General features: G+C 37.1%; 1 protein-coding gene across 16 annotated transcripts; it reads right to left on the reverse strand.

Moving 5' to 3' along the window:
* Positions 1-1,127: 1,127 nt before the first annotated feature.
* Positions 1,128-56,252, reverse strand: PEX2 (peroxisomal biogenesis factor 2). Of its 16 annotated transcripts, XR_007902072.1 has the most exons (6): positions 55,988-56,125; positions 21,294-21,350; positions 12,146-12,201; positions 10,744-10,840; positions 7,156-7,260; positions 1,128-5,975 (listed from the first exon to the last, which is right to left on the reverse strand). XR_007902072.1 is itself a non-coding variant. In XM_051775791.1 (5 exons), the coding sequence occupies exons 2-5, from the start codon at positions 45,878-45,880 to the stop codon at positions 12,190-12,192; spliced, it is 279 nt and encodes a 92-aa protein (XP_051631751.1). In that variant the 5' UTR covers positions 45,881-46,016; positions 55,654-55,981; the 3' UTR covers positions 11,725-12,189. The 16 variants fall into 16 exon arrangements, 7 of the variants coding, with proteins under 7 accessions (XP_051631751.1, XP_051631744.1, XP_051631721.1 ...); XR_007902027.1 differs by lacking the exons at positions 7,156-7,260; positions 10,744-10,840 and adding an exon at positions 11,041-11,141; XR_007902032.1 differs by lacking the exons at positions 7,156-7,260; positions 10,744-10,840; positions 55,988-56,125 and adding exons at positions 11,041-11,136; positions 55,654-55,981.
* Positions 56,253-72,089: the final 15,837 nt, after the last annotated feature.

Genomic DNA, 72,089 nt, shown 5'->3' on the forward strand with positions numbered 1-72,089 from the left:
TGCAGGATCACTGCTCTCTTTCAGCTGTTGCTGTTATTAATAATGTTTTGTGGTAATAGAACACTAAAGGGACCCTTACCTAATTAGGATCACGTTTGGCTTTGGAAGAAAAATAAATATATTGTGTAATAAAGAGTTCGCTTTAACATGAAGACGCAGGTAAAGTGTATTTTGAAGGAAGGAAACAAAGGACAGGGAAAGAAGAAATATAGGAAAAAAACAAAGCTCTTTTTAAGCAAAGTGCTCTTAGGAATGCACAGTGAAGTACTGGTCAGTTCTACACCTTCATTTGGATCCCAGTTATAAATAGTCTTATAACTGAGCTGAAAAAAATAAAAATCAGTGAGTGTCTCACAATAAACAGAGAAGGCAAGTCCACGTGCCTGCTTAAAACAGCAAGCTGAATAGTTTGTTGGTCCTAACTCATAGTCTTTGAGGGAAAAAAAATAATTTATCTTTCATTTAAACAACTAAAATAAGCAGCCCTGGGATAGTTTCATTTAGTTCTGTTCCAGGCCATACCTATTCTATATGAACTACCCCTAAGCATTATTCACCAATGACAGAATTCATTTTAAAATGATAAGGAAGCTGTCCCATTAGGTTCTCTAATTACATAGGAACTTCTTTTATCTCCACAAACAAAAATTAATAGGAAAATCACAGAACTGGATCCTCGCCACAGGAATCTGTTCCCCTGCCTCTTCTCTCTAGTGTGAGTCAGTTTTGTACTTGAATTTTTACCAAGTGTGGAAATGTATGTTAGCAATGAGATTCTGTAAAACTTCTGATTCAATGGAACTTTAGAGGTCTGGACTCCAAGTATTTAACTTAGGTTTATTGTCTCACTGCTTTTTATGGAACCTTATGTGTATTAAGCTCTGCCTAGTACGCCATGTATGTTAAGTTTCCAGCAATATTTTTTCCCTAGTTTATCACTTTTTTTACTGAAGATCACAGAAAGACCAAAGTAAAACTAGTAAACCAGGAAGAGTTTACCTTTTTCAAATCTTTCCAGCAGCTTATAACAGTATCTGTGCTTCATCTTGTTATTTATTTGAATTGTGTTTCAGAGTGGACTCCAAGTTTTAGGTAATAACTTACATGTCTCAGACCTTAGAATGACAAAAAAAGGGCATTCACAAAGAGCATCTATGCAAATTCTCACGTGTGTGCACACATGCATATATATCAACTAAGGAGTGAAAAAGATTTGTTATACACTCTCAAAAATGTAAAGTGTACCAGAATGAGAAACTGGTGCATATTTAGCTGGTGTATATTTAAAACAACTAGCATGCAATTCAAACCTTGGCTGGAATCAAAGTGAGCTTTGGATGCCAAGACCTTAAAAGCAGATCCCTCCAAAGTGTGAAAAAGTTTGTTGAAAACTGATCCAAGTGTATAAAGGGTTAGAAATGTAAAGGCAGGCTTAGATTTTCTCTGACCTGACAGTGCTGGCTTTTGAACCACCTTCCTAGAGTTTTCAGTATTCTTCACTGTTGTGATAGCTTGTGCAGTTTCCAGAAGGTCATGATTAATGACATAGGCTGGATTTACGGACAAATACGCAGAGTCCAGAATTACAACTCTAGAGTTGATAAGAGTCTAATTAACATTTTAGAGGCTGTGGAACAGTAAAAATTAGAGTCTCTCCTGGTAATGGAAGAAGGCCTGAATCTTTTCTGAAGGAACTTGTCATATACTTCTGGAACAGGAAGAGCCATCAGAACAGACCTAATGCTTAAGAAACAGCATGGGAAAAGTTCAAAGTCTCATTTGGACCTATGCATCTCATGAGAAAGATCTGAGACTGTAAAGATGAATGTAATAACTGGCAAGAGAAATAATATAAGTAAAAATTTTCCATGGCAGAGAGTTAAGAATTAATTGTTTCTATAATGTAGGGTTGAGCATATGTGATTGTTCATATACAAGTAAATAACGCCCATAAATATACTAGTCATCTTGACTAAGCTAAAAGGTAAGTAAAAATTTATTTAAAACAACTTTGGTACAGGAATTATATTTATGATAGAGTTGTCTGGATTTCTGTTCATGCACCTCTTTATTTTTGTTTTTCTCCTGATACTCCAGTGTAGAATGGTCCAAAATTCAGAGCGTTTTCATTCTTATTGTTTTATGCTTTTGAGGATTACTATTGCAGAAAGAGAAAAGAATGTGTGATCATTAGTGATGGGTAGGAAGACAAGTGTTAATATTCAGTCCTAACTAATCTGACCATGAAGGAAGCAGAAATGTACATTTTTCTAGAGGACGCAGTTCATATTTTGTTGACAGATAGAAATAAGAGAAAACTTGGGAGGGGGGGAAAGAAGGAGGAATAAATGGCTATAAGAACCAAAATCTTCCAATTCCTTTTCCAAGTCTGACCCAGCTCATGTATACATTTGCCTGGCTAGACTAAGTTCAAAAATAGCTCTGAACTTTTAGCAAGTGTGTAACTGTATTGTACAAGATAGGAACTACATTCTTCAAGTTAAATAAACATAATGAACAGGCACAAGTTATATCCTAAAAGTCTAGGCTTTCTTCATATTTTTTAAATGTTAGGAGGATAAAGTGGATTTGTGAGCTTTTAATCACCTTTGTTGTAAGCTTGTCTCTTCAAGGGGCTTCCAGAGCAAAGCAAGTCACAGCCTGATTGATCATTTTTAAAAGGGATTCCATTGGCCACACATGCACTCAAAGCAGAGTCTTTTATATTTTCTGTGACAAAAGTAATCTTCATTAGGTTCACAAGGCGAATATAGAAAAAAAAAATAAGAGAATGAGAACTAGAAGAAACTTGCATTTCCCATTCTCAGGCTTACAATACAGTGTTTCCCACTTTCAGCCATATGGGAATTCCTCTCCCACAAAAATAACTGAGTAACCAAACCTTTTTGCTCTTCTTTTCTCAAGAGATATGAAGCAACTAGAAGCAGTCAGAAGTGCTGGATAGTCCTAAGAAAACTCCATGGGAAACAAAAACAAGCCCCCAAAATTTTACATAAATCTGCGTCATCCTCATTGACTTTGTTGTTTACTGCTGAATTCTGTTTTTAAAACAGCAATAACAAGGAAGAAATTTACAGTTATTTAAACACTGTGGACAGGCTTTGCTAAGCTGCAGTGCCTTAGCTACTGATAAAACAAATTAGCATCAGAGTAAGAATAGGACAAGATAGTGCTATGACAGAAATAATATAAGAAATAATAAGAACCCAGGTGTACATAATTAAGATTGTAATTCAAGCAAAGGGTTCTGGTGACATCATTTATCAATGTCACTACAAACTCTCAATGGAATTACAGCTTTGTATGTAGAATTCAGATATATGTGATTTGTTAGAATACATGAGGAATGTTTCTATTAAAAGTAGACAGACAATATGTTAACCTCAAGTAGTGGTGGTGACAGGATGAGATACAAAGAAAAAAGGTTTTTTTCCTATTCTATCAAAGGAAGAAGGATGAAAAATAGTATTTTTAAGATATTTGGAAATTAAATTTGTTTAAAATACTGGCTAGGGATTTTTTTTCCCCTGAAAATCAGAAAAAGTTTTGGTTCTACTGTGATTCAACACTTCAATAAAAAAACAGAGTTCTGCTGAAAAAGTGAACAAAGGGAAAGCCAAAACTAGTGATTTTTCCATCTCATTGTATAGCATAAAATCACTTTAAAATAAGTTCAAGAAAAAAATTTCCATTAAAAGGATGGTATAAAATATTTACAATTAAACACACAGTAAAGTTAGTAGTAAATTATTAATTGCAAATTAACTCATTTTTTGGAGGAAAAAAGAGTGAACATTGATGCTTTTAAATACACATACTGAAAGGAGATTATAATCTTCACTCTTTCTGATTCTGGTTTTGTTTATTTTTATAGCCAGAATACTTTTATAAAGATAATTATGAAACAGAGGCCCCACTGTCTGTGTGAATTTTAAGGGCCTTAAATGAACTTAAAAGGCTAATTAATATAAAATAACATTCTTAAATTAGGCCCCTAAATATAATTTATTGCCGAACTAGATACCTTGTGGATTTCTCAGCCTTGCTCAAGTGTCCACAGACCTTGCACATTAAAAGTGAATAGCATCACTTAGTAAACAGTGACGCCTCCCAGAAATACAGTGCAGAATTATGTGAGACTTGACTACTGACTGATTACAGAGGAAGATCCTAACCAATGCAGCGAGGAAAAGATTTCCTTTGACTTGATAAATTTAGCACTAAATCTCACCTGCATGAAGTGCCTACAGCCATGGGTATAAAAATTCATGAAATTGTTCAAGGCACTGTGTGGATTTTTCAGTTTTGGTCACTTTCTGAAGTACTCTAATTGAAACCCATAAATAGGATTCATTTTTAAGTGTACAGCAAAACTTGTGATGCTCTTGAATACAATCTGAAATGTGTTTATGGATTCTATATGATCACTGATAATATCAGCAATTTTCAAATTTTGCCATTTGTAGGCTGCAAAACTACCTCAGAAGATAATGTATTCTCTAAAGCTTTCGGAAAATACTGACTGATGTAATAAAGTCATGGGGGTTTTAGTTCTCATTATAGAATTGTGGGGTTTTAGTTCTCTGTTGCTCAAGTGCATAACTTTTGTGAAAACTGAAATGCACAAAGACTTGGGAACTTATGGAATAATAGCACTTCTACTCCAAGTTCACAAGTCTTGAAAGTTTAGCTTTGTACTTGATGCTTGAAGAGAATGGCTTGAACAGTAGTAGTTTTGACCTTGAGTAACTTAATTTGGAAAGGAAATTTGGCCAAACTAGCTCAATGCAGGACTTCTCATCAAGGATTAATGCAGAGGATCAATATGAACTTTTTATAGCAGACTATTTTTGAAAGAGGACAACAAAAGGTTAGAATACTTTAAAACTTGAAAAAGCGAATTAGTATACTTAAAGTGGGCAGAATGGAAATGTAAAAAGCAAGGATCTTGATTTCATGCCAGTATTTAGTAATACAATACAACTAAAATATAAAGAAAACTGACTTTAAAATGATAGTTTTGTATCTTTGTGCAACCATAACTGAGCTTATAAGCATTTGTCTATCCTGTCTTCTCATCTCTTCGTGGTACTGAATGGCAAACACTCATGATTGCAATTGACTGATGTTACTGTCATAATTTTTCTATTTTCTACAGGGTCAAAATTGCATATGAACATATGTTTATTTGAAAGTTTAAAGACTTAATTACCTCCTAAACAAAAGAGTAATGGAAAACACATAAACATAGCTCTTCTTTAAGTTCCTGTACACACAAATCCCACTCCTGGAAGCATAAGAGCTCCTGTAATAGGGAATCAAGCCCTTTAATAGCTCTGTCACTAGAAGAAGATATTTATGCACAACCTTATGTTACCTTAACAAAGGACCTAAAGGACAGATTGATCCCACTTACTGTCCCCATCACTGTCTCCTCTCCCCTTGTCTCTCCCTTAAGCACAAATCAAACTATAATATGGCTTCTTAGCACAACTCAAACCTGACATTTTTCTCTCCTGTCATATGGCAGACTCGCAAGACCTTACTATGCACATTTATATTCAGAGAAGTTTGTGACCTAGAGGAAGCTCCATGAGCACTGGGGCTGTTTATGAGGTTTAGCAGGTATCTTCAGCTACCCAAATGGAATTCCAGCTAACCGAATGGAATGGCTACTCCAGCCACCCATCTGTGACAGATTCCAGTACATTTCAATCCATTTCAGAATACCATTAAAAGACTGGTTAAATCTTTGCAGATTACACTAAATGTGTTTTAAGAAACATTGTACAAGCTTTACACAGAAGTAAAAATTTTCTAGTATGATGATTTAAATCAGGGTCTCAAAATTTTCTGTTTCTGACTCTTGTTAAGCCAACTATTCAAGTAGTTTCTTCTTCATAGACTTCTCCAGTCTTCACCTGTGGTCTTTGGAAGCAGAGCAAGCTAAGTTCCTGAAAAATAGCAAACAGTTTTGCCAGATAAGGTACCTTCTTGAGATCTTCCTCTCCTCTTTCCCTTACTTTGACTTTTTTCCTGAGGATGAGGCAATGGCATCAACTTCTTAATTCTCTTTTCAGTTCAGAGAAAAATTTAAAAAAAAAGTCATTTGTAAGACATGGTTTTCTCGGCCCTGAAATTTCAGTTTTTCTTTGTTCTTCTTTTCTCATTCATTTCTGTCTTTTGTAATTTCTGTATTTCTGCTCTCTGGACCATAGTTCGTGTCTTCCCTCTCCTTGAAGCTGGCTGTATCTTTAAAGAGAGGTGAGGGTGCTTTAGGCGATGGAGAAAGACCATGATTGTTTTTCTCCAAACCCCTACATTCTGGTTTGGAAATTAATTGGGAGTTAGTGATATTTTCAGTAATGGCTGGTTGATACACTGTTTTCAAACGTGAGCTCTGCTTTCAACAGCAGAACGATAAAGATGTGATGCTTAATAATGAAGAACAGCATTTTTTATTTTACAAAACAAGCCTCTCAGCTTCAGTGGTGTTATTCATGAATAACACCTTGTGCATATGCATTATGAGACAGTGCTTAATTGAATGATTGCATAATATGTTGTTCCACAGAATAAAATATGAAATATTCATTAGGCCAGAGAGGGAGTTAGAATGCCTGGTGGTTAAATCACTCACCAGGGAAATCCAGCTCCTACTCCTTTCTCCAAGTGAATGTGTAAGTAGTTTATACAAAAAGGTTTTAAAAGCAACTAGGATTTTTTTCCCAAAATCTACTGTACTCTCATGGCTAGTGTACTATCCCAACAGGCAGGATTATGGTCTGACTGGGGCATGGAAAGACAGTTAAACATAGATCACCTACATCCTTTCATGCAGTTAAAGTGGTCAGATATGCTTTAACCACTAGGCAGCTGGGTTTAATGGAACCAAAATCTCCCCATAGATTTTATTTTTCAGGAAATTATTGTCTTGGTATAGGTGCCTCATTCAGGAAAGGGTTTCCAGATGTGACTCCGGAGTGGAAGGAAGCACTTTATTGCAGTTTAAATCCACACTCAGTTAACGTGAGGGACATGGTGTATGCAACCAGTGTATATCCTTAGCTTAAAGCGGAGGGCTCTCCACTCACTTTTGGATGCTTTGAGTCAACTGCTAAGAACACAACTCACCTCATGCCTTACACTGGGAAACAGGATGGTGGTAGGATACTGAAAATGTCACAATAGCCTGTAGTTCAACACCTGAATCCCATTGCAGATTTAGCCTTTGCCAATCTGTGAGGTGGAAAGATCTTCAGGAGACAGGTTTAGGCAAAGTAATACCTAAAACAGTGCCCTCAAAAAAATTAAACTGATCTCATAATAGTTGCATCTATTGGAATCATGAGAAAGCTTATTGCAACAATACTGGACAAGAAGCTTGAAATAGATAAAATTAGGAGGAAAATAATGATACTGAAATAAAATTATTTAAAAAATAATTTACATCTCAGAGAACAGTTGGCTCTGTCAAAAGATATGTATGTGTTTTATGAGTTACTAGTAAATAGCAATAAAAAATGCTTTTGATTTTGTGTAGGGTATCACAGAGAGGCATTCTCCTGGCATATTTATTTTTGCATTTATTCAGGAAAAAAAGAGAAAGTGAGACTGGGGAAATAACACACTCAGGGGAGACAGAATAAGTCAGAATAAATAAATATGCCCAAAACAATAACAGAAGCAAATGTGGCACCAAATATCACTGATAGACAAAGAATACATTAATTCAGCATTGCAAATTACTTTTGCTTAAGGCAGACGTACTTGGTATACCCTCTTAATTATTGCTCTTCTCCTCAGTTTGCAACTCAAAGCACATTGATATGATTATACAAAGCTCTATGAACAAGAGAAAGCTTCTGAATCAAAACAATAGAGGTTTGGTTTTTTTTAAAGCTTGCATTGTAGCAGATGTCTTGTGCACTGTCCATCTAGAGAACCCATTCCACATCTTTCAGAGGCTCTAAAAGCAGTCCGGGCCAACAGAAACTTCAATTTTTATATATCATTTCTTTTCAACTCGCTTTCTCTTTGGACCCTCAGCTTCTCCTCAAGCATGCAGAAGACAGGAGAAGGTGACTGGTGAAACAGAGGGTTTGGTTTCTTGGCTCCTGTTCATACACAGAGTGGCTTTGCTCGAGGACATTCTACTTGTATATATATACATATGCAGCTATAACTCTAGAGATCTCTCTCTCAGTACCTGACTAGTCCTAGAAGCTGCTGTAAGAAGGCAGGGAACATATGACACTTGTGGTGTGTTTATCTGCTATCGTGTGTCCAAAGGATTAGAGGTCTGCTAACATCTGTCAGTCATACCAGTAGCACTAAGTTTGAGAGACTGTGATGTCTCCCATCATTACTCAGGGGCTAGGAGTCTAACTCACTGCTCTTTTATTCTGCACCGTGCTCCATGCACTGATGAGCTAGAACGTTATTAAGTAGATTTCTGTCTAAATCCACCTTTTATTGAAAAGTCCAGGTTGTTTCAGCAGATCAAACCGAGAGATATGCAGGTTATAAAAGTGCATGAATATGGATCAATATATGTGGACTGGCTAAAGTTCAAGGTTTTATGACAGCAATCACCATAGTGAACTTCCCTTCAACTTAAGAGTTCATAAGAGGACAAGAGTTTGCTACCTTCATATTCTTTTCACTAGTGAGTTTGGGATACTGTCAACAAATGAGAAATAGTGAATTGCCCTCTCTATTCACTGCTGTATTTAGTTAGTTCAGCTGGAGACTAGGTTAATTTCTCACTAAAACAGTATTGTTAAGATCATAAAGATAACTACAGTATTAAAAATATAAACTAGAGATACAGTGCCTTTAAAATTTTGGGAAGTCACTTTGAAATTGATACTTTCTCATCAGCTGTGTTTTAAGTAATGAGCAGACCCCTTTTCTTCTTAAGGATGAAACAAGAAACAGGGTACTTAGCTTTGGAGAGGTCCTGATTTATCTTTTTTTCCCCCATACTTAAAGTGGGAGAGTAGGTCTACAGCCAGCCATAACAGCCATTTAACATAGCTTGATATATTATGAAGCAAGTAAAGTTTCAAATTTACATAAGTGGTAGTAATTTGATTTTTACAATTAGTGAAAAACAAGATAAATATTTTTCAAATCAATCAAAGAGGGAAAGAGATAGAGATTGGGAGAATTTGCCAGCAAGGAGCCTATTTATGTACAGTTGGCTTCTCAAAGCTTGATTTCTGCTAGAAATTTTGTCAACATGCAAAACATCTAGAAGTGTGTAAGCATGAATGATTTCATTCTTCTTTCCTAAGTGGAGAAATCTGTCCTAAAATTTTACAAATTTCCATTTTTTGTCTTTATTTGTTAGGAATACAAGGCAATCTGTCATTGTTTTCTTTTGCATTAGTATTGATCATCATTATTTTAGGAATGTATCAGCTTAAGAGAAACTTTATGAGAGATTTAAGTAAGTCTGAGGGTGGCACAGTTGCACAGTTTCTGAAGAATTGGCCAAATGCAATTCAGGTAGATCCTTGACTTATCTGGAATTCAGGCATTTGAAAAAAATGAAGAAAAGCTGCCCTTGCATCTTACAATTCCTATGTTTCTTAGAATATTGTCTTAAAAAATAAAGGTGAGGAAATAAATTTCTGTATTATAATAACATAAGAGTTCTTCAATGAAACTATTCAGATGTGACAAGGATAGAGGTCAACTGATACCATGCTACTGTTGCTTCTCATGGAAGGCAGTTAAATCATAAAAAATATTTAATTTCATGTCTGTCAGAGAACATGTTCTACAGCCATTGCCTTAATAAACTGGGTTCTTCTTCATTTCACATGGATATTAAAGCATCTGAAGCAGACATGGCAGTAGGAACATGGAAGACTGTGGCTGTGACAGATAATATCTGAGTTGACACATGAGTATGGAGGGGACATTTTCAGTAATATCCATGTTCAGCCTATTTTTCAGAATATGTCAGACTTCTCTGGCTAACTGTGTGCATTTGGCTTGCATCAGGAATGTAGTTTTTCTGGAAGTTCATCAGTTACCTTTCAGGTAAGCATTAGCCCAACCAGAGAGGCATAACTCTGATTCATTCAGAATGAGGGAGAGGCCATATGAATGGATCAAGATAAATAACGATAAAACAAACAGAGGGAAAAATAATGGCAGAATTTAGATTAGGAAAAGAGGTCATAAGTACAGCCTGATCATATTACAGTAAAATGACTGATTTCAGGACACCACACCAGAAAGTTTAGGTGATCACAGGAGGAATTTGGCTGATTTATAAATTAACTGAAGAGAAAAATCAGGTAACTATTCATTTGAAGTGTGCTTTCAATATTTTCAAGTGTTCTATTCAAATTTCTTACTTGAAAAGGAATATGATGTTATCCGCTCTAATGGAAGCAATTATTGACAATGTGAGAATTTGGCCAGGGTAGAAAAGTTGTTGCCTCACTGCAGCAAATTTCCAGTGAAGGCAATTATTGACTAAGGATTTGACTTCATGATAAAATGTAAACAGCAGTGAGAAGGGAACAGAGGACTAGAAAGAAAGTTGGGGCTACATTCGAGTTGGGATACAGCCCCTTTATTTTCAGTCCTTTTAAGGGGAAGGGGGCCCATGGGTCTCAGGAGTGATGCTAAGGCCATATTAGCAGGGGGGAGAGCTGATGGCAGTTTGCCACCACGTGGTATGGATTACAAAGGAAGTATGACCTGCACTGGACGAGTCATTGCCAGATGGTTCCCAGATGTGTTATTTATGAAGTCACGGCCTACTTAAACCACATTCCTGGTGTCTTGTCTTCTTTTCCTGAGATGTCCAAGACATTAATGAAAGAATGTATGAGAACTAAATAGCAGACCAGTTGTCAAAAAACAAATGGCAACAGAAATCCTGTCCTGTCTCTGGATATATGTAAATACATATTAGATTAACAAAACCAGCTTTAAACAGCTGATCCCTGAAGAGTCATAGAACTGGTAGTAGTGCATTTTAAGGACAGTACTTACCTTGGCCTCATCATTCCCTTGTGAATATCTACCATAAAACATCACATTGATGATTCTGTTCTTGTATCTTTTGCCTTCCAAAGAGTCTTCTCTTCCCTAACCTCCGCAATGCAGAGAAAAAAAATCTTATATATAAAATCTAGGTTATTCCTTAAAATATGTACACCAAGCTAATCTGGATGAATGCTGTACTGTTTCAGATGATCTGATGATGTCAAATATAATTTGTGGGTTGATTGGTTGGTTGCTTTGTTTGCTTAGATTAGTCAGGTTTGGCAACATGCTGATGTGACCGAGTGATCATGCAAGTTTTTTACCAGAAAGTAATTTATTTAGTTTGTGTAATGCATCTGAGGCAATGCAGTAACGGTGCTTTAGAGCAGAATTTTCTATTGCTTTTGTTAGTGTGTTTTTGTCTTTTGTTAGAAATGAACGGAATAGAATTTGGTTTTTTTTCCTTGTTGGTATAGTTATGAGAAACAATTCCTGAGTCATAGCTAAGAAGGTAGAAAAGAACACTGCAAACAAGTTAGTGCTTTGTAACATCCTGTAGCAATATGACTTGACATACCGAATAACATCAGTTGGCATAAGTTTTATTGATTACAACCTATCATGTGATGGCCCCTCAGGTTTTAATAAATAAGCTGGAATTCTACTTGTACAAGAAATAATGGAACAATGTTTAAAACAATTCAGAAATATTTATTCTGAATGCAGAAAACTCATGACAGATTATTTTGTGTACAACATTTTTATGCAGCTATTCAAAACAGACAGCAACCTGTTTGCTTTTTATTCCTAGAAAGTATGGGATATATTTAACATTGATTTTCATTACAGTGATCTGTGTTTCATTCTCAATTTATTCCCTTCATGAGCAGCTTGCCTAGGTGGAGGCCAGTGTAAATGAAATCTGAATATGTCCATAATATGAAATAGTGTTGCAAATATATTCAGGGTCAATGTGATTTTTCTATTTATGTAGTATACTACTTTAATGTAGATACCAAGAAAAATGAAACTGCTATAATCCATTTCAGACAAATACAAAACAGCAAAAAAGGATGTGTGTAGCACACTTTGTATGGGTACAAGAACTCACAGATAAGGAGACTGGTCATCTTCATTCAGAGAAAACATTTTGAATCATTCATCTGACTGTTAGAAGGAGAGAAAAAAAGAGTATGGTTATTATTAAGGAAAATCCCTGGAACCTGTTAGAAATTTGTTGGAAAGATTAAGCTTTGCAAGTTAATATTATATGAAGTAGGGATGGGAATTTTGATGTACAGATATCTGTGTTTAGGATGAAGACAAGGCATATTATGACTATGTTAGAGGACATAGAGCTCACACATCAAAAGCTAATAGTTTGACAAAGAAGTCAGGGAGTAATTCATTGAAGAAAACCCCAAACTAACCACTTGGCTTTTACCATTGTTCAAAATACAACCTTCTTGCACAGATAAGTAAGCCAGGTTAAAATCATTTAAGAACAATAAAGACTGTCAGGAAATAGCACGTCAGCTGTATCAATATTCCCACAAGTGGAAGCTAATTGAACAATACATTAATGGAGTTCACTTATTCCAGATATTTTTAGACATTCAATTCTTACAAAATTTACATTTCAAAATAGTGGACCAAATTAGTTTATACCTGCATGATCTTATCTTTCCTGAATCCAGTTAAAACTTGATTCCAGACAAACAATACAAATTAATCTCTGTACAGTAACTGCGACAGATTTGATAAGTCTTGGATTCATCCCAATATATTTTTATGAGGAGAGTACACAATTTCATAATTTGTTTTCATATTAAATCTATGTTCCACTCGAACTGGTTCAGAGACAATGTTATAACTTTGCTTCCATCTGAGTGGTGTACAAAATTCATTAATACAAGCAAACACAGTTCTAACCCAAACTTTTAATTCTTAAGGTCCCAATACCTGATGATGAAATGTTTCTACTGTTTTCTACACCTTATGTAGAGATATCAACAAGGATAGTGCAGTTTGGAGTATTATGTGTGAATACACAGAGCCGACAGCAATTAATGAACTGGCTGCTGACTTAGTCTTTCCATTACACCTTTCTCTGCCACTGCAGTATGACATTTGAGATTGAATTTCTTCCTCACTTAAGATTTTCCATTGCTCCTTACACAGTTTAGGTTCACTTTGATTTCTGAGTATACCAGCCAGCACGGCTGAATTGTATGGAGCTCAGAACAATAATTCCTGTTGTTGGGAGCACCAAAGAGCTAGTAAAAGATGGAGAGAAAGACAGAAAAATGCTTGGAGACAATGAAAAAAGATAGAACATTTTAAATAACATGAAATGATTTGAATGATGGGGTAAGTTTGCTGATGACACAAAACAGTGAGGAGTGGTTTATACATCAGAGGGTTTGTGCAGCCATCTGGAGGGACCTCAGCAGACTAGAGAAATGGGCTGACAGGAATCTCGTGAAGTTTCAGAAGGGGAAACACAAAGGCCTGGGGAACAACAATGCCATGACCTGGTATCTGCTGGGTGGCAACCGTGTGGAAAGCAGCTTTGCAGAAGAGGACCTGAGGTTCCTGTATGAGCTGTAATGTGCTGTGGTGGCAAAGAAGGCTAGTGGTATCCTGGGCTGCATTAGGAAGAGTGTTTTCAGCAGATCAAGGGATGTGATCTTTCCCTTCTCAACACTGGTGAGGCCACACCTGGAGAACTGTGCCCAGTTCTGTGTTCCCTAGTATAGGCGAGACATGGACATATAGGTGAAAGTTCAATGAAAGGCCAGAAATATGGTAAGAGACTGAAGTATCTCTCCTATGAGGAAAGGCTGAGAGAGCTGGGACTGTTCAGCCTGGTAGAAGCCTCAGGATGGTCTTATGAATGCCTATAAATACCTGAAGGGAAGGTACAAAAGGGACAGCCATGGTTTTTTCAGTGGCCCAGTGACAGAGGCAAGGGAACAGACTGAAATGCAGAAAGCTCTGTCTGAACATCAGAAAACATTTTTTTCACTGTGAGTGTGACTGACCATGGGCACAGGTTGTCCTGGGAGTTGTGGAATCTCCCTCCTTGGAGATATTCAAAAGTGGTCTGGACGTGGTCCTGGGAAACCAGCTTTAGGAGGCCCTGCTTGAGCAGGGGCGTTGGACCAGATGACTTGCAGAGGTCCCTTCCATCCTCAGCCACTTTGTGATTCTTTGACTTTGAGTAAAAGGATTCACTTTAGTGAAAGTACATTACTTAGGCTACACATGATGCTATGTGGGATCAAAGAGAATTAAACTAGACCAAAATTTGACAATTTTTTTCAAGGTTCTTCAAAACCTGCCTTTATAAATAAAAATTCTTACTTCATATGGAAAACAAAATACTTCACCATTATATATTTTAAGAAAGTTTTTTTCTCTCCATAAGATTCAAAAACATGGCCAGGAAAAACCTAGTATCAACCTCTCACTCCTTTCATTAACTTTTGAAACTTTCCTTTGTTTTCATTAGTATTTTTCAAACCTAGCAAAAATTATAAAATTACAAAACAGTAAACATTTACCTTGGCAAAAGATTTTTAAAAATATCAAATTTAAATAGAATTCTAATTTTATATGCTATTATCAGCCTTGATATTATATAATTGTCAATATATAATATCGACAAGATTATTTGCAGAGCATTAATCATGCCATTTAGCTTAAGTCTTATTTCTTATTTCCTTTGGAAGTTTTTAAAACAGAGATGATTACCCAAAGAACAAGTTAGATCCTTTATCACAGCAAATAGTAATAGATGAAATGTATAGATATTAGGAAAACATTATTTTAAAGTTATACATACAAGAGTGTTGCTTTACATGGTGGTTTTCAAGGGCTTTATATAGTTTCTGTTAATAATGCATGTTGTTAAATATTGCGTGGTTTGACTGAGGAATGGAAAGAAAGGTTGAAATCTGAGACAATATTAAAATACTTCAGAAACTTTAAAGCATTATAATAGTTATTTCAATAAAACTACTTCAAATATTTCTTCAAGAAGGAAACAATTTGGAGTTCAAGTTCAGCAGCATAATAACTGAAAACGTATAGCAGTACTCTTATTCCCATCACTAAACTATAGATTAGGGTCTTTTTCAGTTGTTGCCATTATAAATCCCTGTTCCCAGGGGTGCTAAACTATCATAAAAATTTGCTTTGGGCAATGCTTTGAGATAAGTTCTTCAAACAATGCATAGGGGATTGGCTTGCAACTCCCACTTGTGTTAATAGAAGCTATCAAGGCAAATCTCTCATGGATTCATGGGGGAAGAAGCTCCAGAGTATAAAAAAGTTTTGGCCTGAGGATTATTTGTTTTTGATATATATCCTGATAAAAACATGCTGTAAAATAAAACACTTCAAGCTAGTGATCTCAGTTATTTCCTGAGACTGTTAACACTCAGTAGATTTTGTTAAACTGAAATTCTGTTGATGAAATCTGCACCATAAATTGTTTCCTAAAAAATTGTGTAAGAAAGAATGACAGTTTGGTTGAAGAAATAAAAATTTTCAAGGCAATAATATACTATTTAATCCAATTAATTGCACAGAAAAAAAATCTATAATACACTTTATTAATTCAAAATGCTGGTAGAGTTTCACTTGGATATAAGTTCTTTAGAAGGTGGGAATATAAGTTGGTGTGGTTGATCTGAGTGTATATGGTCCTTAACTTCTACATGCAGCTTCACATTTTTCACTTTGGTGTAGGTTACAATGGGAGATCAGCTCATCTTCCCTCTTCTTCTGAGAGAAATTCCATTCTTCCCTCTTCTTCTGGGAGAAATTCCATTCCCTTGGTTCCAACAGCTCACATTTCATACAGTCCATCCATGAATCAGTTCATGGGTTTACTATACATGAGTGTGCTGATAAAACAACTTGACACAGTTCATCTTCTAAAAAAAAGCTGTCTGTTTCTATGTCTCTAGTGCCTGAATTCCCCAAGTAGCTAGACAGTAAAATAGACCAGAAACTTCCATCAAGAACCATAATTTTCAGTGTTCCAAAGTTCTCCTAGTCATTTACGTTAAACATACATGTGTGTCTGAATACTGCAAACTAAAAAAACACTACACAGAAATATCAACTTTATCAAGTTCAGCCAGTTTGGAGCAGTAGCTTAATTTTATGCATTCTTAATCATTCCTTGAAGGAACTTTTTTCACAGACTTGCAAGATTGCAGGGAAAGGAAAGATTAGACTTCCAGTCTAAAGACCACCTTTGCAAGGAACACTTTTTTTGCCTACACATTCTACATTCTTTTTCCTAGGCAAGCTTTTCTAACAGAATATACTTTCGTCAGAGGTTGACTATACCAGCTCAAAGCTCTAACACAGTTACAAGACTATAAGGTCATCACAGGAGCTGAGGAAAGTGAGCTATTCTGCATGTGACAGATACAGCTTAACATACTATTTCTTTTCTGTAGGCAAATATTTTCCACTTCTTTATGCTTCTTTTCATTCTCACACATCTTTCTGGTAAATGAATGGCAGAAATGTTAAATAGTATTTGAGATCTCACCAATGTCTTCTACAATAGGAATACTACTTTCTTTTCCATACTGCAAATATGTTACTTGCCACAACTTCATATTTGTCATTTCAATACCCTCTTCACACTACTTGTTCACATATTTTATGTGACTGATTAATAGTACAAATTTGTATCTTCTTCCTCTATTATTTCCACTCTGTAAGCACCAAAGTCTTGTTATTTGTCCTAAACCTCCCACTTGCTACTGTTGTATGTCATCCCAGCTCTTTTACTCCCATGTTCAGTTGTCCATTTTGCTCTGTCTGACAGCTGAGACGTCTTCTGTGTTAATTTATTATCATTGGAACTTTTATTTTTCATACTAAGAGTTTCCACAAACAGTATCACCTCCACTCTTTTCTTACTCATATCACAACCCTTGCACTAGTCTAGCTTCACTAACTTAATAAACAATTTTCTACAGAAGTTACTTTGTAAATCAGAAAATCTGATGTCCAGATATATTTTATCTACTACATTTTCTTTGCCTAGAAAACCTGTTAATTTAGCCAAGAAAGGTATAATTACCCCACATGATTGGCTTTTGCTGAACCTACCTAGCATTTTTTTTCACTTTTGATTTATATAACTAAGTATACTTTGATCCAGATTTGTTCTAAAATCTCCATGAGGTAAGATTACTATGCCTGTAATTAGCTAGATCACATATCTCCCTTTTTTAAATATACACAACATGTTTGTTTTCCTGCAACAAATGCAGTATGGCTCTCAGTCTGATGGACTCCTTAAAAATACTTGCTACCAGATTAATTTTCTGTGAGGAAATATTGAGTTGAAAAATTAAAACAAAATTTTGACATTTTTTGTGGTCATGTGGAAAATATATTTCAATAACCAGTGGAAAGTTGTCAAACTGCATTTTGCTGACCTTTTTGGTTTGCAATGGGTAACATTTAACAAAATCATCATCATGGCTAGGCTTTGCGAACAAAGATTTGGGATTTAACAAAATAAAGGAATAAATAATGAATATAACGTATCTACTTTGAATGCAGTCTATCAAATTCAAATGAGACAAAGGATTAAAGCTACAACTTAAAAGCTTAAAACTAGAAGAGCTTATTTTTAACCTTAGGACAGCCCAGCATTTAAATAAGTCAAATTGGAACTGGGAATGAAAATGAACTCTTAATTTTATTAATCTCCTTATACTGTTGTGCATTGTTCTGAGTCACCAAAATATGCATAGCTTCTGAACAGCCTGACACTTTGCTTTGCATTTCATATTATATTTTAAGAAATACATATCATGTATCACTTGCTAATGGTTTCTGTGGGAGGAGATGAGTAATTAAGGACTTGTGAAATTGGGGCAGGGTACGTTTTTATAACTGATAACATAAACTCACAGGATGGCTGCAGTTCAACAAAGGGCTTAGCTTGCTCCGTTCTATAAATAAGCACAGGAAATTAGATTAAAATTTTAAAATTAGATTGCCAAGATTTTCAAAAGTGACCATAGAATCTGTGTATCTTGCTTTGGGACCCGTGCTATGAAGTACTTTTCAGAATCCTCATGTTTGACACCTTTTGAAAATATTTCAGTTTTAGAAAGTTTTTTATTCTCCAACAAAAAAACCCCAACAAAACAAACAAACAAAAAATTTTAAAAAATGGAAAAGGATTTAGCTAGACTTGAAAAAAAACTTGTTAGACATGTTATATATAGCACATTATGGGATACAAATTTTCTTTAAAAGGGTGGATTTTAGTCACTCAAGTCCTTCTGTATTTTTTTTAGTGTAAAGTATTTATTTGTAATATTAGTTGGCAAAAAATAAATCTTACAATTCCTCCATCTTTACTATTGCTTTGCAGTTTCATTTAGAAATTTGATGAATGTTTAAGTTTCATTGGTTTTCTTTCCTAAACATAGGTAGATCACAAGACAATCCCACTTATATTCTTGGAGAATTTATCTGGGTTTTGTAAATAAAGCAGTCATGTTGGTTGGGGCTTAGATGCTTGAGTTTCAGGCAGAGGAGGAAGGAACAGAGACATTTTTCCTCCTCCAGCATTGAAAAAGATGTCTGATATCTGACAGCATCAGGCAATCCACTCCATACAGCTGAGTCACTAGCTTGTAACTATATCTTAGGACTGTTCTGAGATTCAAGGGTACTTTCCAAAGCCCCTTGAAAGCCCAAACTGTATTTTAATTTGGTATTGTTATAGAACCTGAACACTTCACTCCATCTGGCCACTGTTTGGTTTCCAACAGAAGAGAAGTGGGAGGGTAAGAAAGACACTGGTGTAGATGACGGCGGCAACAAGATTTTCAAAGTAAACTTTTCCTTGAGATATAGACTATGTTTACTATAATAGATCCAATTTTTAGAAAAGCCTGGAAGATGGTCTATACACAGTTTTCTTTTTTGCAGAATGAGAGAGTTGGGAAGATCCTGGCCATGTATTTCTGTTATATTTTTAAAGCGGAAAGAAACACATACACAAGAGAATGAAACTTTATTCCCCTTTTGTTAAATTCTGAAGTATCTTTTCACTCAGTACTATTTAATTGGTTTAGTTGTTTATGACACAAAACAGTAAAAAATAATATTGAGGATAAAAAATGTCCATAAATTAAATATTTGGAACATAGTAGCAGACATATAATAAAAACAAGGAAAAGATTTTTCTTCTGCTGCTGTTTGAACCCTTCCTATTGTCTTTGTCACTTCAAACTTCTGTGCAAAACCTAAAAGCTTATCTAGGACCTGCATTCAAACATTGCACAGGGAAAACAGCTTCATGTACAAAAGGTTTCATGAAAGAGGAGTTTTAAAATTCTTAACAAGAAGATGGTCAACTGCAAAAAAAATGGAGATTGAATATACTGGTCTCTATTCTCCAGTCCTGCTCAACTTCCTTGAATTGAGCCTGTATAAAAGGATTTGGGACAACTGAACAAAAAAGATAAATTGACAATTATTGCAGCTGTAATTGGAAACAATTTCGATGAGCTGTCTGGTGAGCACGGCTTTTGCTGTTCTGGTGGTAGAAAGTTCAGGAACAAACAAAATTTGTAGATAAATGTGAAAATTTGTAAGCTTTGTCAAAAAGAAATTATTAAAAGAGGAGGAGCTACATCTCCTTGGAAATTGCCCTTGCACTTCTAGCCCACCATGTGAAATCAGTCCTAGGCAAAATATGAAGTTTTTCACTAAGAATAAAGTGTGGTTTGAATTGGGAACCCTTGTTAGCTTCCTTCCTTTCTTTCTCTCTTCTGTCCCTGATAGATAGATATACATTTACAAATGACAGTACGAAAATTAAATGTCCAGACAACACCCTGCATGAGTCTGCATACTGTCTAATTCCGCTCTTGTGATGGTCCATGTAAAACTATATTGATGGCACCATATGTTGGGTCAGCCCACACAGCTACTCCTGCTGGTCCTTCCCTGTCTCACAGAGATCAACTTACCCAACTTAGTTTTATGCATGGAATTCACATAGTGTTTGGAAGGTAAACTTAAATGCTGCTCAAGATAATAGTTGAACTCTATCAACAAGTTTGAAGGCAAGAGGGGAATAGCAGAAAAAGCCACATTTCTTTTGGTGACACACTCACTGCTCAGCTGAAATGCAGGAAATGCAACACACAGTGCTGTTCAGAGACAATCTGAACACATTTGTGGGTATTTTGATGCAAGTGGAAAAAAAGACTCAGAACAAATTCATTGTGTGGAGGGGGAATCAACAAACAGCAAATCTTTGTCCTCACCTGTGGAACCTTAAAGTCAAATTTCCTGTCTATTTATACACCATAACTCATCCAACAGTACACATACACAATATGTTAGGTATGTATACAAAATATTTCTATAAGTATTCTAAATTCTTCATAAGAATTCTAAACTCTCATAAAGCCTATTTTTTTGCTATGTGATTGTACAGCAGTTCCAATCTATGAGGCAAATAACTAAGTAAAATTATGTCTTTAATTTGTTGAAATAGGTGTTATGCAAAACACAAGATTTTGTTTTTCAAGAACAGTAGATAATTGTTTTCTTATAGAATATACAGAAGTTTACATTTGCAAAGTGTTTTCTGGACTCAGACCTATGAAGTGAGTAAAGCGTTGTATTATAAGTTAAAATGGAATTATTTTTGCTATTACTAAAATATGATGGTATAAAGTATTTTGTCTTCTGTTATTTCTCAGATTTAAAAATAAAGGCACAAAAATTCTAATTTTACTGTCTGGTGAACCTTTCACAGAAAAAAAATCATTTAGAAATGATGCAATTGAATATAATTTAGGTCCAGTAGATAAAGTGAAGAAAAAAAGAGACAAATGCAGAAACTATTACATTCTAAGATGCATCAAATACCATCAACTCTTATTGTTGACTCAGTTACTGTCGACATCTATGGAAGTTATCTTCAGTATCTCCCAAGTGCTGAACCAAGAAGATACAGAACTGGCAATCAAGAGAGGTAATAAAAAGATATATTAATTAACAGAATAGTTCTTCCAACTACCACCTAAGGAGTCTTTCTGCTGTGCCTTTTGCAATCGGATATGTCTATCTCATATTGGCCTTTTCAGCCACCAAAGTGCTTGCAACAAACGTGGGTAGAGCCCTCCCCAAATCTTTGTTCGCGAAGCCCAGCCATGATGAGTTCTTCCAACATAGTACTTTATTACCTTTTCAGCTGAAAATAAGGAGTAACTTGCTTCCAAGTGGAAAGCACAGTGATGAACCTATACAGAAAGGAAACAGATCATTAAAAGGACACATCTAGACGGTATAAACTCTTACATATTTGACTGTTGCCTCCCCTGCAGCCTAATCTAGAGCTGGTGCTGTCTCCTCACAGGCATGTGTGAGCTGAACTTCCAGGAGGTGTAAATCACAGAAATCAAATCTCACTTCTACCCATTGTTATAATAAAAGATACAGATATAGGCAGTTGCACCTCTTGCAGCTTCTTTCTGTTTTGTGGATGAGTCTCAGTTGTCAACGCACATTTGGAGATCCCAGTGCATGCCTGCTGAAACATGCCTTTCAGGAGACATGGGTATAGGATGGTTGCTTAATAAATCCCAAGTTGTTTTAGACACTAGGTGAACATTGTCATGCTCTGCTCTCTCTCCCAAAGAGCTGTACTTTGGGATTGCATAGCACCAGACTAAGACATGTCTAAGAATTTTACTGTAGTAGTAAAGTTACTGGTAGAGAGAAAGGTGCCTACACTTTCCACAGGGGTTGTGGATTCCTGTCTTGGATTTAGGTGCTGAAATACTTTGTTGAACATTCTCTTAGAACCTGATTATTTCTGTTAAAAACTAATCAAATTTATTTTATTTACTATTTAAGTCTCTTTTTGTGAATATAAAGTTTAAAGAAGTTCTCCCTTAAATATCCTAGGAATCTACTAATTTCTACATATCTGCTTTTTCCTCCCATATAATAACTGAAATTTATCTAGCAACTGCTTTTCCAAGATTCTTGAGAAGAGCAAACTCTGCTACATATTTCAGCAAATAACTCACCTAAGGTACAGGAAGACAAAGTGTTCACTAATTTATACAGAGCATTACTTTGTTTTTTCCTTTACACAATAGAAATTAATTAATTTTGCTAGTTATTGGCTGATTACTCATATTGAATTTCTGGTGAGTTGGATTCATTAACTAATACACAGATTCAAGACCTGGTGTTAAATTAAACTGAAATATAAATTAAACAAGCAATACGGTATAATTTCATACTATATAAAGATGACTAAATAATTATACTATCAGACTTCAAACAAATATATTTTGTTAGAGTTTCTAATTTCTCTCTCAAAATAGCAAACAGTAATTTTTTCTTATTCACTTTTTTTTTTTTAGTAGGTGATAAAGGCACCATTCAAGAGACAAATCTGTAGTGTCAGTCCTTTCCTGTTTGCCCAGAAAGCTTTATTCAGATCAGAAGTAAAATTGTTAAATAAGAATTAAAAAGGTTTGGAACTGTTAATGCAAGCCACTACAAACTTTGGAAGTACAAACCATTTCCATATTAGTGCTATATCTTTTTTTTTTTGTACACAAAAGGTACATTTATTCTCCCTTACAAATCAGCAAAACTTTTTCCCCTAATTTTATAATTCTACTGGATAGCAGAGACACTATCAGTTGTACACTGCGCTTCTGATAAGATTTTTCAAATTTGAGCCAACTGTTAAAAGAACATTAATCTATTTTTCTTTTAAGTGAAGCACTTTTTCAGGTTATGCTTTCTCTGTATAAGTAGCTGTCATTTCAGCTAACATCACCAAAACTTTATTTTTCCTGAATTGTAATTGCTTTAGGCATGACTGTTGTCTCATTGCATGCAGCTACCCTTCCTCATTAGAAATAATATGTGCTGTACTTAGAACTAAACTTATGCATATAATACTTTATTAGAAATATTTAAGTCAGAATTAGTTAAGTGATGGCTTGGTAAAAAGAAATGTCTGGATTTATTATTTATCAAGTAAAACACACAGGAATATATTATGTTTCTATGATTGCTCCACATTAATAATAGAATGGTAAGTTTATTTCAAACTACCATTATTTCAAGAGCATTTTTTGGATTCCTGTTCTATTAGTACAGATTTATTTTTTCCCTAGAAGATTTAGCAAGATTTGTATCCACAGTAAGATTTTGTTGTTATTAGTAGGATGCTGGACCAGTATCTCATTTCCTGTCTTCTGCAGGTGTCTATCGGCATATAGGAAACAATTTCTTCATAGCATTCAAATTAGTTTACTTGGTTTGGATGGACAGTCTTGTTGACTGGTTTCCTTGACAATGACATGAATCAATAAGGACACAATCCATGCTATGTGCATGAAGCTGAGGTGTCATCACAGTGAGCCGTTTATTATGCATTACCACTTACATCCAAATGTGAGAGAGGAGAGCCAATGCCTCATACTTTCAGATTCCTAGTTATGTAACATAGACTCCTGGTTCCAAGAACATAAGGATCATAAATCTTGCATGCAAAATACCATGCTAGTGTTTTCAGGGTGTAATACCTGTTTAAATTCTCATGACACAAATTAAATCAAACACTGTTGGAGGATTTGGTATAATAAATCTTAGGACCCTTTTGGTCAGGTTTTAATAACGATCTTTTAATTTAGGCTGAAGTTTCTTTACCATCAATTTATTTATTGTTTAGTTTTCTCTAATTTTAACATAACATCTTTTCCATCTTTTCCAGTATCTTATTTTTATACCAATCCATTGCTTCTGAAGCAGATGGCTCCTCTTACCTTAGTTTCAACAAGATGTCTATATGAGACTAATAGCTAAATAATTTCCTTTTTTGTTCTTTGTTTTTAGTCTTAGTGGACTTGCATACTGGAAACATTTGCTCTTGCTTCTTAGTATCCAGGGGCTTCTAATCAAGTACTCATAAACTGTTGTGTCCTTCAGTTTTAACTGCATGAGTTGGTTGGTTTTACCTTGAAGACTTTCAATTCTCATTGGCTTTTCAATATATAAATTAAATGTTTCACCTGAAATTTGATTGAACATAGATGCTTTCAATACCTTTACTCATTATCTGTTAAGTATGTTCATTAATCAACATTTCCTATTTTAAATAAAAATGTATTATTCTGACACTTGTGATTATGGTCTCCTAGCAACTTTCTCGAACCGACCCTTTTCATTTCAATGGTTGAAGGACAGAAAAGAATGAAGATAACCTTAATTCTATATGTGGTTTAATCCTTTTCTCCATGTGGTATAACTTTAATTTGCTAAAGGAGCTGATATCTGTAATTTCATTGGACTAATGATAAAGTGCAGTATTAAACTTCCATTCTACATGTCAGTGTAACCTATATCACAGAAAGAAAAATCTTTTCCCATATATTCACTTGGAGCCTGCAGTTAGCAGGCTGATTGTTTTTCACACAGAAAACTCCAGCAAGGCATTTTAAAGGAAAAACTTAATTCAATAGGTTTTTTCAATACCTCAGTAAGAATCAGCTTTTTTTCATTTTACATGCTGCTCTCCTCAATCCAAGTGGCTGCATGAGGTAAATTTTCTTGTCCCCAGTTGCCAAGTACCTTCTCCTTTTTCAAGTCCTCCTTAAGCTTTTCTCTGAAATTACTTCCTCATCTTTTTATTTCTGTCCATATGTCTATAGCTTTTTTTCTCCTGGAACATATTTTTATGTTTTGTCACAGGTCATTCTTACAAAACTGTGTAAATTCTTCTCCTTAGGTGTCTGATCTTACAATCTCTGGCACCCTGGGGAACAGCTGCACTGCCTTCAAAAGAACACAAAAGTTCGTAATTCTACAACAGTAAATCTTAAAATTAATAAACCACCATATATCTATCTCTATATATTTATGTATGTATAATCTTACATATGAAGAAATCAATTTTTTCTTGGTATCAGGGTGCAATTTGTCATTTTTCACCACACTTGAATTTAGGATTGAACAGATCTGTTTGTGCTGGTTGGCACTTACTCCATAGCTCCATCTTCATGGATACAAAGGAAAGCATGACTAATGACAACATGTGTACCAGTTGTGAAATTAAGTATCTGATCCTGTTCCTGAATTTAGATTTGCTAGTCATCCATGTTGTTTACAACACAATTAAATACAGACATACAGGATAAATTTTGTAGATTTCTGAAGGAAAGCCCTGTATATGCTCAGGGCTTTAGGATGGGCTCAAGTTTTTGCTTTTATAATCTGCAAAGGACAAATGGGTATTTTGAGTGCACTGTCCTCTAGTAGGTATGTCAAAATCAGTTTCTCTTTGTTGACACACAGTCAGTATCCTGGTCCTATGTGGTTTGGAGCCAGAAATAAGTTTGGAAAGAGCCTAGGAGATAGTTATGCTTAAACCAGTCTAGGCTTTGCCCCATTGTCCTTACACAGCAAGAACTTGAACAGGAATGAAGGGATGATTTCTGTAGCACTGTTCTTACCAAATCATGGATTCTACACTGGAAACATGGACACCAGCAGTTTGACCTCCTTTGCTTAATTCTACCAGTCACAGGAGGAAAACCATGTGGGGATTCTGCCCTGGAAAGAAATGAACTGGAGAAGCAATAAAGAAGCAGAGAGCATGCTGGGGGCACTCACAGATCCTTCTGCAGCACCAGTGATGTCAAAGTTGAAGTTGATGCTGCTTTCATGACTCCCTAATCCAACTGATGTCCTTTTTGTGTGGAGGTTGGTATTAGAAGGCAGCACGCATTCTCTGTTTTTATCTACTACTGAGCTCAGTTACAATACACAATCTGTAAGCATAGTTGCAATACATGGGAAACACTCACTGTGTGAAATATATCTGAAATTACTTAGAAATTAAGTCTCTGTGGTTGTTTATAGATATACATATAAATACACTCAGCTGAGCTCAAGCATTCAAAGTCATTTTCTTATGATGAGTAGTGAGTTTATGAACACAGATGGGGACTGTGCCATGTAGACTGTCCAGAGTAACAAAAAACTAAGGTCCTGACAGGTTTCATTTTCTGGTATAGACATAGCATAGCTGTTAAATTTCTTGAAATCCTGAATCTGATCAGGTCAACAATAGTCAGTTGGATCTGGATTTTGCTGTTTTCTCAAACTTTGAACGAAGCTTTCTCCTTTAGGCCTTTCACCATTCATTTTCAGCATCAAATTACATACTATTTTTGTGGATACAAATACAAGATAGGGCATTAAGAAAGTGCAAACCAAGACACTTTCAATCATTTACCAGAAGTCCTGGCTAACTGGGGAGGCCTCAGTTGACTGTAGGTTGGCAAATGTGACACCCATTTATAAGAAAGGACGGAAAGAGCATTTGGGGAACGACAGGTCTGTCAGCCTGACCTTGATGCCAGGGAAGATCATGGAGTTGATCATCTTGAATGCCATCATGTGGCATTTGCAGGACAACCAGGGGATCAGGCTCAACCAGTGTGGGTTTGTGAAAGGTAGGTCCTGCTTAACCTGGTCCTACCTTGTACTGGTGTGGCCTCACCTCAAATCATGTGTGCAGTTTTGGCTGCCATAATATAAGAAAGATATTAAGCTATTAGAGAGTGTCCAAAGGAGGGCAACAAAGATGGTGAAGGTCCTTGAGGGGAAGCCATATGGGGACTGGTTGAGGTCACTTTGCTTTTTCAGCCTGGAGAAGAGGACACTGAGGGGAGATCTCATACCAGTCTACAGCTTCCAAGGGAAGTGAAGGGGCAGGCACTGATCTTTTCTCCCTGGTGACCAGAGACAGCTGGCTGAATATGAGCCAGCAGCGTGCCTGGCTGGCCAAGAAGGCCAGTGGCATTCTGGCCTATATCAGAAATAGTGTGACCAGAAGGATTAGGGCAATGATCATCCCTGAGTACTTGGCATTGGTGAGGCTGTACCTTGAATCCTGTGTTTAGTTTTAGGCCCCTCACTACAAGAAACACACTGGAGCACGTCCAGAGAAGGGTAATGAAGCTGGTGAAGGGTCTGGGGCACAAGTGTTATGAGGAGTGGCTGAGGGAGCTGGGGTTGTTTAGCCTGAAGAATAGAAAGCTCAGGGGTGACGTTTTTGCTCTCTACAACTACCTGAAAAGAAGCTGTAGTGAGGTGGGAGTCGGTTTCTTCTCTCAAGCAACAAGTGATAGGATGAGAGGAAATGGCCTCGAGTTGCACAAGGGGAGGTTTAGATTAGGTATTAGGAAAACTTTCTTCATAGAAAGGATTGTCAAGCATTGGAAGGGGCTGCCCAGGGAAGTGGTTGAGTCATCTCTGGAGATGTCTAAAAGACGTGCAGATGTGGTACTTAGGGACATGGTTTGACAGTGGACTTGGCAGTGCTAGAACAATGGTTGGATTTGATGATTCTAGAGGTCTTGTTCAAACTAAGTGATTCTTTGATTCTATGATTCTAAGACCGGATCTTGCTCTGGTTTTAGTTCATTGATTCACAGACACTTGGAGAAATGTTCTCTCTATGCTAAGAATAGTAGCAATGGAAAACAAAATGGGAAACAGGAGACTTACAGTAAGACTTAAAGCAGTATAAAACAACATTTACTTGTTGACTTAATCTGTGTATTTCGCTACTATCAGGTTCTTCTCTAAGGGCTAAATTCAACCCCATCTTGGAGTTATTGATGAAATTAATTCTTCCAATTGGAAAATAAATTTTCTTTCTGATTCCTGCTGCTTGTCAGCTAGTGTTTTGGTTTCTCTGCTTCAGACTTCCTCCATCCCTTTTCACCTTCACCTCAATATATTCTTTTGTCTCCTTTCCGTCCTTCAGCTATCAGAATTGAATTCTCTATCTACATAACTTAATGCAATGGAAATGTATTAGGGTGGACTCTATACGCTATACAGAATAGAATGAAACAAAATTGCATACACTTGCAAAGAGTAGTTTTTAGGTCCATCCTTTATTTTGTGCTCATTGTGGAAAACCAGAATTAAATTAATAGTTAATTACTAATTCTTTTAAAAGTAAACTTTAATTAAAAAATTTTTACGAAGGAAAAAAAAAGCAAGCCTGTTAGACAAAGAAAATTAGTGGCTGATTACTATGGGAAATTTCTGTATTTTGAAGTATTAAGCAAGTAAGAAAGAAAGGAATGAAGGAGGGAAGAAAGAAAAGAAAGAATGAAGAAAAGACAACTATGTAACCTGGTTACATTTTGTTTAATCTCAAAGGAAGATTTTTCTCTCCTTCAAGTTACTCACTTACATGTACTTGCTATGAAATCAGCATTGTGAGTAAGTTGATAGCCTGTACAGGAAAGGAAAGAATGGCAAGCTGATTACTTTATGGTTATTTCACAAAACTGATGAGACAGCAAATGATATTCAATCCTATTAAAAAGACTAAGCACAGTCTTCCCCCCCCCCTTTTTTAAAAAATTCCTACCTTCCTTGTGCTGGGATTGGATGATACGATTCTACAATTCAGGGAGTCTGCAGAACATCTGCAATGAAATTGGTTTTCTGTGGAAAACTGATGAATCACTTACTGTCAATGACTGGAAGGAAAAGTACTTGTTTATGCCCTTATGTAATGAATTTTTATGAGGTGAAGTTTGCTGTTTATAAAAAATATACTTTCAGTTGCTGTAGATGTAAAATAATAGAATTCAGAATTTAGACCACCACATTACTGAAAAGGCAGTCACTAACGGAATATCATCTACTTACAAAATGTTAAAAAGGGGCTTTTACATCTATAACAGAATTAAAAATTCCATCCATTTTGTAAGGTCTTACAAGAAAAAAAACCAAAGCAGGGACAATATTAACACTGTTACCTTTGTTAACATATCTTAAAATAAAATGAATACTTTTACCAAAAAATCTGCTTCAAAAAGTAGATCTAAAACATTATGCTCACGAGCAATTCCTCAAAAAGGAGGCAATGTCTCTCTGTAATCATGGAAAAACAATTGCATGCTTTTCCTTGCATGTCCCCTCTCTAAAAAAATCTTTTAAGCATGAGGTAAACTGATAGCTCAGGGGTAAGAACTGACCATTTCAATGTGAATAATAACTTTTCACAATCATATGTATCTTAAAGAGAGTTGTATGCCCACAAACGAATTAGTGGAGCTAATTTTGGAAATTTAACCAAAATAATTGTTTTATTTTTACATTCAAAAAGTTGGGTTTGACTGCTATAATCTTGTAATTACTTTTAGAATCTTGAGACATTTCATTCACTGCTTGAATGTCATTTCTTTTTGGACCCAGTCATATATTTCCAGGAATAGCTGTAGGTGACTGGAAATGTGCAGATATCTATTTTTAATGAGTAATGCATTTTGCATTTCTTTAGCAAAAGCTGTTTTGCTGTGTATGTGAAAAACTTCAAGTGCCATTTTCTTCATACTTCTAATCTCGTCCTGACATCTATATTGGTTCTGCAAGTGTGGCTAATGTACCATTTTTTCTTGGATCAATTTAGTATATTTTTATGAAGATGAGTTTTTGTGGCACTAAGCAATGATGCTATGAGCAACCTGCACTGCTTTGTGCCTTGCCACTCATCTATCACCTTTCAAATTGTTGCATGGTGCCTGCTGTTGCTGCTATCGGTCACAGGGATTATGAAAAGGATGGAACTGAGAAGGCACGCTGCAGGTCCCTCTGCATCTTCTGCAACAGCCAGGTTTGCTTACACCTGGAGACAACCAACCAAGTACAACCGAATTGTTACCCTATCTTCCTCAATGTGTCTAATAGGAGCTGTGCCACTTGGCTAATTGCCCACCTCATGCTTGCATTTGCAGCATGCTCTGGCCATCCAAGTGTTGCTTTTGGAGCAGAAATACCATTCACCACACTGGGACCATTCTGCCATTTGTGTACGGAATGAACAGCAGTGAGTACATAGTTTTTGCACGGAACAGGCCCTCTTTGAAATCCCCATGCTGTTTACCCTGGATCCACATTCCTCTAGAGCTCTGATTCCTGTGTCCAGCACCCCTCACTGCCTCCAGTTTTGCCCAATACTGATCTTTTGGGTTAATATGGAACAAATCAGGGATTGGTCATTATTATTGGTAGTGTAGCAATCAGAGAGATGGTCAGAGCCTGTTGTGGAAGCCAACCTGAAGTGATGGCAATTATCTGCTCTTTGAATCATGTGACTTTTATTAGATGGGGGCAATCCACAGGATCCACAATCTTAGGTAGGAGCATGCATCAACAGAGGCTGGAGTTAGGAGTTATCAATAAATATTGTATTCACATCACAGAAACTTTTATTTTATTACAGGACACTGATTTGTGGATATTATAACTGGCTACAGCAGTCCCTCATATGAGGAACTTACCAACTTGAAGATGACTGAAATCTTCATCAGTGCAAAAGCATATTAAGAAGAGCTTAATTAGCCTCCCAAGTAAGAGTCAATACTGCCACAAACACAACCTACTGTCTTTGCCTGCTGCAGTAGGCAATCTCCTAGTGGCCCAGGGACTACCCTGCCCCTAGGCAGAAAACCCTGATCCTTTCTGCCTTGTGTCTTCAGGCCACAAACAAGAGAACTAACTACACGTGGCAGGCTAGCAGCCTTGTTAGGGAATCAGGTGTATTTGCCTCAAGACTTCTACTGAACCTATAAGCTGTGACTCATTTCTTCCATTAAGACAATGTATCTCCAAGGAATATCCTTGACACAGTTATTGCACCAGAGGTATCCTTCCCAATTGTACAAACAATTTGGAGATGCTGTCTTGGGTTATTTCCTTGGCACAGAAAAGACTATTTAGGTAATATCTTTAACCAAGATGGCACAGCAGCTATTGGTAAGTGACTAAAAGCTAGGGGAATGACAGGACACTTTGGTCAGCTTAATAACACTTAGCAGGTCTGCAGTCAGAGGTTAGACAGAAGGTTGCAATGGACACAGAAAATGGCAGAAGAGTCAGCCTATCCCACTCTCCTGACCTACTGCAACATGCTCTCATTAGCTCCCCATTACAGCTCTTCCAACATAGCCTAATGCAGAGCATGTACCAGACTGACAACCTTTTGTTCCCTGAAATATCCTTGAAACATGTCCCCGACATGGATTCGAGATGAATTGTAGCACACTGGTCAACTTTACCATACTTTCCACCAGTTTGTTCTCTAAGAAGTAGCTGTTCTCAGGATTCAGCTAAGGACATTGTACTTATTAAAAACTGCCTTCAAGATATAGAACTACCTTTACTTGCTGTTGCACGACTGGCCACACCTCCTGTCTAAAATAGGTCTGTTCACTGCATACAAAATGCAGACAGTTTGAACAGAGGTCCAAAACTCCAAGTGTGCTCCAGAGAACAGAAAAGATGACTAGCTGGCCTCAGCAGATGCTCTACAATTATGCCTGTGCACGTTTGTGAGTCATCTGGTCTCAGTTTCCCAGCCTGAGAGGGATCCTGCCCACAACTGTCTTTTCTAAGTGACATCTATTTGGTCACCTTGCCAGGCTTGTGCCAGCTCCGACCTTGGAAGGACTCCCCTGGAATGGTGGAAACTTAAGACTGCGGTAACAATTTAGGTGGATGTTTTGATGTTGTCAGCATGGAAAGTTCTCCCGGGAGGTAGAAGGCAGGCAGTTGGAATCTACTCAGCCAATTCTACTAAGAGTTTTTCCTGGGAATGCATAGCGGGTGGAAACACCATTTTGAAACTGCTCCCTGGTTTTGGTTGTATTCACTGTGAGCTGCAGTATCCCAGGCTACCATACATTTGTTATTAAAAGTAAATGACCATCAACTTTACTATCGTGGCAGTAAGCATGTGACCTTATCCTGTGTCCAGTCATGTCACAATATTCTCTTCTTAGAACAAGCCAAGGCAGCTTCCTAGCAAACACACAGTAAAGTGTAATGCTTGATAATTTGTTGCTATGACTAATCTGCTCACAAGAAGAAATATTAAAAAGCTTTGGAACCTTAAACTGAATAAAATTTTAAAGTGAACTCTAAACTAGCTTCTCACTTTGCAAAGTATGAAATCACCCATTGAGTAAGCATAACTACCCTTCAAAAGAAAAAGGCAAACTTCAGAACCTCCTGTTAAAAAAGTATAATTTATTTGTCAACTTGGATTTCATATGAATGATACATCCCAGATAACAATTGTAGTAGTATTCTCAAATAAGGACATTCATTAGATTTTTAGGAAATATATATCTCTTATGTTTCTTCACATCTTCTCTTCATTGAGATCATCTTTGCCCATCATTTATGGAAAAATGAAATATTTCCAGGTAATGCAGAAATCAGATACTATCATTCTCATTTTTTTTACAGAATATTTTTACAGAAAATACTGCTTTTAAGTCTTGTATAACATTACTTAAATAAAACCTCTCTTAAAGCGTATAGAGTAGAAGGACTGGTGGTAGCTTGTGGAAGCAAGGAATCAGCGTTCTCTAACTCCTTTCAGCTGAATGTGTCCTGAATCACACTGTGGCAACTGGTAATTCTCATTCAAATGAAGATGTGAAAAGTTTTCAAGTATATTTATAATATAATCGATCTGTTTCAGTTACCACTTCATTTTCTGATTTTTGATACAATTAAAATATTCATGCAGCACACAAAGATCAACAACAGAGCACAAAGAAAACTGGTAATACAAGGTTGTAACTCCTATCCAAGACTGAATAAAAGTTCTGGTCCTTTAGCTTCCTTAAATTCTAGGCATTTATCCTTTTCACCAATGACTACTCAGAAGTACATTCTCATGGTAGCTGAACACTAAAACCCTTTTGTTTAGAGATTAACATTCCAAAATAAATTTTATTCCCTCTACTGCAGGAAGCATTGCCAGATATAGTAGTATATAAAACTAATTATCCCTTGATTAGTCTACAAATTATCTGATTTTTTTTTCCTGTAATATCTTCAAGTAAGCCTTTTCTGCAGCTTATATATCACGAGACACAACAAAACAGAATTACAATACAAAAAAAGGTATATATTTAATTTTCAAGTGCTATAAGGAAGATGCTGAATATTGAAGCCCTAAAAAGCTAACTTGCTGCAAGTAGTTTTTCAATACGTAAGTTGGAACCTTGGTCTCATCAATCTCAGCTGTGACTAAACTGAGCAAAGGTTTCACCATATGGTAGATTAAAAAAAATTAAATAATTCTTTATCTGACTAAAAGAACCACTCTCTTCCCAAACCTTCTACTACTGTGAGATGCCTGGTGTCTGCTTACCTGCATGGGAAATAAAAGAACTAAACCCTCACCTTAAGATCTAGGATCTTATGATAACACAAACTGTTTGGTTATGACACAAGAAACAGACTTTACAAACCTGGTCAATTCTATGGGCTACAAAGCCAACACAGTGATGAGGAGGTGCTACATTAGCAGGCCAATGCTCTGGTATAATAAGTCATCAGAAGTTAAGTATCAAAAGTTCACTTCCAGAAGAAAAACAGTGAGGTCAAATGCAATATAGCACAGCTGGCAAAAACTAGCTGTACAACAGAGGTACTGAACTGCTGGAAACAGGTTTTGTACTGACAGTGTACCTGGATGAAGCTGCAAGAGACAAAACAAACCTCGAGAAATTCATACAGATTAGGAAAATCAAACAGCAGGACAGAGAAAGGTGAAATGAAAAAGGAAGATAACATTCTTTAAATATTCTGAAAAATTAAACATTTCTAAATAGGAAAGAAGCTAACTCCTATCTAAGAAGGACATGACACCTAATAGAGGCCACTACAGAGAATCCATGCTCCTTTGACAAAATATTGCACTGTGACTTCAATTTCAGAATAAAGAGAGTTCACAGCAAACAAAGGTCTACTATGATTCTAGGCTACAAACACTGGATTTTGGATGCAAAAAGATCTTAATTAAGGATTATTAAAGACAGAGGTAGCAGAAATGCGGATGATACTTTCTGGAGACACTAGACCACCTCAAAGTCATGGTTGCTAATACATATCTTCGGGAAAAGGTATTAAGAGATGTGGAGGGACAATTCACACAAAATGTCTTCAGGATCAGGAAGTGAATCCAGGATACTCTCCCTTGCCAGTTTTGATTCTTCTACTGAAGACAGATTTGCTCCTGCTGTTTCCAATTGCAACAGCAAATAACAGAAATATGGCAGGCTGCTAATATACACATTTGACGGCTAATAACGTTGCGGCACACTATGTGGAAGCAATTGCTCTGAAGTCTCTGTTGACTCACAGAACAGTAGAAGAATTAATGAAGTTTTGGGATGCCCAAAGATAGTTACAAACTCGCAAACTATATTTAATTGCATCAGATGAAAGCGAAGTGTGTCACTCTAAAGATCAAAACCTAGAATTTAAGATCTTCAAACAAATAGGCTGGTGGGTTGTTTTAATCAGAACGTAGAATGTAGAATGTAATAAATCATTTCATAAAAGTAGATCAAAGATATTGGATCAGTCGTTACCATAGTATTTTTGGGACTGACTACTGATGATAGCCAATCAAGAACACAGCCACCATAAAGTTATTTACTCAAATCATCTGTATAAGTTTTTGAAAATGTAAGAGTCAAAAGAGGATTAAATGTATTTTTGTGTTAATGAGACTCTTCTGGGTAAGACTTCCTGTTAAAAAAGAACTACAAAAAATAATCTTATAAAACCAGGTTGAAGAATAAAAGGATAAAGTATTAGAACAGTAACACCATTGCAAAGCCAAATAAGAAACCAAACAGTGAAAGCAAAGAGCAGGAAAGCTACCTATTTTAATGCATTAACATGCACATAACTGTGTTTGAACTTTTTTTCTATGTGGAGGTGAACTGTTAGTGAGATTTGGCATCCATCTTGATCACATCAAAAAAAGAAGAGTGTCAACTCCCACAGACAGCATCTTGTGAGTAAACAGTTTTCTCCAGTGTCTCAGACTAAGAAGAGTGCAAGTTACCCTTGGCAGCTGCTACATTCCAGTGAATGATGGACTTCATCCCTCAACTTTGTAGGGAAGTGGAAGGTCATATATATGTCACTGAAGATCAGAGACACAGTTGCCTGAGGAAACTAGTTCAGTCAACTCATGAAGGTGTATTTGCACCGGAGGTGGTTATATCTCCTGTAGGCACATGTTAACTATGGGGTATTTACCTATCTACCAGCTGGATCACACAGTTTATGGTCTATTAACCAGAAAACAATTTTGAGTTAGTGTTGTATCCTGTCATGGTAGTTGAACATGACAAAAACTCAAAATCTGCTGAAATGACAATTCATCTTACATCTTCTCCTTTTTTTAGTGAAACACCACACTGGGAATAATAAATAAACAAATTTAAAATTATTCTTTAGGCACGAAAAGGATGACTGTTCCACTAAATGCATCTACTAGCTAAGTTAGTAATGGCCCAAACTTTTACAAGAAGCTTAAGAAAATACACGAAATGGTTAAGAGCTTACTGGGTGTCCTCTCTGTCTTTGAGGGAAGTATATAATACGCAGTGAAGAAGTGGCAGGCTGATAAACTAGATCTAGAAACAAATGATTTGACAACACAGGGGTACTAAACTGGGATCAAGTAGTCTGAGAGAGAGTAGTAGAGCTGTTAAACTTGTTTTCTTTGCTTCACAGCCAAGCTGGCACTTGTAGGACACCACAGGAATGGCTGACTGGGTCAAAACAACCAGGTGGGAAGCAGTGGGGGAAGAAGGCGAGCTCTGAGTAGGAGGGCTGTGCACTGCTCCCCCTGCCCCCTTGAGTCTTCTCACACTGTGGTGTGCAGTGACTTTAGGAAGTCAGCCACCCATCCACATGGTAACAGGGGCAGTCGACCACATGGACCCACCAGGAACAACTCTGGGTCTGTGCAAACACACCCACGAGACTTCAGTTCTGAAATCAGCATCAACTCACCTGGGGAAGGGCCCCAGCAGACCAGAACAGATAAAAGGATGGTGACACATGCATGTGGCAGTAGGGTCTACCCTGATAAGGCCCAGAATCTGATCAGAGAATGCAAACAATGCAAGTTATCTGTGATGAGTTATCAGTGGTGCCATGGTAATGTTTTTGGTGTTGAATTATGCTAAAACCAGACTGGTTCACCATATTCCAAACACAAATCCTGCTTTTTAAAGTTGGATGTGACAGATAACCTGGTAGCTGGCCTGCAAATTTGCGAGTAGCAGTCAATCACTTTTATACTATAAAAGTCCAGTCCCCTTTCATAGAGTCAGGTTCTTCTAACATAACTCTTCTTGAGTGTATGTGTAGAGATTCCTCCCTCGGGCTGGGGATGATCCCCAATGATATTCCTCGAAGTTGAGCGAAAGAGATCTCCCCACAAGCGTTGGTATGGTTGAGTTACATTAAATCTCTACTTTATAATTATTTCTTTTTGCTTCCCTTAATATAATTGTTTCAAGAATGGCTTCAATATAGAGCGCTGTCCTATCTTATACTATACTAGTAGTAGTTTTAGCATTCATATTGTATAGTAAATAATTCTGGTTAAGATCTTTGTTTGATCATTTGTAATAATAAATGATTCATTTTATATAAACATTCTTGGTTTGCCATCATTAAAACCTGCAGGACAAAAGTGGTTCCATCACACCTCTATAATTCCTTCAATTTAAACTGCTGACAAAATCCGAAGCTAAGGTTGGATACTTTCTGCACCTCATGACTCAACAGCAGGGCTTCTGGATTTAAAAGCTGTTGAGACTACAGTGCATCCTAGGGTGGTGATAACCTACCTACCTCTCTCTTCTCCTACCTTCTTCTCCTCAAAATATATTGTAAGCCAGACCAAAAGGTTCCAGTAGATGCCTTATTAAAGTGCCTTGTTGTGTCTGGATGAGTTAAAGATTATCAAGTTTAAGTCTGTCAAGTGCCTTATTCAGTCAGAATGTTCTACAGTTTGCAAGTAAAAGTTGTTATTGAACCTCCTGAGAATTTTGTTGTTTCTCCCATGCACCACCTGGAGTAAATCCAACCACCTTCCCCTAAACCCGCAAGCAGACGGGGCATCACAGAACTGTTACTCAATAAAAAAACCTAAGAGCAGTAAAAATATATGTTACGACAAATTACAGAGTCTCCAAAACCATCTTTAAGCTTCCGATAGCCCCTGAATTCTTCCATTAATCTCTTCAATATATTTCATTTATTGTATAAAACAAAATCAACCGCATATCAGACATGCAATTCTGTCATTTCAATTTTATACTTCAGTGGTTGAAGAGTGTGTACCTCTGAGCCACATTTAGGACATGTAAAATACATATCAAATAAGTAGTTACTTTTAATACAGTAGTAACAAAAAACATGTGGACAGCCTATGGTATGAGGCATGGTAGGCCATTCCCCACACAGTGAACATTCCCTGCAGTGGCTTGCTAATGTGTTTTCACTATTGGAAAGACCTGCAATAGGTAAACACCAAGAAGAAATTTTAAGTTTCAGTTTCTGTACATTAATAAGTGGCAGTAGATAAATCAGAAATTCAGCAAAGCCATGCCATAAGAGCTCCCTATTCATGTATTCAAATCCTACCTGACGAACACTTTGCGGCTTGCAAAAAACTGACCTAATTCCTAGAATGCGTTCTGTAAGTGTTGCAAATGTTCCTTTCCGAAGAAAAATCAGAAAATTTAGAACTCCACAAAGTTTTAGAAGTCCAGCTCCAAAGCTAATATAGCTCTTAATTTTGGAGAAAGATTGTTGTTGACGATTGCTAAATAAATCATAACATCTTTCTTCCAACCATCTTCCACCAACAGTGAAAATAAGATACCATAACTTTTGTTGTTTGCTCAGAGGTTGGTATTTCTCTGTCTGAGATAAGTTATTCTTGTATTGAATATTCAGAATACTCTGTCCCACAGTTGCATTCTTGGAATAGATAGTGAATCTCCATAATATAAGACATAAAAATGCTTTTACTTCTGGTTCAAAGTGAGCCAACACCCCTGGTTTAAATCCATGAAAACAGTTGGTAAACTGGGACCACACGAGTTGTTCCAGGGCTTTGTTTAGTTCAAGAGCATCAAGTTGACTTATTCTGAGCACAGGATTCACGCCCTTTTCATCTCCAGTGCTGGAGGCCATTTCTTCAGAGAAAAAACTTTCTAGGAATCAAACACAAATAGATTTCAGTGTAATGGAGCATTTCTTATTTCTCTTTTTATTAAAGATAACAAAATTGTAATATACCAGCAGTAAATAAATATATTCAGAATGCTATTATTTGTTATTAATGTTACCAATCCTTTCAAGAAGCTTTGCATTAACAGTAAGAAATTTCAACTCAAAAGAAATTATATTTTACTATTTCTCATAAATAATATTTGGATTTGGTTACAGAGAAGTGTTCAACATCTAGATATTTAGAAAAATTCACCAATTTAGTATTTCACTGTATACATTTAAAAAAATATTGCAGGGTATAACTCTAATATTCAACTGGACATTAAAATAGATCAGAAAGAACTGTAAAATTTTATGGTGTTGTATGGAAAAATTGGGAAAAGGAACTCATTAACTAAAAATCTAGAAAAGAATAGTGGGGAGGACAGAAAAATATACTAACATGAACACTTCTGTAGCTACACCTGAAAGTATGATCTTCGAAATACTAACAAATTTAGGATTTACTTTTTAAAAATTGCTTCCTTTAAATGTTATTGTATCTGGAATTCTGTGACTAAGAAAATAAATGCATCCAACTGCAATAGCAAAATACAGATAACACCTGTTACACTCCAGATTTTAAGCCACAAGCTGCCCAAAGTAGCTACATTTATTTAAGACTTTTTAAAAGCCTTTTGGTTCATTATTACCTCAAGTTCACGTCCGGAGAAAACGCTACTACGCTTTCATTAAGAGAATTTCTTTTAATTTAGTGACAGAAATAAGACATTTTGGCAAAAGGTTTTACAGGAGTAAAATATAACCAAGAAAAGCATTTCACTAAAACTCTTGACACAGAGACCTAGTTTACAGAAAACCCCTTTAAACTTCTCCTTCCTCATTAGCAGGCAAAATAGGGTTGAAAGTAGCACAAGGCCACCTCCTCTGGACAAACAGCTTTGGGGTTCATTGCATCAACTCAGACAGGATGAAAAGCCAGCATACAAAAGGCTGTACACCCAAGCCTGTCTCACTCACACTGTTCTGTAGCAAGAACCAAAGCACAGGAAACACTTTTCAGTACTACTCAAATAACTTCACTCCTCTACTTTATGATCAAAGGGTCAATTCAACCCCTACTAGATCTTACTGTATCACTTCAAGAGTTTGGGTGCTAATGATTATCCATCCTTCTACCCCTCGTCTTACCCCACTACCATTTTAGGAACCAGAGCCTCTTATAACCATTTGCTCTGGAACCTCTCACTCTGGTTCAGTATTATTCACTCATAACCCCTAGAAGTCTAATGTCTTCTTCATTTTCTCTTCTACTCATTTCACTCAGTTCAACTTGTTTTAGTGTTCTATACAATTCCCAATACGCAAAATCTCCTTCAAAAATCCTGAAGTTACTCAAAAGGGACATCTTATCAAACAACTTCCTTGATCCATTTACTAAGACGATTTTCCAGCATCAGTTCAACCATCTTTTCCAGCTGTGTTCCATTATCCCACGTGCTGTGAGAAATTTCTGTTGCAGATTTCTCTTAAGTAAGGTAGACTAAATCTGTAGAGATTTTTCCCTCCATTATAGCCATATTTTCTAAAGAAACCTGAGCAAGTGAGGAATGGTCATCAGTAACTTTCTGAAATCCAAGGAAAAAGTGTCAAATACATAAGATTATGATGGATCATGAAATACACAAGAAAGTCAATTGATCCTTATAGGCTGGGAGCCTCTATGACTGTATACCCACTTTGAAAAAAGGATGCAAGGATTCTGGTAGGCAAAAAGCTGAACACAGTCACCAGTGCAACCTTGCAGTGTATTAGCATGGGTATAGCCAGCAGACTGGAGGATGTGCTTATTACCCTCCGTTTGGCATTGTTGAGTCTACACCTGGGATAATACCTCCAGTTTTGCCTCATTTCTATCAATAGTACAAAAGAAATGTCAGCAAACTGAAGAGCCCAGTCACTAATACCATCAGGGACCCCCAAGACCTGATATATGAGAAGAGCTTGATTGTTCAACTTGAAGATAAGGCACCTAAGAAGTGATCTATGAGTAATCTTCCACTACCTAAGGGCTGCAGTGAAGATTAAGTCAAACTTTTCTGTGAGTTGAAGTGAAAGAAAGAGAGACAACTGTGTGTTAAGTCGCTACACAAGAAATTCCAACTGGACATAAGGAATTGTCAAATCCTTACTGTTTTAACTCTCTTATTTTAAGTAGTTTAAAACCTAAGAACTCAGAATCATAGACGCAGTAATGAAAGAGACAAGTATCAACATTCAAATATATGATAAACTCTATGTGTGATTAACTTATTATATAAATACCTTTTAAGACAGAATAGTAAAGACTACTACTTGAAAGGTTCTCTGTTGATTTTATACTGTCACAGATATTGCATAGAAAAAAATTGAATGGCCTCCCAGAAAAAAAAACAAATCAAAAAACTAATATGATTCTTTCTTAAAAAACCCTATATTTTGTCTGTTTTGGATTTTTTTAACTAAACAAATAAACACTTGTACAGTACATTACAAAACAAAAAAATAATGATTGTATATCACTAGGGAAAGAGGAATTTCTGCTGATATATATTAGCGCTGTTATTGAGCATTGTACAAATTATGAATGAATATATTTTATTTGGAAACGTTATTGACAGAAATCTATCAATAGTAATGTGGGTATTGTCAACAGCCTGTCAATATTAATGTAATTATAATTAAGGTGATAACATGGATTTTAGCTATAATACCAAGTAACATCTCCTGCATTGCTGCTATCAATATAAGCATTATTATTGACCTCTTCTGGAACTATCAGTATGAGATGTATTACCATCACGGACATCTGTCAATGCATTCTGCCTACAAAAATTCTACGTTTAAATTTACAGGTCTGTAAACTTTGCCTGCAGAAATATACAAATCCAAGTAACCTCTTGGGTGCCATTTTTTCCACAGGACTATTCCATTGTGGATAAGTAATCAAGGGGTTTCTACTATCTCAGAACTACTGCAATTGCATTTCCTGCTTTTCTAGCATAATCATTAAAAGAAAAATGAATCTATATGCAAAAGTCTCAAAATAACTTCATGATTTGTAAAAACGCTTTTTGGGAAACCAAATAAAAATATATTTACTAAAATAACTTTGTTCCTTACTGCTCCAACTCTTTTAGATGATCTCTTCCGGGCAGCCAAAACATGTATTCAGAGCATTATACTTATGCAGGGATGGAATAGACCACAAGGGACTACCAAATCCTACCTCAGCACAAACACAGGCTCAGGAATGTATTGACAGGTGCTTAACTACCGAGAAAGCTAATTCCACAGTTTTTCTAAGTAGTTTGTTCTCCAGTGTTTTATCACTCTAATAATTACAAAGAATCTTTTTCTCATGTCCAATCTAAAGCATCTTTATTACAAAGAAGGATGCTTTTCATTCCACAGCAGAAAACAGTAACAACAACAGAGAAGAATTTCCATTTTGTTGCACCTTCTCAAGAGCAAAAAGCAGCAAGGCATGTGAGGGGGCCAACTATGCACAGAAGATTTGCCAAACTAGATAATATCCTCTTTCCTACAAGATGCCTGGTATGATCCTCCAGAAAAACCAAACCAAACAAAAAATCCAAACAAACCCCACAAATAAACAACTTTCCTCTTTTCCAGCAGCATATTAGAATTTACCTTGAGGTCTAGTATATCTTCTTATCTTTTTCTGTCACTTTTCTCTCTGAATAATTATTTCCTGGTTTTGATTCATGTATTTGAGTTTGTCCTGTTAAATGCAGTGCTTCATACTTGCCTGCATTGCTTTTCATCTTGTTGATTTTCAATATTTTCTCCAAACCCATCAAGAGTTTTTTGGATTCATATCTTATGTTGAAAACAAAGTAAAAAAACCAAACTAATTTTAAACCCCTCTCTGGCTACTATCCTGAGTAACATTTTTAAGTATGTGTTCTCTCCATCATCCAACTCATTAATGCCTTTTCATCTTGACAGGGCACTACAGATAATTACTCAGTAGAGGCAACTTTTCAACGTGATGCTGATAATATCAGCATCTAATGGAGATAGGATACATTTCCTTAGTTCGTCTATGTAGGGAAAAAGACTTTGTTAAAATCAAGCTGTATTTTACTTAAAATTTTCCTCTTCCTAAACTTGTGATCCTTTTTAAGAAGAGAAACAGACTGAGGTTTCTTACAAACAGGTCTCATCAAATCATACTGGCTGTTTTACAATCTCTCTTCTACCCATTATTAGATACAAATTAATTGCTAAACTATTTACTCCTAAACCTTTATCTGTAATCAAAACTGACAGTTTCAATAATTCTCTTAACAGAAGAATAAACAGGCACAAAAACAGGCATGTACAAATCCATTTTGCTGGCTATTTTCACCCTCTGGGATATTAAATAAATAAATAAAATCAGTGGTGCCTAATTCCTCAATCATTCTAGGATGAATTTTATTAGGATTTGCCACTTGAGCACATCTATATTAAGATTCCTTAGGCTATTCTTTCTGTGCTTTGGTTCCACTCTTATTTCCTGTATAAGATTAATTTTATGAAAGGAGTAGGTCACAATATATCTCTTTTACAATTTCTGAAGTAAAGAATCAGTCTTTGAAAGTCTGTTACTTGTTCTCCTTTCTTATTTAATAACATCTAGGTAATGGACCTATCCCTTTGTGCCTCCTCTTACTCAGACTTTTGGATCCTTTCACTGATTCTTTTCTTCTGCTTTGTAAACTGAAACTTATTTTGTTATTCAGAGTCATCAATTTTATTCTTACATTCCTATGCTATTTCTTTATATCCATCATTAACCATGTATTTTTGCCTGGACAACTCTTTTGATTTTCAGGCCATGGAAAAATTCCTGATATATAAAGTGTCTTTAACATTAATTATTACTATTTTAGTTTATTATACAAAGTATCTCAACACAAAGAAACAACCGGAAAACTTTTTAGCCTTTTCAATGGACTAGATTCTGTCCAGTCCCAGCACTGAGATCTATGGCTCAGGCATGGGGAAGGAGCATGTAGAGTGGACATGCCAGGAATCATACCCCCTCTGGAGATAACACTAACACATAGTTCCTTTTCTCTTCAGGAGCTACAATGCACTTGGCATTATGCATTCAGTGTTGCCATACCGGGTGTGTGAGAGAGCACAAGAGCAAGTCATGCCCTTGGTCTATTATCCCTCCTTTTATGTTCATAAAGTTACAGTATCCAGAGACAGCAAACGAAGACTACCTTTCCACCCACCACAAGAATGCTGAGATTTTTTTTAATGTGGGGTGGGGTGTTTTTTAATTGGCTTGGAGGTTTGGTTTTGGTTTTTTGTTGTTTTTTTTTTTTCTGGTGAAAATGTATACCATTTAACTGTTCTTTTCAGGTACTCTCAATGGCAGAGGATATTTTAGATGTCAATTTAAAATCAATAAATTTTAAAGATGAGAAATCAAACAATATGTATTCAGTTAACTTTAAAATCTTCCTTAACACCAACTCTCATAACACAGAACATGGACCCCAGCTGCTCAAAGCCTCATGTCTTACCACTAATTCTCATCTCGTTCTTGCTCATCAAGTGTAGAGAGAAATATCCTCAGATCAAAGTCTAATTAAGAGCCCCAACTGTGTTGTCTCTTAATCACTGTAAAATTAACTTATCGCTATATCATTACCTCAAATAACCTTACAAAAGATTGATTTTGTATTACTGTCTGGATTTCTATATACTTCAGCCAAATACCTATCATTTTCTAAAGAACATAAATTGATTCTTTAACCATTTGGAATAACTACTAACACTAATTGAAAACCCAGTAGCATATTGCAATCACAGAAACTATTATTTATTTCTTACATTCCTGGAAGAAAGGACTATTTCTCAAAATAGACAAAGTCAAGGAAAACACTGAATGACTGTGTAACAAATCAATCCAACAGATAAAATTAAGATTTTCATTATGAAGATTGAGCGAGCAACTACTAACAAATCCCAGAATCCTAAATGCTACAATTACATTCAGTGTCCAAAGACCAAGTACAAGACAAAGATGCATTTAAATCACAGACTGCTTTTCCAACTTTAACTCAGTAAACTTAGATTCCATAAAATGAGGTACAAGAGATTAACCAATGCTGAATGCCTGGAGACAGTAAAAAACCATAATGGTAGCTCATTGGTTTACCTTCCATAAATTACCCTACGAAGTCAAAATATTAGGGCTTCAAGTTACAAGATCATAACCAGCTCAGAAGAGCCAGAATTGATACAACAGTATGAAGAGCAGTAGGAAAGTGCTGCACTGTTAGAAGCTGTATATCAGTCGTTTCTGTCAGCATTTATTGCAAAATGAAAACCCCCTGTCAGTGTAATACTTCAGTAAATGCTAGCAACCTAGACTACTATTGGCCACCATTAAAGATACTCTGAACACTAAGAGTTCTTATGGACTTCAGAAAAATTTGTCATCAGTCCACACTCATAAAAGACAGATTATTAGATGCAAACAACCAGATCTGACAGACTAATTACCACATAACTAATATTTAAAATACTACCTTTTAAAATTTGTGGCGTTGAATTCAAGGCTACAAAAGCTCTAAGTACATTTGTATTCCTCATAGCATAGAAGCCAGAGACAGCATCATCCTACCACTTTTCGGATATAGCCCTAATTTTCATTTATTGGAATAAATAAGAAGATAAACATGTAACAAATTAATGTTCAATCACTCTACTTAATCCTGTATCCTACTTCTCTTCTTCCCTCATCTTATTTCCTCTCTTTTGTAACCCCTCTCTTAGTACATCAAATTACAAATTCATCTGTAAAGGGATGTGTCAGTTCCGCTTAAAAATTCCCATTCTCTGCTATACTAAATGAAATCCTGTTGTTCCTTTTAATTAATCAATGATAAAAACCCAAAAGCTTAAAAAACCAGCTACATTGTAACCTGAGGCTTTCCAAAAAACATGGTTAAAAAAACCCCTTGATCACCAAGATGTAGAGCAAAACATATGTACAATACAAAACACTGACTGTTTTTATTTTGGAATTAGGTAATGGGAATTATCTGGAGAAGTGCCTTACCTTTACTATTGATGAATCAAGATGGTGAAGAGAGATTTGAAGTAGCTGCACAGTGACAACTATGATAGTTAACTGGGAAGGAACAGCCCCTTGTAAGGAAGTGACAACATTTCTGACTAAAGCAGGAGGTATTGGAGAATGGGAAAAATCTGAATGCCTTGTGCTACAAATGTAGATCTCAACTGCTGATGTGATCACCCAAAAAGGGGAGATCCTTGCATTTGAAGACATTTTGGTTGTGATAACGTTAAAGGTTCTGATAAAAGGATGGATAACAAAATAATATTGCATTGCATGTATAAAAGTAAAAAGGACATAAAGCTTAGTATATGTGCCATCCTTTGTGTAAAACAGGTGAAACATCATCTGGTGGCAGTTATGCAGCAACATTTCTGAATGGTCCAAAGACAGAACATGAATGCACAGATGTCAGCACATTGTGGGCAGTTAAAGCCATAACTCCTCCTTTGCTGGTTACTGTTACTTACCTGAAAAGCTGGTCTTACACCTCATGACATATGTAACGTCTGCTTTTCACTATTGTAAGGGCATTGTATCTCACATCACCTTATTTGTCAAGCACAGCATCAATTCCAATTTTATGCATCTTTTCCATGCCCCTCCTTACCTTTCTTCCATTCAAAACTACCTAAAAAACAAACAAAATAAAGTAATCTAACTTAAATTCCCATTTCACAGCTGTGTCTCTGTTCTGCTCCTACCTGTCTGATTCCTATGAATGGATCACCAGACAGGTATGGAGATGCCAGGATGAAGATTGAGTAGATATGTAGAAGGGATTTCAGAAGGAACGCCTGCTCTACATCCTCTGATATAATTTACCACAGATGATAGAATCCTGAAATTTTGCATTAAACACCTTATGCTTATCATGTGTGAAACAGTCACTGCCCAGATTTTATTCCAACTTTCTTCCTTTTTACATACATATGCATACCAACTGTAGAGTCATGAATATTCAGTGATATGCAAGTGTAACAGCGCTGATCCAAGCACTGCACTAAGGGAACATAAGGCCTTTTATCTTATTAGAAATGCGTATTAGATGAGAATAGTAAAATCTGTCCTAAATGCATAGCTAAGTCATAATTAACCCCTGTCCCCATCTGTACCAAAAGAATAACTGCATGTAAAAACAATGTTGTTACAGACTGTATATGATATGCTAGAGCTAATAGAGCTCTGCATCAATAAAAAGACAAGCCTGTTCACTGTAAGTTTTAAGTTTTGGCCTTATTCTATACAGCACAACTTATGAATAATTGTATCTAATTATAATCAAGATCTCTCAACTGGTGTAAGGATAAAGAACAGTACTTTACCTGACATATATCTCAATTTATAGGTGTGTGTTCTATAGAAACATAAGGTGATGTAATTTTTAAAAGATACAATTGCTGTTTCCCGTTTTCCTTCTACTGTGTATTGTGTCCTTCTCTCACAGACTAGCACCAGCACTCATTCGACTCTCTCTTGAATTGTTCTTTCATGCTAAACTGGCAAAAACCCCACCTGTTTTAATTTATTTTTCTGCAGATGTAGTACACATATAGACCACCACAGAATCAGGTAAGATACATGCAGAACCAGTAAGAAGAGTAACAGGGTGAAGAAAGACAGGTAATCATGAAACCAGCTGCCTTTAATCTCAGTATCATACTCTTACGTCCACCACCAGCCAACAGCGAGATAGAAAACTAAACTTTTCATTTGACCAGAACTGTGGTCTTCAAGCCCAACATGCTGAATGTGCAAGCACAACACCACACCATAAATACAAATAATGAAACTTTTTGCTGTCTTTCAAAAATGAAAAGAAAAAGAATTATTTGTACAAGTCCACTGTAGGATTTATGCAGACTTGCAGATGAGAGACTACTCTGCTTAAATAAATAACACTCCCCACTCTTACCTCTTCATACGATTGTACTTTGAAATGTTTGGCATACACGCTGACTAACAGAGATGCTGGGAAAATTAGATGTGCTCAGTGTCCCCAAATCTTGACAGTTTTATTACTTGGTAATTACAGTAACTTTAAGCACACAAGGGAAGACTGATAGGCTTTCACCACACTCTCCTCGATCCTATAACTTTATTAGCATTTTAGAATCCACTGGCATGGTTGCACACATGTATTACATGTAACAGTTTAAAAGAGGGATAATAATTTTCTTACTAGGCAGCCTGAGCTGTATGCTGTTACAGCTGCTAAAATCCCTCTGCAATTCCAACATGAATTTCCCTTCATATTTAGTTGTGCCCCACAGTGTCATGGCCCTATATTAATTTCCTTTCCAGGGAAAGTTTTTTTCCTTGCCAGAACCCTCCTGTGATATCTTCTGTCAGCTACACTACCTATAAAGTTAATATTATTACTATTATTGTAATGAATTTTTTCCAAGTTTTGTTAGAATTTAAATTTTGATTAATTCTTTTCTTTTCTAACCCCACTGACAATAGATTAGCTCAGTTTGTTAGAGCATGGTACTCATAACACCAAGGTCACAGGTTTGGTCCCTGCACAGGACATTGACTTAAGACTTGGACTTTATGATCCTTGTTGGTCCCTTCCAACTCAGAATATTCTGTGATTCTCTGAACACCGAGACAGTGGTGATAAGGACTGGCAGAGACAGAAATTTTAGAGACATTGTTCCCAGGCAGCTACTGACACAAACATAATGAATATTAGCAGTGTTCAATTCAACTTCTTCCTAAAGGCCGAAAATCTCCACAGGTCACCCCTGGCAGAGAAAGTAGGAAGTGCCCAGACCCAGCCAGAATCAACCTTGAATCAAGACTTGTTCCAGTCATAATTCCCCTCTCTTCCCAAATTGTGTATTTGTCCTCTTTTTCATCTCAGAATTTTTTCTCTTCTCATTTGTACCTTTTCTTCATGTGAAAAATCTGAATTTAGTTTCCTTTTGAAAACAGTCTGAAATAATCTGACTTCCAAATTTCTTGTATTCCACCTCCAAACCAAAAAAAAAAAAACCAACTTACCACCATCTCTGAGAGAGGCATGTTACAAATAGACAGCATCCTTCCTGTTTTCCTTCTCCTGAAGATTTTTGTAAAGCTTAGATGTGAGCTGACAATGCTTGTAGATGTACGTCAGCTGCATGGCTGCAGGAACCATTTAGCTCACCCAGGAAGCCACAGGACAAAGAGCCTGCTACCTTCTCTGTTCACATACAGCACAATCTGACAAATGAGACTGCAGTTTTTAGCACAACATATTGGCCCTTTTAAATTTTTTTTTTCATTTGCTGCTTTTAACTTCACATAGAGTGCTTTAGAGTAGCTGGTGTTGAGACCAGGCTAGTTATCTAAAAGGAGAGTCACACCCCTTCTCTGCCTCCTGGTCTATGTGAAAAAGTATATATTGTATTAGGTGCCAAAAGGAAAAAAAAACAACCCTATCTCCACCCCCTCTCCATCCAGCAAAACACCAAACCAAACCAAAAACCCCAACAAAAACCCTGAAACAGCATAAGCAGCCTGCTTGAAAAGATGATCCTGAAGTAATCTGCTGCTGCAGTCCTAGAGATGCAACAAGGTGTAGGGTCTATCATCATTAACTGCAGCAGGAATACAGTGAGTGAAGTCTATTTCCATTTTAAGTCATAAGCAACTTACTATCATTTAGGTTGAAAATTTAAATTCACTCTCTACATGCTCTGAAAAACTGCATGAATTCAGATGTTTTTCCTGGAAAGTTAACATTTGGAAAGCAGAACTTCCTACAGAGAAATTTACATTAGCGTATTCCAATTAAAGACTGATTTTAATTGACAAAATTATTATCTTTTAACTGCACACATTACATACAAGTGCAAATATATCCTTTTCACATTTTGTATCTTACAAGTTGTTCAGCTCTGTATACACTAAACAAATGTATCAGGCTAATAAATTTGTAGAGATTTAAGTGTATTTATGATGTGAAGGATCAATACAGACTTTAAAATATTTATTATGATTCAAAGAAAAATATGCCACTCTCAAAGCTTGCTGGCAAAGCGGTCTTTTATTTGCAGTCATTCTACAGTAGTACAGTGCAGTTTTCCTCTAAAAATTTCCTAAACTCTGTTGCTGGTGGGTTGCCCAAATACTGCTTGTGTATTTACTGCAAGCTAGGAAGACAAAATAAAAATAAAAACGAAAAGAGATGACATGGGAGTTGACTGTTACCCCCTCCGTTTAATTTTTTCATGTATGTGATAACAGAGGCAAGTAGGAAGGGATCAGTGTGTTTACTGTAAACTTATGAAGTCCAAGCCCTGCCTGCTCAAGCAGGGCTGTCTGGAGCAACTTGTACAGGACCATGTCCAGAGAGTTTTTGACTATCTTGAAGGAGGGGGATTCTACAATCTCTCTGGACAACTTGGGCTTGGTCACCCTCACAGTGAAAAACTGTTTCCTTATGATCAGGCAGAGCTTCCTGCATTTTGGCAAGTGACCGCTGCCTCTGGTCATGTCACTGTGCACCACTGAAAAGAGCCTGGGTCTGTCCTCTTTGCACTCTCTTTTCAGGTACTTATATAGATGAAGAAGATCCTGCCAAGCTTATGCTTCTCCAGGTTGGACAGTCCCAGTACTCTCAGCCTTTCCTCACATAAGTCCTGCCCCAGTTCCTTAATCAACCTTGTGGCCCTCTGTTGGACTCTCCAGGCCTCGCCCATACCAGGAAGCACAGAACAGAATAAAGTACTCCAGATGTGGCCTCACCACTGCTGAGGAGAGTGACAGGATTTTCAACCACCTCCCTTGATCTGCTGGCAACACTCCTTATGCAGTCAAGGATACCATCAGCCTTCTATGCCACAGGGGCACACTGCTGGCTCATTCTGAACTTGGTGTCCACTAGGACCCCCAGGGACTTTTCTCCAAAGCTACTTTCCAGATGCTTGCCACCCAGTAGACACCAGGGCATAGAGTTAACCTTCCCCAGATGCAGGACTTAATACTTTCCCTTCCTGAACTTTATGAGATTCCTGTCAGCCCATTTCTTTAGCCTTTTTAGGTCCCTGTGAATGGCAGCACAATCCTCTGGCATATCAGTCATTCCTCACACTTTTGTGTCATCAGCAAACTTGCTGAGAGTACAATTTACCCCATCATCTAGATCATTCATGAAGACGTTGAACAGGATTGAACTCAGTACCCAGAACCCTGGAATACACTAGTTACTAGCCTCCAATTAGACTTCACCATGGATCACCATCCTCCTTCTCCATCTCTTCTGCAAGTTTTATGCTGACCTTCACTGTTTGCTCACCCAGCCCACACTTCAGCAGCTTCTCTATGAGGATGTCACAGGAGACACTGCTGAAAGCCTTACTGAAACAAGTATCTACTGCACTCCACTTGTCTTCCAGGCCAGTCATTTCATAGTAGAACATTATCAGGTTAGTCAAGAATGGCTTCCCCTGGGTAAAGCTATGCTGGCTACTCCAGATCACTTTCTTGTCTTTAATGTGTCTTAAAATGGTTTCCAGGATTAGCCACTCCATCACCTTCCATCCTTCTGGGGTATTAAGGTGAAGCTGATCAGCCTGTAGTTCCCCGAGTACTCCTTGCCCTTCTGAAGACAGAAGCAACGGCACAATCTGACTAATGAGACTGCAGCTTTTTAGCACAACACACCGGCCTTTTTAAAATTTTTCCTCTAGTCTACAGGCATTTATCCCAGTCTCCATGACCAATCAAATATTATCAACAGTATCAGTGATATCAGCCAGCTCCCTCAGCACTCCATCAGTGCCCAGAGCCTTATCTATGTCCAGTTTACTCAAGTATTCTCTGACCTAAATCTGTTCCATCAAGTGTACATCTTCCCTGCTCCAGACTCTTCCCTGCATTCTACAATTCCTGAAGGTCTTTGCTAGTATAGACAGAAACAAAGAAGGCCTTCAGTACCCCTCAGCCTTTTCCACATTCTGTGTTTATCAGAGCCCCTGTCCCATTCAGCCATGAGACCACATTTTCCATAGTCCTCCTGCTACAGATGTATTTACAGAAGCACTTCTTATTGCCTTTGACATCCCTCACCAGATTCAACTCCAGGCAGACTTTGACTTTCCTAAGCATATCCGGAATGAATAAGAAATATATTACACTAGTTTCTGTCAGGGACCATACAGCTCAAAGGAAACATTGCTAAACTGCCACAAACATGATGAACTTCTTTGTTGAAAAAGTTATTACCTAGAGAGTCTTAAAAATACCCTCTCTGCCCATAAATTGTTAAAGTTTTCAGAAGCCAGGTATCAAAAATCATGTAATATATCTTACTCTTCAGTTAGACTGATATTAATCCAGAACAAATTTATTGTTAATACATGAAGAACCTTTCTTATCAAATACACTGCTATCTTTTAATTTAAAAACTTATTCATATTTTTCTTATTTTTATTATTATTATTGGAGCACACCATGCTTGTAAACTAATTTAATGAAATTGTATTTATGTCTAAAACTTACCAGTTAGTGTTAACTAGACACAATTTATTTGTTTTTTTTTAATCTTCCTGATTCCTGTTTTCACTGAATAAATGTAGAAATTGCAAGTGCAACAGTGTTGTGGGATTTTTTTTAAATTTTTTTTAAGAGTAGGTCGTTATAACCATAATAGAAATAAACCATATGCGTAATAAGGTACATTAATTATAATCTCAAATTGTTGACTGATTTTGTCTACTGTTCAATTTACTGCTAGTCTTCCTTCAGATAGCTGTCCATCTTTCTTTCCCTCTACTTTCTCTGAACCTCATGGCTTTGAAACTACTTTAATATGTTTAAAAAAAGACATTCCCACTCTCTCACATTTTGAACATGTAATTAAATGGTTTTTTTCCCCCTAAAGACCATGTGCTTCATTACTATATCCAGATATATGTTAGCACTGGATTCAGACATCACTCCCTACACCTTGACGATTTATATATTGAAGAGTCATTTATTTTACAATATATTTTTGGTATTGATAATATATAGCCATAAGCCTGTTTCCTTCCCAAATACTCTCTGGGTAGCAGTCCTTGGTGATTTTCAGGACTTTCTCTTTAGAAGACTATAAAAGACTGTTAAACAGAGATACATCTCTTTCCCAACTTACATCACAACATTTGATGTCAAAGCCCAAATGAACGTCCTTGGATTAGTAAGTGTCAAAAACTGAGTATAGAAATTACCTTTCCTACTCTATTCTATGGAGGGTTCAATCAATTCTTTATATACTATTAATACTTGCTTGCAAGTTTTAGTTGAATTTCATTTTGTCCATTACAGGAACATTTACTTCCTACATGTCCTGGACCACACTAAGTATCAAAACCTTTCTCTGAGTCAGTACATTCTCTAATGAAATTATACCTACAGTCTTGGGATGGGGAAATAATAGAAGAATTTAAAAGGAGAAAAACATCCAGAGCTGTCAAACAAATAAAAAATTTCCCTCCCAAATCTAAACATCCTCCTGCACAAAACAGACATTCCATATATCAAGCCTAATCCTTATTAATCTACCAACATGAACTGAGCTATACCATACCAGCTACTTGACAGCCTTTTAATACGCGAGTAGATTCATAATGCATCTGAAGGCCCATTACCTAAGAAATTAAATTTTTTTAAAAATAGATTCAGAAGATGAAATTTTATATTTGTACTGCTATACTCAGAGTTCTAAGGGTAGCTCACTTAAGCATGAGCCAATTCAGATATATCTAAGTTCGCTACTATTACTTTACAGTTTTTAACATTTCTAACAAAAGTAAAAGATATTTTTACACTCACGCAGAGTTTGTTACTTAATTATACCAACATTAATGGGAATGGATTTTCTTCACTTGCTGAAAAAGATGATCTCAACAAATAAAAACCCACAAGTTTTAACTAAGGCAGATCTAGAAGCTAAAAGGACTTAGAAATAGAGGCAAAAGGCTAACCAAAGGGTTATTTCAGTTGCTGTGGTCCCAGATTAATGCAATTTCACAATGCTCTGTACTCAATAATAAACATACTCAATTCTAACTTTTAAAACTGCAAATATATATGCATAAGACCAGGGTTTTAAAAACATTGATATACACACAAACTCTCATTTCTAAAAAGTCCTCAATACCCCACCTCTTTCATCCTCCCTCAATACAATCCAGAATGGTAGGCAAGAAAGAGGACATTATATAACATCCTTGCAAAACATTCATAGTGAAGAGATTGAAATATATTCCACTTTCCAATCCACAGACTTAATGATACAGAGAACACTTATAAGCATCAGGGTAATCAGAAGTATAAATCACAGAACCATAAAGGTTGGAAGAGACCTTTAAGACCATCAAATCCAACCATCAACCCAGCACTGCCACTATCCCTAAACCACATCACCCAGTGTCAGATCCAGACACCTCTTAAACAATTTCAGGGATGGTGACAACCACCTCCCTGGGCAGCCCTATTCTGACCCCCCCAAGAATGCAAAAATTTTTTTCTAATATCTAATCTGAATCTCCCCTGTCTCAGCTTGAGACCATTTCCTCTTGTCCTCTCACTGTAGACACGGTAGGTAAGACAGGTCTCCACCTCACTACAGCCTCATTTCAGGTGGTTGTGGAGAGCGATGAGGTCCCCCTTGAGCCTCTTCTTGAGGCTAAACAAACCCAGCTCCCTCAGCTGTTCCTCATAAGACATGTTTCCAGACCCTTCACAAGACTTGTTGCCCTTTGCTGGACACACTCTAGCACTTCAATGTCCTTTTTGCAGTGAGGGGCCCCCAACTGAACACAGTATTAGAGGTGTGGCCTCACCAGTGTCGAGTATAGGGATATGAAATGAATAAGCTATTAAAATGTTAAGATTTTTAAAAACAAAACGTAATGCTGCTTTCTGAAGTATGTTTGCACAGGCAGATATAAACTTCTGACAATTGTTAGCAATAAAAATACCATCTGATTCACCCAGAAGAAGACAAATTATTTAAAAAACATTACTGTAACGTATAGGATAGCAAAATATTGGAGATATTTTTTTTCCTACAGAAAACTGAACTAGTTTACTCATGGTGTAATCTCTCACGTACACCACCGGCTTTTCTCCATGTACATCACCACAGACACAAGTGCTGAACTATTCTCTCCGAAGAAAGGGCTTGTGGAAAATACAACTTTTTAACTCCAAAGTAGTATTCTTACTAGCAACCAATGCTAGAGCACTAGCAACCAAAGTAGGTGTTCCAATACTGACATGATCATCTATTTCTGTAGTAAATTCCAGAAGAACTAAAATATAAGTGTTAAATCCCTCCAATACTCTTGATTATGTGCCCTACTGGTCTATTCAATTTCTACCAAAAATTAAAAATAAAAAAAACCCCTTTTAATGAATTAATTTATACATGTTACAGGTATGAATTTAACTTCACAGCAAGTAACTGAAATTGATGACTTCATGCAGCATGAACAAACAAAAACCAAAAATCAGACGTGAATTTTTAATCCCCTTAACAGTTTATCTGCTACTCCAGTTAAGGTACCAGCAATGAAACTTTCAGCTGTTCTCCTACTAATCACTTTATTAGATAAACTAGTGATGGTGGACATCCAGGAACTGAAAAACAAGCTGCTGGTGAATAGAAACGAAAGCAGAAAGATGAAAAAGAATCTCTAGAAGAAAGCACTAATAAAACATATCTTCGTAAAGACTAAAAATAGTATTAGGCTTATAGAGAAATACCTCTCAACTCCTAGTCTAATATTGCAACTGTTGTTGAACTACATGTTAATAACGGCTCAAAAAAGTTTGACAAGAATTCACTAACTTCCAGTAAAATCAAATGGCAAAATAATTTGGAGTCAGATTTTACTACAAATTGGCCAGACAATCTTTGACCTTAGCGAACACCTCCCTCCCACTAACAGGCAAAGATCACACAAAAAGCATACAGTGCTGTGGTTTCTAGTATGGACAATGTCATAAGCAGAATTCAGCCCTCTGTCAAAACACACTGGCCATTCAGAACAAATCCACCTTCATTTTGTGGAAAACCAGTGGTCTGTTACTTACAGGCTACACGAAATTGGATAAACAGAAAGTGGAAAGGTGCCACCCTCACCTTTAGCAGGTCTCCTACAGGAAACCTTGTCACCTATAGCACGCAGTCACAGGAAAGAGCCTTGGAGATTATAAACGCTTCACTCTCTCAACTAACATCAGAATAACAACTCAGACGAAATCACTCCTCTGACAAGATATTATACCTTCTCCTCTCTATGGAGCTTGTCCCCAGGTTCCGTCCTCTCTTCCCGCACGCCCGGGCCTAGCCAGAACCCCTCGCCATCCCTCCGCTGCACCAGGAGCCTGAGCGCCAGCGGGACTCCCGGCAGGGAGCCGCACGGGGAGGGCAGGAGGCTGAACACAAGTTCCTACAGGCAGGCCCCGGAGCACAGCCGGGGACTGACCCAGACGGGCTGACCATGCGGCACCGCCCCGGCCTGCCGGGCCGCGGGAGGAGCCTGACCGGGATCCGCCAAAGGCCGCAGCCGCCGCCCAGCGCAGCCCCTCCGGCTCGTCCCGCCCCGCGCCCCGACTGACCTGCGCCGCCGCCGGGCTCTGCCTCTAGCCTCCCGGCGAAGCTCTGCGCGGACGGGGCCGCCCTGGGCAGTGTCCGCTCAGCCGCCCCGGCGCGGGGCAGAGGCGGCTCCCGGGGGCGGTTCGGCCGCACTGACCGCGGCGCCGCCCGCGCGGCTGCGCAGGAAGCGCTCGGAGACACCGGGACGGCGCGCGACAGGGGCTTCCCGCACGGCGGCCGTGCCGGGGCGGGGCGCACGCCTGCCTGACTGACAGGCCGAGGAGCAAATCAGCGGCTCGGGGGAGAACAAACAGCCAATGGGAGCGGTAGGGGCGGGACGGCTCTAAGGCCGAGCGGGGCCGCCGGGCAGCTGGAGTGCCCGCGTGATGCGGGGTCTGCGATGCCGGGTCTGGCGTCCCGGTGGAACCCGAGCTGCGGTTCCGCCGTCTGCAGTTCGGCGAGCGCCAGCAGGGGCTCCTGGTCGCCCATGGGGCCGTGGAGAGGCTCCGGCTCGGGGTGGGGTGGTCACCGGAAGTGGTGCGGGGAAGGCGAGGCCGAGCCGCTTGGAGCCGGGGCCAGCCCGAGGCACAGCCCGCGGGCGGCGAGGGGCCTGAGGAGGATTTACTGGCGGGAATCACAGGGCTCTGAGAGTAGAAACTGAGCTGACTCTGGAGGGAATGTGGCAACGTCGTAAAGATACTGCGGGCGGGTATTTCCCCATCAGTAGCACGCCAGCGCTGTTGGTTGCGTGGCTGCTCGCTTTGTAACTGGCGTCAGTGTAAACCAGGTTCTCCTGCTGAGAACGGGCTGGAAGTGTTTTGGGTGACTCAGAGCTATTATTTGGATGAATTGTACACCTTGGGGAAAACTGCATTGAAAAGTTGGCTATTACGGTTCTAGACAGCAAATTAAAGTGAACTCTGTGAACAGGTTGATAGGAATTGACAATATTTATTAAACGTAGGGATTAAAAGATACTCAAATAGTGGTTTATTTATTTCCAAACTGACTGTATTTAGTTGTGACATATTCACAGGCACAGATTCACAGGTGACGTTAAGAGTCACAGTTCCTCAGATACCTTGCTGAGGTTATCTGTGCTGAGGAGACTGGGAGCCCATAGGCGCATGTGGATGGATTCTGTACTGGTTTTTTCTGACTCACAGACGAGAAATTAGATGGTGCTCTGGACTACTTGAGGTGCCCCAAAACAAAGTACAGGCCTTTATGAATATCAAGATCTTGAAAAAAACACTTTTGTTCAGGATGCCTAACTTTGTTGACAATGAGTAATTCCTCTTTTAGAAGACCTGTTTGAAGTGAATAAGGCTAATTCACTTGGCTGATTTCACAAAATGGGGATCAGGTCTTTTCTATGAAAAATACATTTTAAGCAAAATCTTTTGAGCTAGGAAGGCACTTCTGTTTCACAAAAAGATGTTGCAGTGGAAAGCTTATGACCACTAATAAAGGAAAAACAATCACCCTCTAACGTTTAGGTAGTCTACTATATACACCAAGGTATTTGGGGTAATTTTTGCTTTGTTTTTAAAACAAAACCATGTAATGATTTATTTCTGCAGAGGAGTAATTAATTGAACCATGATATTAATTTATTATTATTTATTTATCATTGTATGTTTGAATTAGCAACAAAAACACTCCTTGTGCAGGACACTGGAGAGCTTATCAGCATCTAAAATCTTCTGAAGTGAGACCCTATGTTATGTGGGCATAGCAGAGGCAGGCAATGGAGAAGCTCAAGAGTGAAGCAATGTGCTGTTTCTTGGTGGGCTGATATTGTGACTGTCTCTGGGAGTTGTGATTTCTAGGTGGAAGCTTGCCTCTGTTTTGACTTGACATTGCAGGTGCAGCTGACTATCTGTGTCTCATGAGGTCTCTGAACAAAAGTTGCAATGCTGAGTTGTCAATGTTTGGGATACTTGCAGACCCTGTAACAGGAAGTGTAATAGGGCAGTGCTGAACAAGTCTCACATGCAGAATAAGAGTTTTGACATGAGTTCTGGAAGATGACTTTCAGAACAGTTCACGAGTAAGTCTTGATGAAGTGATTTTTCCTCATTTATTCCAGTTCCTGAAAGAAACAGCAAACAAATAGGAGTATTTCATATCTGAATTTTGTCCTCATTTTTTCATTTCTGTACTCATCTGACACATTTCCTCACGCTGTTCCTTCTGTTCTGTTCATATGGAGATCATCTGGCCCTCATGATGGTGAGAACTCTCCTCCAGGATTCAGTGTGGACAAAGACTGCAAATTCATTGCCAAACAGATAGGTTTCACAGACTTATCTTTTTCTAAACTGGAAAAGAGCATGCTTGCTTAAACTCCTCCAGTGATTAAAAAGGGAATTTTCAGATATGCTGAATGAAATGGAGAGTAAACTGAAGTTACCTTTCTCTTTGGCATTCTTTAAACACCCTTTACACCCTGCAAGCAGTACTTGAATTGTTGTGCTTTGCTGGTGATTCAATAATCAAAATGTTATTTGTAGTGTCTTTGTAGCAGGCTGCACAGATTGGGAATTTAGTCACTGCTATTAATATTCTTCCCGAAGCGGAAAACCACAACTAAGGGACTGAAATATGAAGAAAGAGTGGGGGATGGAAGAAAAATGAAAAGCTGCAGCATACCTTTGTCCAAGGTTTTCATTTGTGTCTAACCTTCTCTGTCATTTCTATCCTTCTAATTCTTTCAGGATATGATAGAAAAATGTCCTCTTTGACTACAGAAAAGCACTCTCAAATTTCTGTGCCACTACTTGAAACATGGTGATGCTTTTAATGCAGACATTTTCCGTGGCCTTAACTGCTCACAGGTCTGTACCAAAACCAAAGTAGCCACTGTGAATACCTAGTAAGTACTGTTCATAAACATTTTTATAATGTTTGACCTTAAGAGTGACCTGAAGATTAATGGATATGTTGTATCAGTTTTAATGGGTCTCTTTTCTCTTGGATACACACATGTGACTCCCATTAGTCTTAATGGGAGTTATATGTGTGCCTAGAGGTTAGACAAGATCTCTAAAGGTGCTGTTATGCTCTGTTGTATTAACGATCTCATAATTGCTGAGGTGCTGCACCTTTGCATTGAAAGCAAACTAATTAAATTGGTCTAGTATAAGTTGGTATACTAGCATACCCAGCACGTATGTGTGTTTTCCTGTGAGTCTCTCAGTACACAGAGGTACCGGCCAAATCAAATGTGGAATTCAATTTTTTTGTGTGACTTGACTTCCTTTGTAATTGTTCTTTGTAATTCAAAATGATTTCATGAGTTTGATTCCTAAGAAAGATGATTGTTCGTGTGAGTACAGGGGAAGAAGCTGAATGTGATGTTTTATTTTATCATTAAAGGATGTAGTGAGAAAAGACTGAATTGATTCTTATTTTGATGTTGCAAATCATGCACTTTGAAAAAAGGCAGTTAAGTCTCAAGGATTAACCTGAAGCTTGATGTTGAATTTTAATTATGGCTTTGTTACTCGTTTCTTCCAAGTGCCTTTAGACAAAGCACTTCACCTTTCTTTGATTTCCAGATATGTAAAATATCTACTTGCTTCTTAGTGTTGCAGACATAAATTAATATCTGTTCTATACTTTGGAATTTTAAGATTGGTACATCCAACTGTATTCTGTTGGCATAATCATGACAGCACAGGAGGAGAAAAAATCATAGTATCTACCTGGTACAGCCGAGCAGAAGTCCTAGTGATGATGTAGATCTGTCAAGAGAACTGATTCTGTTCCATAGTTTATGATGTGTAAGACAGTGCATTGGTAATGAAAAAAATTTGGTACGTTTTTTGGTGGAAAAGATTGTACAGCAGACAAATTGACATTCTATAGACATTTGACATTTTCATAGATCAAAATAATAATTAGAATCAGATAGTCACTGTGAAAATTTGTGTGTCTTATTCCCTGTCTCCGTGCATTTGAAAATCAACCATGATGTAGTCTTCTTTGAAAATACAGATTTGAGGAAAGAATGAATCTTAATATTTACATTCTAGAGGAAAAGAAGGGTTTATGTGATAACCTTCACATTTAAAGTTGATAATTTTCTTTTTTTCTTTTATCAGATAAGGATATTACATAAATCCAATGTCACAATTTATTTTACTATTTTTGAAGTAACAGATCTTGTGGCATATTTTTGGGTGGGTTTTTTTTTGTTAATATAATTATTTTATTTTTGCCCTTATGTGATTCTTACTTTCTAGTAGAAAGTAGCAAATTTCATGGCATCACACAGAATCACAAAATAAGCTAGGTTGGAAAAGACCTCTGAGATCATCGAGTCCAACCTATGACCCAACACCACCTTGTCAACTAGACCATGGCTCTGTGTGCCACATCCAATCTCTTCTTAAATACCTCCAGGGACAGTGAATCCACCACCTCTCTCCACAACCCGGTCCAATGTCTGATCACTCTCTCCATAAAGAATTTCTTCGTAATGTCTATTCTAAACCTCCCCTGGCACATCTTAAAACTGCCCTCTTGTCCTGATGATAGTTGCTGGGAGAAGATACCAGCCCCCACCTGGCTACAGCTTCCTTTCAGGTAGTTGTAGAGAGTGATAAGGTCTCCCTTGAGCCTCCTCTTCTCCAGGCTGAACATCCCCAGCTCCTCATAGGGCTTGTGCTCCAGTCCCTTCACCAGCCTCATTGCCCTTTGGACCTGCTCCAGCACCTCAGTATCCTTCCTAAACTGAGGGACCCAGAACTGGACACAGTACTCAAGGTGCGGCCTAATTAGTGCCAAGTACAGGGGCAGAATCACTTCCCTGGACCTGCTGGCCACACTGTTCCTGATCCAGGCCAGGATGCCATTGGCCTTCTTGGCCACCTGGTCACACTGCTGGCTCCTGTTCAGCTTCATGTCAGTCAGAACCCCCAGGTCCCTTTCTGCCTGGTTGCTCTCCAGACACTCTGTCCCCAGCCTGTAGCGCTGCAGGGGGTTGTTGTGGCCAAAGTGGCACTTGGTCTTGTTAAGCATCATACCATTGGATTGAGCCCATCTATCCATCTTGTCCAGGTCCCTCTGCAGAGCCCTCCTACCCTCCAGCAGATTGACACTCCCCCCACACTTGGTGTCATCCTCAAATTTGCTAATGGTGGACTCAATCCCCTCATCCAAATCATCATTGAAGATATCAAACAGGACTGGGCCCAACACTGATCCCTGGGGGATACCACTAGTCACTGGCCACCAACTGGATGCAGAACCATTCACCACCACTCTGGACCTGGCCCTCCAACCAGTTCTTAACCCAGCAGAGAGTACCCCTGTCCAAGCTGTGGGCTTCCAGCTTTTCCAGAAGTATGGCATGGGAGATGGTATCAAAAGCTTTGCTGAAGTCCAGGTAAACTACATCCACAGCCTTCCCCTCATCCACCAGATGGGTCATCTGGTCATAAAAGGAGATCAGGTTGGTCAGACAGGACCTGCCCCTCTTAAATCCATACTGGCTGGCTCTGATCCCCTGTCTGTCCTATAGGTACCGTGTGATCGAACTGAAGATGATCTGTTCCATAACCTTGCCAGGCACTGAGGTCAGGCAGACCAGCCTGTAGTTTCCCAGGTCTTCCTTCCAGCCCTTCTTGTGGATGGCTGTCACATTGGCCAACTTCCAGTCATGTGGGACTTTCACTGGTGATCCAGGACTGTTGATAAATGACGGAGAGCGGCTTGACGAGCTCCCTCATCACCCTGGGATGGATCCCATCTGGTTCCATAGACTTGTGAGGATCCAAGTGGCTCAACAGGTCACTAACTTCGTCCTGGATTACAGGGGGGTTGTTCAGCTCCCCATCCTTGTCTACCAGCTCAGGAGGCCAGTTGTCCTGAGGATGACCTGTCTTGTTGAAAACTGAGGCAAACAAGATGTTAAGTACTCAGCCTTCTCTTTGGTAACTATGTTCCCCTTCATTCCACTGAGACTGTGATGGTAATGTCTTTAGCTCTGTAATTTAGAATACCTGGAAAAATCTTGTGAACTGTTTTGTAAATATACTTTCTTACATTTGACTCCAATGTGTAAAATATATTGTATAGTTTAATCAATTTTCTTTCTCGTGTAAATTTCAAACATTAATTTCCTTGGGTTTTTTAGTAATTTGTGATTAGTTCTCCAGTATTTTTTAAAAAATAAATAGTTAATCTTATTACTGTTATATTTAGGCTATTAGGATATTGTTAAAAAAAGGTAAAAAATGAAAACAAACCTTAGCTCATTTCAGTTTCTATATGTATGCTTATCCATAAAAAGAAAGGAATAGTTCTCTTTTGTAACCCTGGCAAACTCCAAATATTTCCAAATTTTTAAATGTGTTTCTATGTATGTGAGGTTCTTTGCTCTAAATTTTACTTTGATAGCACACTCTAAACTCCCAGAGACAGGAGTTGTGTCCTCTGTATTTTTTACCTAGTGTCAAGCATCTGCACTCTCATGAAGGAAGCTTCTGCTGGGAAAAAATAATCTATATTTTGCTATTATCTGTAGACCAATTTTCTAAGCAGAATAAGCAAATTTGTCAAAAGGATTTAGTTGGATTTTTTTCTTCTTTTTCCAGAATAACTATGCTTATATTATTTTTGACAGTATAATGGTTGATTGAGTGTGAGTAATTAATTCTATTCCCCATATTTTAAGGGTGATCTAATCCTGGAGCAAGTTGCCCAGAGGGTTTATGGAGTCTCCATCCCTGGAGATAATTAAAACTCAACTGGACACAGCTCTTAACAACCTGCTTTGGGTGAGAGGTCGGACGAGACAACCTCCAAAGCTCTGTTCCAACCTCAACCATTCCATGATTCCATAAATTGTGTAGTTACCTTGTTGAGACTCTTTCATTGTAGAAAAGCTTTCAAATGCCAGTTCAGATGTTTCAAATGGTAATTGAGATTGACCAGTTTTTATCCATATCTTGAATTAAAAAGCACATGAATAGAAGCAGCATAACTGACCACATGTAATGTTTTAAGACTAAACAATTGAATACATACAGAGCGCTATGCTGAGTAAATGACAGTTTTTATAGAATGGAAAGACAGTACATAGCACCAGTATGCAAGCTGTCTATTTTTTCAGTCTCCCTTGAAATAGTATGTAAGTAGATACTGCAATAAATATTAACTGCATTAATAAATATTTTTAATTTTTATGCGTAAACTTGATTGCCTTAGCAATTGCTTTCGTATTAATCATTCATAGTTCTGAAATGAATGAAATAGCTATACCTTATGAGAGATTTTTTTGTGTTAAATTTCAAATGAGTCATGGAAATTTTAGGTGGTTTACTGGGAAGTTAAGGTGTTGAAGCTAAGAACAAAAGTAAGGTATTGCGATTTTTTTTTTTGAGTTTGATTTTGAAAAGTAGTGTTGAGTAGTTCTGTAGAGAATTTAGTTCTAAGTCTGATATACTGAGAGTTACTGTAGCCAGCTGTTTTACCTTGGTAATATAGAAAGTTAGCTGGGCTGGTAAACTAAAACTTGAGCTTGTGTTTTAGCCTCTCCGTTTCATAGTCCTTCACTAACAGTTGTTAGTTTTAGTGTTTAGAAAACAGGGATGGTTTAGGCATTGGCACCCTTGATTTTTGATTGTGGGTGTTACTGAAACAGTGCAAGTGGAAAACAGATTTCTGATACCATCTCAGTAGAAATTTGTTTGAACCTGTCACAAGTGGAAAAGAGATTGGTGATATCATCTCAATAGCAATTTGTTTGAACATGCCCCCAGAGCTCTTTAGGATTCTAGGACCTTGTCGTTAGGTTCTAAATTCCATAAAGTTGCTGTGTATGCCAAGTATATTGAAAATTGCTGATTATGCCCATGGAAAAGGTCTGGTTCATTACATATGCCCAAATAATTATAAGGATGCTAACAAATCATTCTAGATTAATGATTCCTATATGAAATTAAAACCAGAAATTGAAAATATGAGATAAAAACCTAACACTGCTTTTGGTAATCTGTACTTTTTTTTACCCCTACTTGCACACTTCAAAGATGGAAGAAAAGGGATGATTAAATTTATTAGTAATCTATGCAGGGATTGATTTGTTTTCTCAAGCTTGTGTTGAACTCAGATACAAAAATTAATAAGTTAGTACAAAAATTGCAGGTGTCAGGGTGTGCATGGGAATAGGTTAAGAAGAGCCAGAGCTTGTCTTATTTTTTTATTTTGTATTTTTTTACAATAAAATTTAAATTTCAACTGTGCTTTTTATTTGTGTTCAGTTTTTCAATGGGACAAGAGACAGAGTTCAGCTGCGTTGATTTATGAGTGAATAGCGTGTCCCATTCAGTTCATCCTATGGCTAATGTCACAGACAAATGCTGGAGGAATTCAGTGCTCTTTAACTCAGTTTTCATAAGCTGCAGTTGCTCATAGCTGAGATAAAGGGACTGATCTAATTCTGAATGAAGGTAAGGGATTGATAAACAGGAGTATTTGTTGGGTTTTGTAGGGTCCATGTTAATAATAATTTCATCACCCTTATACAGACTTTGCAAATTATGTTTTATTTCAAATTGTAGATGATCAACAAACATTATGTTCTTTGGAACATAATGAAAGAAAAATTTAAATTGACTGTTCACGTACTTATATATGCAAAATCATCTACATTATGCAGATGTCTAAAAGCAGAAGCAAAACTAGATTTGAGAGGAAACCTGTGTTGTATTCCGATATCAACAGCAACTTAGATCACATTGGTATCACATCAGAATAATGTTTTAGAGCCTCTACCAATTTAAAAATCAAATTGATGCTAGATTTGTATAGAACAACACATTTGACTGACAGAAAAGGCTGTTATAGATGGATGTGATGTTCTATCCTTGTCTAACAAGGGTTTTGACTGACAGTTTAACAATAGTACACTTTCTATCCCATATATTCTAAATGATTATTATTACAATACAAAACATTTTTGCACTTGCTGTATATAGATAACATGTACACTTCTTGTGTAATAACATTCAAGAAGAGAAGGTTTCTTTTATGTCTTAAAGATGATGACAATTAATGAAGGCTCCATCTAACACTTATAACCAATGTCAAGGATTGCTATTGTGGTGCATGGTAATGTAAAAACTATCGGGGTACTTAGCTCCCAGTGAAAGATCAGCATAACTCTTGACATGTGCTATATGGTGGATGAAATAAATCTCTTTGGAGAGCAATAGAAATATTTCTTAAACTAAGAGCACCCTTTCTATTTTATAATCCCTCTTTTCAGCTTTGCAGTTCTTTGCATCACTGGAAAATGCAGTTTTAATCTGAAAAATAACTGTGTAAAATGGCACCTATTAATGCAACAAATATGCTTTCTGTGCTTTGCAGTCAACATTTTTCTGAAATGAGACCTGAGATTCTTCTTCAGAACAATAGGTCAAGATAAGGAAGTTACACAGCTTTTCTTATTTGTGTCTCTCATTCATTTGGGGGAGACCATCCTTTGGTAAGTATTCTCCTCATTTTAAAATTTCCAGTTTAAATTCTCGGCATCCTTTGTCCCTTTAGATCTTCACAGCACTGTAGGAAGTGTCTCTCATTTTGTGTAGGTTTTCACAAGAGCGGGAACAGTACAGTGTGACTACATTATGTTTGATGATAATAAAAAGATCAACATTAAATTCTAAACTCTTCTGTAAACTTCATTTTAGTGTTACATGCAACTAAAGAAGAATGTATACTATTTTATGAACCTCCCAACGATGAAAAATATAGAAAAAATTGAATAGAAAAAAATGGGGCCACATTCATCAAAACGCATCTTCCTCTTATCTTTCTGATTATCTAGATGAGGAAAACATGATAAATAGAAAGATTGCTTTTACAATATGGATTTTTTTTTAAATTGGCTTACTGTGAAGGATATTTTTCTTAAATGACTTTGTATTTGGTAAGGGAATTTAATAGATTAGTTTTTTCACCTCATTATGTATGATCAGTGGGATCTTGGTATCTTACGTTTATTCAGCAAGATTTTATTTGTCTGTGAAAGGACAAATTCAGTATATGTTTTATCCAACAACAGGATTATTTATTGGCTTGGGACAGTGATGGTGATATTTTCTGCAAAGCACTAAAAAGATCTTTAAACAATATTTACCCTGTTACTGGTGGTGCCACCTCAACTGTATGTCAGTTTTAGATAGAATACCACTGCTTCTCTAGCAGTGATTTATGATATGAAGGAAGGGATAAAAGTAATTTGGGAAATAATATTATCCAGTTAGAAAACGATCACTCAGAAAAATTGTAGTTTTATCAATATAAACTGCTAAGTTTTAAAGTGAAGCCAACTAAAAAAAAATCCATGATGTGGAATTATATTGATCTTCACATAGGTCATTGTGATAATACAAACATCTGGTACTTAATTTGAGAGAGCACTAACGATAATCATCTGTACAAGGGCCTACTCTAGAGGCTGTTAAAGCATATTCTTTACCAACCACTGAAAAATGTAGGGTTTGCAAACTCAGCTTGAGTTCCAGTTTCTGAGCAGGATGTGTCATATTGGTACAGAACTGTACTCTACCTCCACTCAGCTGACATCATCTGTTTAACACAGTTTTTCTTTCTCTGACATCTTTCCTCATTTTGCTTAAACCATAGCCTCACCTTACTTTGTGTCCTGACTTTGCTTATTTTCCTTCATGAGCAAATACAGGTCTAAAACTGTCTCATCTTAGTTTCTCCCCCTTCTGCTGTTTTTTTTTCCTCTGACCTTTTGTATCATTGTTCCAGTAGCAGTTGTCTGTCTAATCTACGTAATTGTCTTTGGTCTTTCTTGCCTCTTTTATGCTTCTCTCATCTGTGAACTCTCAGTGCTCAATTAGTGAAGGAACAAAAGGCGCAGAAGGAAATGTTCCCTTGCTGTCTATTCTTGTCTTTGGCATTGTAACAGACTGGAACAGAGGCAACTACAAAGGGCTGGGTTAGCTCCTTCATCTCCAGTTTGGAGAATACTCAGTAGGGATATTTTTTTGAAGAGACTTTTGCTTTTGGAATGAACTTCCTGCTGAATATATGCAAAACATAATTTGCAGAGATTCACAACTTGTCTAAAGGTGGGAGAACTTCTTCAGGATTCATGAAAGCACAGTGTTGAGATAGGGCATATGGGATGAACTATCTTAAACCTTTGTGTTAAATTGTGATGAGCTTTCAGTTTTAAGCAAAACATTTCCTCACTTTTAATAGCGACAAAGCATTTCCTTTGTACTTCGTTTTTTGAGTGAATGCAATATTTTTCTTGATGTCCATATGTGTAATTCTCTCCCTGGTTTAACAAAAATGGGAAGTGCAGTCTGGGATGAGCATAGAAATATGCCAGCCAAAAAGCGAGGATCTGTCACTTGGAGAGCTGAAGTACTAAGTTTTAGAATATGTCAAAGTCTGATGTCTTTAAACATTTGCTGTACAATGAACACCACTTACAAATATGTGTGAGGGAAACATATACACATTTGTCAAGTTACCTTATTTTTTTAATTAAAAAAAAATTAATCTCCTTAGCAGAGACATTTCCTCTCAGAATAAAGACCTGATTCTGGAGTCTCATAGATATTTAATTTGCAAGATAGCATAATGAAAATATGCTAATAGCTTTTTCAATAAGTTAATAGCTTTCAAGTTCATACTAATTAGTTTGTTAAAATATTCTATTGGTAAAATACTTTTTTTTCCCCCCAGTAAAAGTTAAGAACGTAGCACAGTCTTACAAGGAGCATTTTGCCAATAGCAAAAACCGAATGAGAAATAGTATCAAAATTGTTAGAAAAAAATAATTAGCAATTGAGTGATGAAGGAAGCTGCCATGATTGTCATCAGAATAACTTTCTGTCATTTTACAGTGAAATCTGAGAGATTGTAGGAGTGGATCTTGTGGAGTTAAGTAAATATTCTTGGGAACAAGGACAAGAAAACAAACTTCTCATGGTGTCATACTCGATCCCAGGTGTCTTACATTCCTGACTACCTATGGCAGCAGCTGCAGGAATGGTGAATGGTGCCCCATTTTCTGCCCATCCTTGGTGGCCAGAGCACCATGAAATTAAAGCATCTTTTAGTAATACCCTTAGGTCTCCCTCGGACTTTCTAAAACAGTACCCCTTATATCCTTATATATTCACTTGATATACTTTGAATCCTACTGCAGTTGTTTACATCTTTCTCATGTCCTTTTGAAAACATACGCTTAGCTTACTTTTGCTTCTGTTGGCTGGGCAAAAGCCGTCATATGCTCTGACTTATTCCAAAGAATGCATGTGTTGAATGGCCTGCTGGCTATTGTCAAAGTGAATAACATCTAAAGTCTCCCTGTTCTTCTATCAGTGAGGGAATTAATAGAAATTATCCCTGCTTTTCTGTCCCCTGGTCCTCCCCATTTACTGAGTACCACAATAACTGTAATATCTTTGTGAACTCAGTTGCTCTCAAATTGAGTAGAACTAAGTCACTGTATTAAAATTTAAGGTAATATAGTGATGAGACCATCTAGAGTTGTGGAATTTTACTTGAGGTAATGTATTTTCATCAAACATGAATCTCTGGTTACTCCTTTGATTGTCAAGAAGAAAATGACAACCAATAAGACATACACTTTCATAAGTAAATGGTCCCTTCCTGCCCTGGTTCAAACAGATGCAGACAATTCCTAAAATACCTGGATGACAACTATGTGGTAAAGGTACTAAGAGATCTGAATAGGAAGGAGGCATTCCTTGATTTGTTACTTTTTAACACATGGTCTTGTGAGTGAAGTGGAGATTGATGGCTATCTTGGCCACAGTGACCACAAAGGAGTCAAGTTTAAAATCTCTGTTGACTGGAGGAAATGTGCCAGCAAAACTTCAACCCTAGACACGAGGAAAGCAGACTTCAGGCTACTCAGGAAACTAGTGAGTCAGGCCCCGTGGGAAAATGCTTTTGAAGGTGCTGGGGTCCATCAGTGCTGGTCACTTTTTAAGCATCACCTCCTAAGGGCAAAGGAACAGGCAATTCTAAAAAGTTAGAAGTCAAGCAGACAAGGCAGAAGGCCAGCTTGGCTGAGCAGGGATCTTCTTTTGGAGATAATGCAGAAATGGGAGGTGTGTGTCTCACCCCCACCAAGCATGTTTCCAGCTCCCCATACCTGCTGCTGTCGTCCAGCTTTCTGTTCATTCAGACTTCTCTCAAATATGTCTGAGCAGGGATGCCATATGCTCCCCTGGTAGACTGAAGTTTTTTCCACCTTTTTTTGTTTGTTTGTTTGGGCTTTGGTTTTTGGGGGGTTTTTGTTTGTTTGTTTGTTTTGTTGTTTTGTTTTTGTTTAGGACAGGCTGGAGCCAATTTTGACTGGCACATGGCAGTACATGACCTGCTCCCATATAGGTCACCACACTTCTGCTACTTAAATCCTGTAGAATATGCTCATTTAAAGCTAAGTAAAGCAAGATGAATGAATAAACAAATAACATCATGTGTACCTCTTTTTTTCATACAAAAGTATGGAGAAAAAGACATAGCACTAACTTTTCCTCTGCTGTTTTTTGGTTTTTGGCTTGTTGTTTTTTTTTTCATAAAAAGCAAAGTATATGCATTATTAGTCATAGGATGAATGAGGTGCTTACTACAAAGGAACAATTTTTTTCAGTGGGTTTTAGTCTTATATAGGCATCCAATATTATTCTTTTAACAGTGATAAGAAAGACCAGCAGAGAAATTGCATTTGAGGTCCTATCTCTCTTATATTTTTACTTAGTGGTCCTTTTCTCTTGCAGCACAGCTGTTTTAATTCCTAAGTATGCAATTAACCATTCTCGTTTGGAAAAAAAAATTAATTTTGAGATTTACATTTGGTTCAGAATCCCTAGGAATAAGATCTGGTCAACATGTGAGTTTTCTTGTTAAAATTCCAGCTTTCTGTTCATTCAGACTTCTCTCAAATTGCCTACTTTATTTTGACTAATATAACACTTCCTCTCTCTGAATAGAGTCTATCAGTTTTACTTTGGTTACGATTGGTTAGGTCACTTTTCTTTTATGTTTTCATCCTGATAGCATTTTTCTTCTTGTTCCGGAAAATAAATTCCCGTTTCTGTATTTTTTTGAAAACGTTTCTTTCTGTTGATCATTATAAGGTTTCAGCCTTATCATTTTTTCAGTGATATAATCTTCAAGCATAACTCTGTATAATTATCAATTTCATATGAAGATCTGGCTTGGTCAAACGATACTGTTTTAGCTCACTTGTAGGAAATTTATGAAATGCCTGTGGCATTGAACCTTGATTTTTAAAATATTGCTATAATAATTATTCCTTATATACTTTAAACTATGTTGGTGTTTTACAAAGGAGACAAAATCCCGTTCGCATAATGAAAAGGATGTAGCTGTAGAAAATGATAAATATTATATTTTCACTGTGAGTTAGAAAAATAATTTAACTTCTTCCAGTCTTTGTGGCAGTCATGAGTTTATGGAAGGAGTTGAATGACGCAAAGAAGTTTGTATAGCAAACAGGGTTAGAATTGTACAAGGAGCTAAAATTTGTCTTGGTAAGTTTCCAAAAACTATACCCTAAAGGAAACCATGTTGTTAGCGTGTTATAGAACCTTTAACCTCTAGGTCAGTCTAAACTTCTAGTAAAAGTAAGAAACCTTGCCCTTTTCCTCAGCTGTTCCTTGGGGCTACATTTTAAACATTTTTATTCTGTTTAGTTATTTTTATTTCAGTACATATTAACTGACATAGGCATGCTTATTATGACAATTAGGAAGAAAGTAGTGGTGAAATACTGTTGAAAGATTAGGAATGAATGAGTATGTTAACTCATGGTAAATGCCAAAAGTTTGAATTATTTTTAATTTTTTTTATTATATTCAATTCATTTGCAAGTAAAAATATTTCAGTTCTGTAGAAATTATTAAGTGATTCAAATAGAGTTTTGCTTCAAACAACTGAATCTTTTGAAAGAATACAATGATGAAATTGTTCAGTCCAATGATATTTTTTTGAAAGCAGACTAGATAACTAATGTAAGATCATTTTTCTAGCTTTATGGTTGCTTCTGTCTTTCTCCTTCTGCTTTCAATGTATGTTTTTTGCCCATAAGTTTCTCCATAAGCTTGGGTTTACTGATTCTTCCAAATATTTTCTAAATTGGATTAATATTATCTTCCTCAGCTCACCATGACTGAGATAAACTAGAATGCTAATTTAACAAAAGAAGTTTAAGAAAAGAGTTAATTAAAACTTACAGCACCCTAGAGGAGATTTCTGGTGGCAAGCTCTTGCATCTGGTAGAAGGCTGAGCAGTTTGATGCATGTTAGGTTAAGTTAGGCAGATTTAGATAAGATTTAATTTTACAGTTAGGGTACTTAAACAGTGGAACAAATGGTATAGGAATATGATATGCTCTTTAAAGCCTGAAGTCTTTTAAATTGGAATTAGAAGTTATTTAATACAATAAATTGTTGCTTTAGCAGGATTTTATAGATTTAATTTGGAATAATATTCTTTTGTCTGCATTATTCAGGAGGTCAGCATAGATGGTCATAATTTTTTTCATAGCCTTAGGTTCTCTAAGTCTACAGTTTCACCTCTTACCTATGTGAGAAAGAGCAAAATAATTAGCAAGGAAGGTATAGAAAGAACACAGTAGACATGAACATGAATGATACTGTGACAGAAGGCCTGTCATTCATTTATTAGATAGCTACTCAGAATAATGTTACATAGGTATGGCACTCAATTAGCTAATGGGAGGAAGATATTCACATTGAAAATAGGAGCTGAGAGGGGATTTTAAAAGCATATCTGCAACTTGCAATGCAAGCCTATGCACAGTGTGCTACTAATGAAGTTATTCTGTTATTAGGAGTGAAGCTAGTGCTTCTGTACAATTTTTTTAATATGGCACGTAAATATACTAGCTGATGATGAAGTGCTAGTTCAATTGCCTCTAATGCGAACACTGCATTGCATGGCCACAGAATGCCCTTGGAGTTGCAGTTGAATCTCTTGGAAGGATTTTATTTTTGAGGAATTTCTCCTGTTCATGCAAGGAAGAAACATAAATGAGATGTATA

Source organism: Manacus candei, unplaced genomic scaffold (assembly GCF_025592945.1).
Source record: "Manacus candei isolate 608988 ecotype Guabito, Panama unplaced genomic scaffold, ASM2559294v1 h1tg000008l, whole genome shotgun sequence".
Lineage (NCBI taxonomy): Eukaryota > Metazoa > Chordata > Aves > Passeriformes > Pipridae > Manacus > Manacus candei.

Excerpts from the sequence above, each read along its gene's own strand:
- PEX2 (XM_051775761.1), bottom strand. The coding sequence starts at position 45,880 with ATGAGGTGTAAGACCAGCTTTTCAG. Across the intron at positions 38,220-45,855 it reads GTGTAAGACCAGCTTTTCAG|AAAGTTTTTTCTCTGAAGAA; the intron begins GTAAGTAACAGT and ends TTTGATTCCTAG.